Genomic DNA, 55,730 nt, shown 5'->3' with positions numbered 1-55,730 from the left:
TGTATTTCTTTTTAATAATGGATATCAAACAATAGGCAGCCTAGTGAAAAACATTTAAAATTATTTAATAAAAATATGTACAACTTCAAAAAATAAATATTTTACGAACAGACCATGTATTTTTAATCTTATTTTTTTTTCTAAGTTGAGGTGGTTGGTAGATCTACCAATTTTGCATTTTACATTCCACCAACTTCTACCAACAATTGGCACATAATCTACCAATTTTCTAAAATTTGGGTTGGCAACACTGCGCGCGACTGACTGAATTCGTAGCTCGCTCGCTCTCGCGCGACTCGCGCGCCCCGCCGCCCTCCCCCGCCGTTTACGAGTACTTACACTGTACTCCGTTTTTGATTCATTTGTTTTACTTTAATGTGTGAGCATATGCGCTTTTTTCGTTGACAGTAAAATAAAAACAAAGTACTTTCAATACATTCACGCGGTTAGCTAGTTTTCAAAATGAATGAGTGGTTAAAAACTGGGTCATTACGCAGAAAATGTCCAAGTAATACATCCAGTTCGCAACCTGCACAAAGTACATTTACTCCAACTGCGTCTACTTCTGCTGAAAGTTCAGTTTTAAACGAAAATCCTGCGACATCGAGAGAACAAGAAAACACAACATCATCGACAAAAAAAAGGAAATATGACGAAGATTATCTGAAAATTGGATTTACGTGCAAAGAAGAATCTCAGTACCCAGAGCCACAGTGTGTAATATGTTCAGAAGTTCTCGCAAATAGCGTGATGAAGCCATCATTGCTGCGAAGACATTTGGAAACAAAACATCCGCAGTATGTAGACAAACCTATAGATTTTTTTGTTCGAAAAAAGAAAGAGTTGGATTCTTCGAAAAAGACTATGAAAACCGTTTTGGCTACTAACTCTGAATATTTACGTGCGTCTTTCCTTGTGGCATATAAAATTGCAAAGACTGGCAAGCCATACAATATTGCTGAAGAGTTGATTTTACCAGCAGCTAAAGATATGGTCAGTTGTGTATTGGGAGATAAATTTTCGAAATTGTTGGATAAAATACCACTTTCAAATGATACAGTTGCACGTCGCATTCATGAAATGGCACATGATGTTGAACATCAACTCGCGCAACGATTACAAAATAATTATTACGCGATTCAAGTTGATGAATCAACAGATATTAGTGGATTACCGAATTTACTTGGGTTTATTAGATATGTGTATAAAAATAAATGTGAAGAAGATTTTTTATTTTGTAAGACCTTGGAGTCTACTACGAAAGGAGAAGATATTTTTAACACTATTCATGATTTTATTGAAAAACATGGCATTGATTGGACAAAGTGCGTTGGCATATCCACTGACGGTGCAAAGGCCATGACAGGAAGGATATCTGGACTAATATCCAGGATTAAAAATCTCGCTCCTGAAGTCAAAAGTGTGCATTGTGCGTTGCACAGAGAAGCATTGGCGAGCAAGAAAATACCTGATGATTTAAAAACAGCGCTTTCAGAGGTCGTCAAAATAATCAATTACATAAAAGCGCGACCGCTAAATTCAAGACTTTTCGCATTATTATGCCGAGACATGGGTAGTGAACATGTTTCACTATTGCTACACTGTGAAGTTCGCTGGTTATCAAAAGGCAAGATATTAGCTCGGTTTGTTGAACTTCGTCACGAAATCTATATATTTTTGAAAGACAGTGACTTCAACCTTAAATTCCGATTTGAAGATGAAACATGGCTTGAAAGAGTAACTTATTTAGCTGACATTTTTTCTTGTCTCAATGAGACGAATGCTTCTATGCAAGGATCCACGTGCACTGTATTCACTGTGCACGACAAAATAAACGCACTTATAAAAAAAATAGAATTTTGGAAAACCTGCTTGAGATCAAATATCTTTGAATGTTTTCCTCTTTTGCATGAATTTATCACAACGAACGCCTTATCCGTGGATTCCGAAACGAAGGCTGAAATCGTTCTGCATCTTTCTCAGCTCTCCGACGAACTGAAAAGGTATTTTCCGGATATTGATAATGCTCAAGATGGCTGGATTCGTAACCCGTTTGCGGTTACGAACGAGAGCATAATATCTAGTTTGACTATCAAGCAACAGGAGTCATTAATAGAAATGTCCGCGGATGAAACTCTTCAAGCTGATTTCAAAACGTTGCCTTTGATAGATTTTTGGGCAGCTAGACAGTCAGAGTATTGCGAACTCTCACGCAAAGCGGTGAATTTCCTTTTACCCTTTGCTACAACATACTTATGTGAGAGTGGATTTTCACACCTGGTCATGATAAAAACTAAGTACAGAAATCGACTTGATGCCGAGTCAGAATTAAGGTTAAAATTGACCAAAATTACACCTACAATTGAATCCCTTTGCAACAAGAAACAAGCACATCCATCACATTAATATTAAAAATACATTTCTTTTGGCACTATGTTTCTTACCTTTTATTTCAAATAAAAACCTTATTTTCTTCAATAGTCAATTTTATTATTTCCTTGGGGGGGGGGGGGGGGGGGGGGAGGCAATTAATGAGTTAGGGGTACGCTGTCACCTGGAAATTTTAACAGGGGTACGTGGTGCCAGAAGTTTGAGAAACCCTGGGCTAAGCTAAGCCAATTTGGCTTGGCTTGCATTGCCAAGAAAAAACTCATTTGGACAGCTCATAGAAGTACGTTGAATGGTTGGGGGTAAGTACACGGCGCAAGGCAGTATTACCCATGTCTACATGACGTAGGTGTAACGTTTGTAGTCTCATATCTGACGCCAGTTAGAGGATGATCGTTGTAGGGCTATCTTTCCAAACTGCATGTGACAGATGATTAGAACTTCAAGCTTCAAGCAAGAAAGATTAAGCAAGGGCCCGGAGGCCCGAAGGTCGGACTAGTTGGCTCGGGCCTCGGAGTCAAAATAAGTAGTTCCGTCGAGTCTTAGAAGAAGAAGCCCTTGACATAGGTTGCTAAAGGCAATATCAATCTTGTCAAACCAATTTGGTGGTGGTTACTCATGATATCAAAAGAGATCTATCTATACTTAATATTATAAAGCTGAAGAGTTTGTTTGTTTGTTTGTTTACTTGAACGCGCTAATCTCCGGAACTACTAGTCCGATTTGAAAAATTCTTCCAGTGTTAGATAGGCCATTTATCGAGGAAGGCTAATAGGCTATACAACATCACGCGACGATCAATAGGAGCAGAGCAATAATGAAAAATGTTGCGAAAACGGGTTTCTTTCTCGCGTACGAAGTCGCGGGCACACAGCTATTACCGAATAAGTTTGCTGTCCATACTAGACATCGACGAGCAGTTGCAAAGTCGCCAGTAATGACACTCGAGACGTACATTTCAGGAACCTTTTGAAATGGTTAGATTAAAATTTTATCTTCATATTAATTTGCAACGAGTTCCTTAAATTTTAGTCCGTAACATGTTTTCCTCAAAAATGCAACGTTTGAAGTTTGCGGTAAAGCACTTTTTAATGTAGGACGTACTACACTCGAACAACACTTAAATTCGTCTTAGGACTCGAGAAGTTTCTGAATGGGCTTGTTAAACAAATTTTAATGTCGAAACTTCAAGTTTTTGAGGTTGCGCTAAAAGGTTTTAAAACATGTAGACAGCTAAAGAGACAGTTTTGGTTTAGTTTCGCTATCTTGGTGACTTGTTAAGTAACTCAGGTGTTAATGTTAATCTGCGCTTTAGATCTATGATTATGGAAGAGCAAAAGCACTCGCTGGTGAATATAATTTTAAAGTCTTCAAGATACATTAGACTTTATAAGAAAAGGAGACAGAAAAGGCATTGAAATTTTAGCAGTTGTGTTAAAAGGTTCACAGCTACTTAGGATCACTGTCACTGGCCCTTTTATTGGTCCAAAGCAGTGGTAGGGTTAAAGAATACTGGGATGTGAGAAGGTCATAGCTGACTTATTAACTCGGAACGGTAGTATGGCCTTTCGCGAGCTGTCATCGCGTTTCGCGCGCTGTCAACCGGGAGGCGAGTTACCATGTTTCGGTGCGGATAAGCGAGCGTTGCAGTATGGAGTTTCATACAAAGAATACTGACCGCCTCGAGTTGATACGGTTACGACCCTTTTCCGGGTTGATAAATGTGCTGCGTCCTTAAAAGAGTTTTTTAAAAGGCAATTTACAAAAAGAAATGAGTATTAATAGTTTCATTTTCACCGCAGCACGAAGAAAACTCAACAGAGAAGTATAATAAAGGGCTAAGAGCCAGGCAAAGCGGTGAGTCGCCTGAGGGCACTCGACTCGTCCTACTGCGAGAGTACGGTCTAGAGATTTTGGAAGAGAGAATAGTGGGAATTTTAAATTCATATATTTCCCATATTTCCTGTAACTTGCTTTTACAAAATTAAATATGGTAATTCATATATTTCCAGTAACTTGCTTCTACGTCGCAATATTAAACCTACCACTGCTTTGGGACAATATTGTGAGTAGGTAGGCAAGCTTTGTGATCTTGACTTTGAGATGATATGACTTTTGATTCCACATATTTTGGAGTATTAAAAAGTTTTAAATTCACTTATTTATTCGTGAGTAAGGAGTCAAAAAGAAAAAAAATAAGTCGCCTACTCAAAATAATGATCTTAAGACATTTGTAGCCCTTTTCTTATTATTGAGTAAATAAGAGAAACTAGACCAAATATTTCGTGCAAAGCATTTTTGATAGAATTTACGATTACGATTTGGCACGTTAGTATTTTAAAAGCAATAAGATTCATAATAATGTATCAAAGCGCCTGATCCCAAAATGACGTAGTTAAATGTCTCTCTCGTCGTCGTTGCCGTGATGAATTGGCACTTGTTTTAGGTTTCCAAGAAGTTTGGTGATAATCCTAGAAATTGATAATATCATTAGACCCAGTAAACTGATAAGATGCTATCAGACGTAAGAAGTAAAAGGTGTCTAAAGATAGGTAGTTTTCCAAATGGTTTGTCCTACTTTAATATTATAAATACGAAAGTTTGGATATCTGGATGTTTGTTACTCTTTTACGCAAAAACTACTGAACGGATTTTGATGAAACTACAGTATTATTGTTTATAACCCAGAATAACATATTGGCTATAATTTATGATTATTTGTGACAAACTAAATTTTATGCAGGTGAAACCGCGGGCAAAAGCTAGTTGGATATAAAATTAACCTGATATAATATGTAGATTATAATGAGTTTATTCATGATATTAAACATAACTACTTACTTTACGTAACAAAGAAGTAAACTATCAAAAACCTTAGAGCCCTGTTAAAAAATAGCACCAATTTTCTCACATACTTACACCACGGATAACATAATACGAGTACTAGCTTACACTATGAAAATGTCAAACTACATAGTTCCTTTTTATGGCAACCAAACCTCTCTGGGAGGATTATTTTCTGCTAATGTCAAGTGATAAATTAATGACGTTGTAGGACATAGGTGATTTATTTCTACTGTTTTTTCATGGCGTATCAAGACGCCACCGGTTCCAAAGCGTCCAATACTTTTAAAGTGGGTGTACCTCAAACAGTTGTTCAAAACTTAAATTGGTAGTTTATTTATTTATTTATTTAAAGGCAAAGTTCCCCAAATAGTGTCATTTTCAAAACAGCCCGGCGTTTTAAGAAAGGGCTAAGGGCCCAGTAAAGCTAGCATTCTCTCAGTAGACGCGAGGGCACTCAACGTGTCCTACCGGACGCGGGAACGGGAACGCGACGAGTAGGGATTAGGGATCTAGGGACCTATTTATAGAGACTAATACCCGTTTTCACAATCAATCCCTAATTTTTAAATGAACCCCTATGAAAACAAAATTTCTGTTATGTCACCATAGGGGTCACATAAAATTTTTAATAACTGAAAATCCTCGAATTTTTGGATAAAGTGGGAAAAAATCGGCCTTAAAAAATTCCCTATTACTTACCTATCACAGAAAAATACCTCAAAACACAATTTAATTCCAATAATAGATTGAAGCTCTGTTTGGTTGAATTTCAATATTTACCTAGATCAATAGAATCTATAACTGAAAAATCAAGTAGAAAAGTAGCTTAAAACTACAACGAAATGTTTACTAAAACGTATCGTCCGAAAATTTTCATTTTTAGTCATATAAATGTATACCTGCCTACAATAAAAGATATTGTTTCAATCCAAAATTATTTCAGAAAACTCACGAATCAGTTCCGACACTCTCATGTAACGTTAGTTGAAAATGCACTTCCATTTTAATCTTCCAGCTAAACGACAAAGTGTAAGCTGCTTTAACAAGCTTATAACAGGAAAATATTAACCCTCCATCTATCTCTCTTTCCCTTTTAATTAAAGCGCTGGCATTTTGACGACAAAGTGGATGCAATGGCGCTTATAGGAAATTAATTTAGTTAAGATGCTCCTTCATTAGGACCCAAGATGGAATTTTAAACTAACTTCATAATCTTGTTAAAGTTGCATCTTGACGACGGAAGTTTTAATGAGAGTTAATTACTGTTTGTTGATTAGCTACACATGTATCTGTTAAAGTAAACGAGTAAACGTAATCTTCGAGGTTTGGTGAACATGAGCTGATACATTACAAGTAAGTAACTAAATTAAGTACAAGTAATTTTGACCTCATTCCTTGAAGAAAATACTTACTCATGGTATAAATAATTATTTTAATATACTTTACCTTCTATTTGATTTTCGATCTCTTAGGATCTTACACTGCTACATGGATACCTACGCCTACATGTTTTGTTTCGCAAATTCCCGTGAAGGAAAAATAGCGTTCACTCATCTACCAAATTGCACAGCGTTCATCGTTTTGAAATAAATAGTTACAGTGATGGATAAGTAAAGCAATCCTTAATTATTTCAAAAATTTCAGTTTTATTTTCAGATTTTTAAAAAACCTTTATTTTGGTACATAGTTTTAAAATAATATCGCGGTCTATATCTTCCTAACACTGACGTTTGTTAGTAAGTATACAATCGGCTTCTTTCAAATGAGCTTATCAATTATTTGTTTACGATCCACTTACACAAGCAATATCCTTCGGCACAGCCTGTCTAAAGTCTAGAATATACGAGTAGAAACGTTTGCTCAAAGGTAAAGATTTAAAGTGCGTCACGTAGTACAATTAAAAGTGATAAGTTGAGTCAGAGATGGAGGGTAGACACGGATGTCCGGCTGCTGATTGTCAAAGACTAACGCGCACGTGACGATGGAGGTGGTTTTGGTAGAAAAGGTGTTGATAGTCATCTGACAAATCAAGAAAATAACATAACTGAATCTTTAAAAAAATTGATAGCACCTCTCGTTCCGACTACTGCAAGTCCAGTTTTAAGTTAAGTCTTTCTATTTACCCACAAAAGGTTCACCTTCAAGACACCACACCGCAAGTGCTTCAGCTCTTGGATAGCATGGTAAGTTATGGTCAGGCCGAATGTGGTAGAGAGAAGAATTTTGTCTGTCACAGAAAAACCTTATCGCACGCGTCCCTGTTTCAAAAACCGGGATAAAAACTATTCTATGTCCTTTTCCGGGACTCAAACTATCTCTATATGCCAAATTTCATCAAAATCGCTTCAGTGGTTTAGGCGTGAAAGCGTGACAGACAGACAGACAGACAGAGTTACTTTCGCATTTATAATATTAGTATAGAGTATAGATTTATACAACTGTCCTCTAGGTTGTCTGCAAAAGATCGCTCTATACTATAGAGTCTATAACAATAAGTCTGTCCAAGTTGTACCATCTGTTTAAAATGTTTATTTCTTTTCTTTTCTTTTCTTGTCTTGTGTGGTGTATAGTTTAGTAATGGGTGTTCACTCTATTTATTTTATCGAACGAAACAACGGAGCGTTAGCTCTACCTATCAAGCTCACTGACCAAAATCCTGTATTTCTGGTAACCGCAATAAAAAAAAAATCTTACAAAACTAAGTTAATACTGAATTTCTTCCACCACTTCCATTACCCGATATTATTGTCCCAAAATGGTTATAGAGTGTGAACGTGTGTACCCTAAAAAGGGTCCTTACATAATAAGCAGGTAGGTACTAATAAAGAATTTGAATATTTATTTTTCATTTTGCTCAACGAAATGTTTTCCCATATTGAATCCGAAATCCAATATTGGAGATGAAGATCGGTGTTTGGTGTAATATTGAAATACCTTCGAAATCCAATAGTGTTTTAGTAGGTGCTAACATCAGGCTTAGTAAGGCTTCGGTTATACACTATCAGTAGTTCTAGGGGTTCCGTACTAGTTCCATAATTTATTGTGTTTGTGTCCGCCACATAAGGTGCTATTTTGCTTAAAAATATCTTCTATGTAGGTGCGCTCTATTCTAATAAAACTAGCACTTGCTTTTACGCCCGTATTCACAAACATTACTATGAGGTCGCACAGTGCGCGTGAACGCACAGGGGAACATGAACCAATCACAGAGCTCCATTCAACGCTGTGCGTTCGAGTTGCTTCACATAAGCAAGCATCGTTTGTGAATACGGGCGTAAGTCCTGTAAATCCTCAAGCGGTGATACTGGTACATAACTGAAACCCTTTCTGCCGTTAAAAATAATATTTTTATGTGGACGTTATGGGATAAGTTTCCAAAAGAAGTCATATTTCTACAAGTCACATGTCATTTCAAAAGTATAACCTTTTAAGATTTTTGGTCAACAAAATTCTCCAATTCTCTGCCAACCTTCACCCGCAAACGCAATGTTTACAAGTGTTGTATTGCACCAAACTATACGGATAAAGCACCCGGATCTCCGGATGGGGACCCGGAGTCCCGGAGGGCTCAGATGGAATGGATGGATTGATTAGAGACTGCTCAGTCCCGGATAGCTTTTGAGAGTTTCCATTGATTTTATAAATGAAAAACTTGAAGTGGAAGCATCTGGAATTTTAACAAAGGCAAACGAAGCGATTGTCTTCCGGTTATCCGTATATTGCTTTTGTACAGGGTGTCGCTTTAAGTGAATAAGTGTAGATCAAACAAAAAGGATGAATTCTACTGCTCAAATGCAACATCCTGTAACTTTATAAATGTTAATTTCAATATTTTCAATATATACCTACAATTTCAGTAGTACTCAAGCGAAAAGTATTTCGGAGACGCTTAATGAAGTAGATTGTGAATTAAAGCACAGTAGATAAATTAAACAGTACGGAAGCTTCATACAAACGCTCGAAATCAGACTCACGCACACAGACGCACGCTTTACACGAGCTCTAAGCGAACCTCGCAGTCCATCCGTCGCGAGTGTCGCGCGCGTTGTGTTTTTAATAATAATTAATTTATTGCATGCGCTGTCCGCTGTATTTTTAAAAACATGCCACGAGTGTATTGCGTAGTATACGGCTGCTTGAACTCGGCATCTTCAAAACCAGAACTTTCATTTTTTAAACTTCGTAATAATTCTGAATTGTAAAAATGATTAAATATTACTTTTTAAATAAAGTCCTTACATCTGATTTTTTAATAGTTCTTTTTAAATTACGTAATTACGCTTTTTAACAATTTATGTGTTCTATTTGATAAAGTAATTTGCCCCGCGCACTTTTGTAGGTACTAATGTGATGAACTGTATTTAAAATGGGGCAATAGGTATGTGAAAGTAAGTATCCGGTATTTTATTTATGAGAATAGATCTTCTACCGGCCTCTAATAGTACTTAATCAATTTATTCGATTATGTATTCGATCATTATAGAACCTAATTAACGTTTTATTTTTTTGTTAACTACTTAGTCAATTAATTTATTTCATTAGGTATTTGATAATTAAAAAACCTAAATAAACGTTTTAATAAATAAGTAAGTAAGAACCTTATTAATTTTATAAGGATTAAGAGTGCCAACCCTAACACTCAGTTGAAGTGTAGGTATTTAACTCGCCGAATGGGCTAAGTTTCCGTACTGCTTTAGCTCATATATATACTGTGATTAAAGCCTTCCTTATAGATGTAAACAAAAGTGGACAAAAGATGTCCACAACAAAGACCTCCCCCAAAGATTTCTACAATAACCGTTCTGGAGCTACCTGCATCCAGACACTTCCCGCAGTCCTAATAAATCCTAAACTCTTTATAGGTATACATTTTCTTAAAAAATAAGTAACGACATCATAAAGGCAGCAGGAAGGCGCTGGACGCAGGCAGACCAATCGCTCAACATAGAAATCATTGGGGGAGGCCTATGTTCAGCAGTTGACGTCCTATGGCTGAAATGATGATGATGATGGTGATATAGTAACTAAATATCAAGCTGCTCTAACGGTCTTTTCTGTCAGTCCCTATACCAGTTCCAAAATTAAATCCAAAGCGGAACCACAGATTATCTCAGTGTGACAATTTTAGAGATTGCACAAGCACCAAAGTTGGCAGTGTATGAATCCTTCATCCCGCAAGAAGTTAGTTGGGAACTATTGTAATGGCGCGGAGCTGGTCGGAGCCGGGATTCCGGGCTGTGGTGGCGCATGTGGAAATTAATTTATAAAGCTTGTAAGTTTGTGATTATAGCACCATTTCGGGAAATTTTAGAAAGGTTTTGAGATTCATAAATTGAATGGTCGTTATAATTACGTACGTTACGCGAATCAAACGAACAGTGTTACATAAATTACATAATTTTATAGATATATGAACTTACTGTAGCAATGACACTAACTTTTAGATACCTTAATTCCCTTATTTTGCTGTGCTTACATATTATAGATTTTTTTTTTCATAAGATTTACTCGCACAAAAAGTTAATAGATAGTCAACAGACTTTTTGGAGTAGTAGTCGTCAGTTTCAGTTAGTAATAATGTTTTACAGTAGTAATGAATTTTGATATCTTTTCATAATAATTGACTAACTTCCTAAAACGTTGGAATTTCTTAATCCCACTATTCGTTAAGATAACTGTTAACCATTAAAAAGTTTTATGACAAAGATGCATCATCCATCACCTAGGTATATATGTTACGGCTAAAGATAGGTGTGAACATAAACTTAAGATTAGCCGGCTAAACTTAAGTTTATCTTCGACGAGGTGTTAATGTTAGTTTCTTCTATCTTTAGCCGGCTAAACTTAAGTGTAACCGCAGGCCCTTGGCTAAAAATGTAGAAGGAAATGGAAAAGGAAACAATGTAATAATGTTTACTATTTTGACACGAAAACTTTATTAACACGTTCCGACGCTGTACTCCAGTCCACTATGACACTAACAATCTTCATAATGTTTCATACACCTATACCCGTACTGTTGTTCACAATATTTTGCAACAACAAGTGTGCTCTCTATGAAACTCTATGTAAAATCGACGGTTGTTGCCGTAGTGATTTTTAGATTCATCATCATCATCATTTCAGCCACAGGACGTCCACTGCTGAACATAGGCCTCCCCCAATGACTTTTAGATTGATTTTCGTAAAAACGGCGAGACCCGTACTGCCATAATATGAATAAATTCCACCTTTACTGTATATGCCGTTACCGCGGCGGAACGTGTTAAAAAATAATCACTTTCATTACATATACTTTTATGTACCTATGTACATTGTACGTATTCAAAATTACAATTATTACAATAACAAAATATTAATTACTTAAAACAATATCTACCTAATCATTAAAATAAAATAATAAGGAACCATTTGGTCATTACAATTAAATCTTCTGTAGGTATTTAAAATTACAAAATAAAACTGCGCGCGCGTTCTCTCCCCACCGCCCCCTCAAGCCCTCCGCCGGCCTGGCGCGCCCATCGAATACATTTTTAGCCGTTTCGTTTTGGCTAATGTGCACATTAGCCGGCTAAAGATGGAATATCACGACGCAAACTAACATGTTATCGAACTTTAGCTGCTTCTCGAAGATAAACTTAAGTTTAGCCGGCTAATCTTAAGTTTATGTTCACAACTATCTTTAGCCGTAACATATATACGAGTAGTATGGTATCAAAATTTTATCAAGAAGAAGCATCTTGCAATTTCCTCTCTCTACTCAAAAACAGTTCCGACCATCAAAACCAATAGTTAAAATTCTTACCCAACAATGTAAAATCGCTCGACTCGCTCAAATCGATAACTACATCTCGAGAAACCAATCTCAGGTCCTTGGACTAATGAAAATTGTTTTTAAAGTCGATTTATTCCAACGAGTCCTACGTCAAATGAGATTCAAACTCCAATATCAGCTTTCGTGAGATATTCGGGAGGTATTAAGCTCACCTACTAAAGTTGGGTTCGGAGTAACTTATCATCGATTAACACATTGCTATGCGGATAGATTTGCGATCTTCTATGAAGTTCTGAAGGAGTAGGTATTTTGGTACTTTATCATCGGAAAAATCATCATCGCAAAGGAAAAGTTAGCTTAGATTTTATTATCATCCTCATGAAACACCCAAATATTTATAACTTGCATGCTGCAGGAATTATTGGAGAAAGTTATTTTGAACTAATGAAAAGGTTGTTTTAAGTTACAAGACAAATTATTTTTTATTAAAGGACGTCCACGCCTTGTATTTTGCTGCTGAAATGATGATGAAATCACGTTTACGGTATTGAAGACCATTAAGATTATTTTAATTTACAGTAATAAACCCTGGGTGCAAGTGTCACTTAATCTTAACAGTTTTTAATATTACTCACAATAATCAAATGACACTTAAATTTTACTCAGTGAATTGGGTTTTATGTGATCAACAAACATTCAACCAATTGAGGTAATTCTAAACTAGGTAGGGGACTCATCAGTAGGGGAATAGAAAGCTGAACTCAAAACTCAACGAACCGTAGATGAGTGGTACTGGGTTCGATTCTGAGATAGGGCAGACTAACGCCTGTATTCACAAACAATGCTTTTTTAAGTGAAGCAGTAAATCGAACGCACAGCGTTGAATAGAGCTCTGTGATTGGTTCATGTGTCACTCTGTGCGTCCATGCGTAATGTGAGACCTCATAGTAATGTTTGTCAATACGGGCGTTATTTTTGTTTAGACAACTCTATAAAAGAAATAAAAAGCTCTGACTGAACTCAAAACTAAACGAACCGTGGACCAGTGGTATTGGGTTCGATTCTGAGATAGGGCATACATAGTTTAAAGACTTTGCTTTGTTCCCAGTTTAACTAGAACCAGGCAAAAAAAACGTGCCTGTGGTGGCACCTCAGATCATACTATGATCTGAGGGTGGCACACAAAGACACGCAGAACTCAGATGACAAAAAAATCAACAAAACACGTCACTTAAATTCAGCTGGCATTCAGTATTTTTTGTTTCATTTTTTCTGGCAGAATGACAAGAATTTACCTCGATCTTTATTAAATTAAAAGGGAAGGGTAAGGTAACTGCATTTACTTCCACTAGATAAGTTTAACCAACCTTGGACCATCGCTTCTTACATTGTTCTTTTTACTTTATTTAACAAGTGGCATTTGTAAAAATGCACTGTACAGAGATCTTTAAAAGGATTTAAAAACTTGCATCCAAGGTTATCCGAAGTGCACAGACGACAGCACATCAGATTATGCATTTTATTGCATTATCACCTTTATTACTAAGGACATTAGAAGCCACTGTGTTTAGCTTGACATGCTGTCGTCAGTACAGTCAGCGGCAAATAGTTCGACACCCAAAGCACGCCCAAAGTATCCAAAAAGTTCGCAACTGTCTTTGTTACAATTGGAATAAGGTTGTGTTGTCAACTTTTTGGCCACATTGGGTGTCACCTCAGATCCCTTCTATGGTCTGAGGGTGTCACGATGTTGTATAAAAAATCAGTAACAAGTATTTGCATATACCTTTTGTCTTCTCCATAATAATTATATTTCATTAAATTAGTTAATTTAGATCTCATATTATTATTGTTTTACAGACTCAAAACTTTGGATTGCATTGACTTAGATAGAAGCTTGATTTTTAACAGTTTTGAAAATGAAATATTTTATTCGGCGACACACAACAACATCAAAAAAAAATATAATAAAACTAAACTACCTAAATAGAGAAGGTAACGTGCGTGTCACCGAAACGGCATCCACTTAGCATCATGCCGAGGTGTCGTAGGGACTCCACGACGCTGGTCTTCCGTGGACACTCAAAGAGCAAGAGGCACTGCTATGACACAGCAATTAATACTTCAAACAAGACGTTTAGCTTATGTTCCTGAGTAAAAGGGTGTAAAGTAAAGGGTAGGGGTAAATAGACCGAGTGACGGAGAAATAGAAGGTTAGAACAAATTGGTTTTATCCTTTTGGACAAAGGAACCCTAAAAAGCTTGCTCAGTCGTTTATTAAGGAAACTTAACCTTTAAGTAGGTATGTAACCAGTATTAGTTACCTACATTAAAAAGTTATAAGAAACCTAGATTATATCTGGTTCTATGAACCACAAAAACTGCCTCCGCAGTAAAGGTTTTCGAAGGCCAAATCATACGCGACTGAAAACTAATATTTTTTGTTTTATTGCGTCATAGACTAAAAAGTTTGTTTTACGAAGTCAAATAGACTATTTTATGAAGTAGGTACGCTGCTTCTGTCTACCTTTGCTTTTTCATGGTAGTCCCATAGGTTAATAAAATTGACACTTGTATTTTCTTATGAGGCGACAATAGCCCAGCTGTGGTCCATGCAGCGGATGTCGGACTGCTATGTTGCGATTTGAGGGTCGCTTTGTAACCCGAATATAACATAGCTTAGCTGAAGGTTATTAAGTAAGAAGGTATTTTATTTATTTACCTATTTATGAAATAACATTAAAAACCTTCCCCCTTATTAATAAAAAGTTACACCTAGGATGAACTCTGGATTAAAATGACATTCCCATACTAAATAACAACAAGCCAGAGTTCAACTAGGGTGTAACTTTTATTAATAAGGCCCTAAATATAAAAATATATTTTACGTATCCTTTTTTTTTTTTTTACGTATCCTGAAATAAATGAGTAGTGTTCTGAATGTCCAACCCCTGTAGGAGGGCTCACAAATTTTACAGGGCAGGAAAATAGGTATTATAGTAGGTATGATGCAGCAGGTTTTAAGAAAGTAGGAGAAATATTGCAGACTAATGAGGCGTCTCCAAATCCAATAGAACTACTTACATTACTTTAGATTCCACAATTTTTTAACGACCTTGCCGGTCTTCCCCATGCGTTGACGGCTTATCATCGCGCGGTGCAAGCGAGAACGTGTAAACATACGCCCGTCTCTTTCCAATCGTCGCTAAAATTCGGTCACTATCGGGGCCACTCGTTGATCGTTCATTCACCACGCATGCCAGGGTTGCCAACTCTACGTATTTTTACGTAGATCTACGTATTTTAAGCCTTCCTTGCAAACCTACGAACTTCAGTCCCAGAATCTACGTATTTTCTATCAAATTTGCAAAATAGCCCGAATGGGCATCATTTCCTTTACTTTCGCGAAAAAGTTAATAAACGTTCCATTTCATACTAACGCACACCACTCACCTCGCCACTCAACACATCGCGCCAAAGCAGATGACTCATGTCACATGGGTTATTAGTCCGATCACGGATAATTGGCATGTGGCAAAAGTCGAAACTAATGTTATTTTAACATTTCCCCATTAAAAAAATGCTGTGAGCGCCTGTTTGAAAACATTTCTGAAAATGATACACAATAAAAGTGTACTTTACTACTTTTAGGGTAATATAAATTGTCGTTTTACTACTTTTACCTACCCCTATACTCTCTTCATTTCATTCAGAAAAAAAAGTACGTAGATCTACGTATTTTCTAAATGGAAATTGTACCATTTCTACGTAATTTTCTAATCTGTCCTACGACTTTTTCAAAATCCGAGTTGGCAACACTGACGCATGCGTACTTTCTTCGTCCGCAGTGCGCATGTGCGGTTACTGTCAACCGCGCGACTCTCTCCGGCCGTAACCTCAAAGTAAAAATATTTCGTAAACATGACGACTGCTTTAGAGAAAGTCGCGATAGCTTTAATTGTAGGAGCAGTGTTCTTTTTGTTAAGAAGCATATTCCGTGCGGTGTACACATTCGCAATTGGACCATTAATCAATAAGGTGGATTTCAAAACTAAAGGGAAATGGGCATGTAAGTACAGTTTTGAGTCTGACGGAATTTTTCTCAATGTTTTTGCTATCGTGATTTATGTAATGTTGCAAATTCAGGTGCGTGGTCAAATCGTGCACCTTATCGCCGTATTATTGGCTAATAACAGTCATAATATTCACTACTGATAACACGAAATGCCTACCATTTCGGCATCAGTGCATTCGTTCATCGATTATGTTTATAACACTTCAACAAACCTAAATACATATAATTGTGTGCAGTAACGTGACTTCAATTTGTTACTCAGAGCACTCGGCGTCGGAGCTTCATACGTAGGTAATAAAATTATGTAGGTTACTTATGTGTCACTCACTTCCTATCGATGCTGACTTGATAATCATGAATAAGGTCATTGACCTGGGTACATACATATTATGTGATGCAATAAACGTAAGCCGGACAAGTAATACAATCAAACATGTCACTGATACTACTGCTATCTCCTGTAAATACCTACAAATGATATTAAAATAATGTGAGAAAATAACATTATTGATGACTAAGTAGAATACTAGAATGTGCAAAAAAACACAATTTGAATTCAAAACCATACAATGATCTCGTTCAATAAGAAAGAAAGAAAATATTTTTCAGGTCAGGACCTAGAGCATAACGCTGGTATTCTGTGGCAGCCTTAGCAGAGCCAACACAATTTGAATTCAAAACCATACAATGATCTCATTCAATACCAGAGCCAATTGAAAAAAAAACTAGCTATCTTTTCCTCAAAAAATTAAGAGGAACTGACAACAAAGTACTATGTATTATAAATATTATAATCATACATATAGCCCAACAAGCCAAATCATAAATTGTGAATTGTGTTGAAATTCTGATAACACTAGAATCCCACAGTCCAAAAAATAGAGGAAAGATATTGAGCCAAAAAATATTTAAAGAGGTAATTATCTACTACAGAATGTACCTAAAAAGTGGATAATTTATTTTAAAATCAATGAACTTGACCTCAAGAGGTACATTTCAGAGGTTGCGGTTTTTCAGGAGGTATTAACAATAGACTGTCATTACCTCTGTGACATTGTGACGTGATTGAATTTTCAGCGTTGTATATAAGCTATTTGCGCACGAATTCTCTCATGTTCATATTCCATACCTACTTTGATGATATTAACGAACTTACGTAAAACAGTAGTGTGTAGGTATTCATAAATGAAAGCATTTTCTTTTCTCCATAGACCCAACCAAAAATATCGTCGTCAATCGCATTCCCCCTAAATAAATAAACCAAAGCTAAAATCGTTTTTTGAACAGGATTCATCGTAGTTATCCTTTGCAAACATATTATTTACAATTGAAGTTTAAGGAATAACAAAGTTAGAATAGGATTGTAACCTCACAAAAACTTAGTTTTCTAGGTAATATTAGAGTTCAGTCTGGTTTTTCACTAAGATTCTTCATCATGAATCAGAAAATGAAAGATTCTACCATATTCCAATGGCTTCCCGATATTAAATAGAGCTACAGTCCTATCAACTTAAGCTGAGAATTGCATTTGTGTGAGTGATCGCCAAAAGTACCGTTAGTAAAACACATACAAATAAAATTAATGTTTTATTAAAAGGAAGTCTATAAAACACTTGCTACCAATTGGGCCGATGTAACGACACTTGACACATCCTTTTAAATAAATAAATAAATAAAAACGGGTCCTCGCTCAGCATATCGCACACCTAGATCTAAACTGAGACAACTCAAAAATTGTCAATTTTGACTTATGCTTATATTCAAATACTCGGTTATCATACGCATCTTTCCAACATAACAGGTTTAATAAAGCCTTGATCCATTTGCCGCTAGATGGCGTTAACTTACTTTTGTTGAATCAACGCTTGTCAACCCCTTCCACCTAAACAAGCGTTTTGTCAGTTGACCTTCGTTAGTATCAGAGAGTGCACGTATTAAAATAAACGAAAACGCGGATATTTAGATTTGTTACAGTTAAGCAGAAAATATATAATGAGTTAATTTGAGTAGTAACAGTATTGATGAGTTGTTCTGCAATAGTCAACCAGAACATTTTGACTTGTTCCAGTTTTTTTTGATAAAATAACTTATATTTTGTTATTATTTTGAGTTGAGTTTGTTTTGATGAATCAACTTGTGAATTTCTAGTTGGCGTAGTTTTGTTGGAACAAATTTAATTTCAATGTTGTTCTATACAAAACGTGTAGTTTTGCACGTTTCACCTAAAATCAAGTACAGTATGATAATCCCTGTTTCTAAATAGTATTGTTTTAATTTAAACTATCTCCTATTTTGTTTGAGAAGAGTGTTTTGAGTTAACTTACTTTTGTTGGATCAGTAAAATTTACAGTGGATATTATTTTTATTTTCCGAAAAAAATGATGCTGGGTCGTTTTCTTGTAAATATTTTAAGAGAACAATGTAAAGATAATAAAAAAGGCAATGTACAGACGACGAAACTTCAAGTTAAACACTGTAGTAACTTATTTAATTGTAATACAAGTGTATAGTCTGATATGCTGTTGTCTGCACAAGAGATAAAACCTTCTTTATAATGTAGAAATATAAAATAATGTAGAAAAAAGGTCTATAATAAGTAAATAAATAATAAATAACCATATCGATCGGCTAATGCTAAGAAAAAGTGGCTGAAGAAACTCAAACACCTATCATGTCCACCATGTCATGAAATTTTCATTTATATCTCTTTGCTGATCCAGATCGTGTTTAAAAAGAACTGCTTTCACAAACAATGCCTAAATTGATGATTTAGGATATCGAAACAATCAAAGAAAACCACTTTAATAGTGCAAGAAGAGGACTCAGCCACATCTTCAAATTTTGAAGTACAGAGGACCAAAGAATGTGGAAGAGATGACATTTGAAAAGTTTTATGACACTAAAATCTTGCAAAAAATGTGGGGAACTAATTTGGTTTTAGACGAAAATCAGAATCAAGTTAAATGACACGATATAAAAATTTTAAGAGTGGAAAAGGTGAACTCAAATCTCAAAATGCCCAAACAAAACTGATTCAAGTCTAAATATAGTTTATTATTTATACAAAGTCATTCTCCTAAAATGTATCAACTAAAAAAACTGCGATTAAAGGTAAAAAGGATAGATTTTTTGATCCACTTTATTTACAGGGTCAATTCACAGCCTATCAATAATCTAAAATAAAACTGAGTTTCATAACTTCCCTAACAAAAAATGTAGTAATACGTTTTTTTCGCCTCCTGAAAAATGCCCTTTTTTGAGTTGTCTCAGTTTAGATCTAGGTGTGCGATATGCCAAGGCACGAAGTACCTCGACGCTGATATTCTGCGAGCACCGTTTATAGAGAGGGCGTCCAGCCAGCCTTACAAAATACAACAAAAAGACAAACTTTATAAAATTACAAAATAAAAACAGACTAAAAACTTTTCATTCACACCTTTAAAATACGTATTCAATTTGCATAAAATTTCTTTCACTTGGCTGCTTAATGGATTTCGTACAGGAAATTCACTTACAGTAGGAGCCATTTCACTAATATTTGGAACACAATTACATAAAATTACACGTATCTGCTACCAGTACCGGGGTGAAGTGAAGTATGTGAGCGACAAGGAAGCAGTGCGTGGCGGACGCGCCGCGCTTTAGGCCGCTTGCTATAATAAACCATGCGCGGGACGCGCCGCGCTTCAAGCCGATTGCCACTCTAAACTATCGGTGTGCACTCACACAAATGCAATTCTCAGCTTAAGTTGAGAGGACTGTAAACTTGTACGATTTCTGCTCTCATGATCTGTTACAGCTGATACAACCAAAGTTGTAGCCAATATAACTTTCTTACTTTCACATTTTTCTCGCAAACTTTGAAAGGCTAATTTGGAATTTTATTCCCAAGCTCAAGTTTAGCACCACATCACAATACACGCACCCCAAATGAAGAGTTATCGCCGTTGGCTAAACAACTGTCCCTTTACTGTTTCCTGCTTAACTTTTACTTTATTCGTGCTCAGGGAGTATTTAAAGTTTGCCGACGTCTCTCGAGTGGATTTTACTTCTTACTGACAGTTCAAAACTATTCACTAAAGGCAACAAAGGTACAGGTTTCTGCAGTAATTAATACAGGATGGAAAACGATTAGCTGAAAACATTGAATTTTCGGATCATCATCATCATCATTTCAGCCACAGGACGTCCACTGCTGAACATAGGCCTCCCCCAATGACTTCCACATCGCACGGTTGGTAGCGGCCTGCATCCAGCGCCTTCCCGCTACCTTTATCAGGTCGTCGGTCCACCTTGTGGGTGGACGTCCCACGCTGCGTTTTCCGGTACGTGGCCTCCATTCCAGAACCTTGCTGCCCCATCGGCCGTCAGTTCTGCGTACTATGTGCCCAGCCCACTGCCACTTCAGCTTGCTGATCCGTCGGGCTATGTCAGCGACTTTAGTTCGTTTACGGATCTCCTCATTTCTGATTCGATCTCGTAAAGAAACACCGAGCATAGCCCTCTCCATAGCACGCTGTGCAACTTTGAGCTTCTGTATAAGGCCTATAGTGAGGGGCCACGTTTCCGAGCCATAAGTCATCACAGGTAACACACATTGGTTGTAGACTTTCGTCTTCAGGCACTGGGGTATTTTGGACGAAAAGATGCTGCGTAGTTTCCCGAACGCTGCCCAGCCGAGTAGGATTCGACGATTGACCTCCTTCTCGAAATTGGACCTACCCAGCTGGATCGTTTGTCCGAGGTAGACATACTTGTCAACAATCTCAAGAATCGAGCTCCCAACCGACACCGGGTAGGGCGCAACATGGACGTTCGACATAGTGAATTTTCGGATACATCCAGTTTATTCGGTAACCTATTATTGATACGGTTTGATAGAGCTCATGAAGCACTTTCAGGATCAGAGGTGGAATTGTGTAAATCAATAGTAATCATTTGACAGTTCATAACGTACGATAAAGTCAGTTATACAAAGCGTTTGAGAGAATAATCGTACGTTATGAACTGTAAAATGATAACGATTGCTTTATACAGTTCCACCTCTGTAACTAGTTTTTTGGTATCTTGTATAGTTTAGAAATAATCGAGTGAGATCACTTATCGTTTCCACCCTGTATAATTTTTTGTTGCAAAATCGCCACTTCTACAACTAAATGAGATTCCAAAGTGCTTAAATTGGTACTTTGTTAGTTAAATGTATGCCTGGAGACAGACTAATGTGAAGAACTTTGCTAAGTGCTCACTGGTGAGGCTGAAAAGTTTACAAAAGAACATTTTATTTAAGTCTTCGATGCTAAACTTTAAGTGCAAAAGACTTTAAAAACGTTAGTTTTTAATTCAACATTCCTATGTTTATTGTAGAATTTTCTTGATTAAAGACACCTTATTAACCTCTACTGCCTCTACGCTGAATATATTTAAACCACCATCTACTATATTAGGCAGTATCTCCGAGTATAACTTTTAATGATGATGTCATGACATCTATAACTTTTTATCACTTTAATAGTGTGGGTGGGGAACTTACATAACACGTCATTGCTTTTAACTATGTATAAAGCTATTGAATTGGAATACCAAGAGGTCTACGCCATTATTTTCATCATAGGCCTCCCCCAATGATTTCCACGTCGCCCGGTTAGTAGTAGCCTGCATCCAGTGCCTTCCTGCTACCTTTTTGAGGTCGTCGATCATCGACTATGGGAAGATTTTTACACTGCTTCATTATCAGCACTGACCATTATGCCAACTAAATTCTTAAACGCTTCATTCTCAGCTCTATTAAACCTACATCATTGTCCCAGCAGTGGTATGATTAATGTCAAAAATGTTGTTACGTATTGTAGGATCAATTTGATATTATGGCTTATTTCAATCGAAACATCTTCCATCCAACTTCTTATTTATTTTTGTTTTTCTGTGTTGAAGTTGTTCATCACATGCAATGATATTATATAAAAACAAAAGCAGATATGATATAAGCGCTCGCGCTGTGAATACTCAAATACGTCCCAATTGGGACGTCTTGTGTTTAGTCTTCGTGTGGCCTGCGTCGTGCGCAATCGCGTGCGTACCACACCGTAAGTTCCTGTGTTCTTACCAAAATAAATAAAAAATGCCATCGTGTGTGTTTCGAAAGTGTACCAATTATGACTCTAAAGTAAACAAAATACAAGGGATCTCTTATCTTACCACATGTGATTATGCAAAATTATTTAGTATTTATATTTTGAATTATTTATGCAAACAATCAAGACGCCATGCGCCATGTTCAAGTTAAGAAAGAGAAAGCGATCTTGTTTTGACGTTAGAGCGATAAGGATGCGTGCGCTGCGGACATAGATTAGTTAGTGCAGAATCGTTAAAACTATAGCTATCTCTTTCATTTGCGTGCTATTTCGTATCTTTTGTTTCACTTATCAGTTACATTTGTCAATGTGTGCAATTTGGAATAGCTCGGCACGGATTAAAATCGTAATTTCTATGAACGTAACATATCTATAGTTCTTTAATATCATTGATCACATGGGTTACCGCATCATGCAAAATTTCTCTGCGCAATTTCTTGGTTACGTGCAAGATAACTGTTGCGCCAGCTTTGGTATAACGTTTCGTATATTACAGTTAATAAAGAGACATATTACTTTCCTTGTTTTGCGGTAGGTTGTAACAAAGTTAATTATTATTACAATAAGCTGTAGTGGTCAGGTCAATTCTCTTTCAAGTTGCCTGATTATTCTTGTAACTAACCAAGCGTACTAGGTTGGCCAGCAGGACAAAAGCTAGTACCAATATGGTCTGTTCAGTTTAGTTATTCTTCAATTTATCCAGCAGAGTTGCTCTATATCACATCTTTCGATCTTCCCTCCTTCTCGAGACGGGACTAAATAACCCTCCTTGTGACGCAGTCGGGTAAAAAATTACTCGGTAAGTCCTGGAATAAGTACCTACTGATAATGGAAATCCTAATTCCTGCCAAGATGCTGGTGCAAAAGTTACCTACTAAAATACCATTCTAGGGTTTGCAGATAAGCGTGATCATTCTCTAGCATTATTGCTCTGTATAAGACAAGGCAAGGAGCCTGTTAGCAAGTGATGATAAATTAAAATTTAAATTATTTATTTGCTTAAAACTCAATTTAAAGTTTTGTTGAACTTGTTTTTGTAATAATTCCACCTTCGGCCTGATCGTCACTTACCATCAGGTGAGATACAGGCCAAGAGCTTCCTCGTTGTGGATTAAAATAAAAATAAAAAAAATACGTAAATAAAACTAGTTTAAAGGGTAATTATTATTCGGCTGTGTTAATTCAATTGAACACCATGCCATAAAAATTATGGGGACCGTGAATAAATTAAACACTAATGGCAAATACTACGCGAGATACACGACAAATAGTGACATAAAGCTTGATGATGGTATATTTAAACTAAGTTACCTACTTCAAATAACTGAGGACCTGTTTGTTTTCGTCTATGTAATAACATTCTTATAACGCTTGTAGGTACATAGTATGTTAAGTAGGTATGTTTCGATACATTTAAACATGTTTTATTTTTACAGTTTGTATTAAAATTTCCAAAAAGTTTACTGTTAAAAATTTAGGATTATAAGAATTAAAGTCGTAATTTTAAAGGAAAGTAGTTCAAAAATAATTATTTTAATCGCTCCACTTAAGATATTTACTAAGTTCATTAAGCTGAAGCTAATGTGCTGATGTGCCATTAAAATTCTTGGAAAGCATGTATTTAATACAGCGCTCTGAGGAATTTCATTATCTCGAGACCACTTCGTCTTAAAATTTGTTGGTGTTACAACAGTAAATAATTGATTATGCTGAGACACTAAGCCGGGCAGAAAGCTAGTATGATATACATTATTTAGATCACCTGCATATTATGTCGTCAGAAAAGCAAGTGGTCAAATACGTATTTTAGCCAAAATTCGCAAATCGACAGAATCGCGAATTCACAATTTGCCAGATTCGCAACGAATCAGATTTTCATTAATTCTCTCCAGACTGGCACTTAATTTATTAAACTAAGCTCATTTTTATAGTGTCACTTTAATCATTTCGTTTAGAATTAGCATATTTTTATCTGTAGCAAAATTAATTTATTTGGAAATTGTGGATATTGATCATGACAGAAGCTACACTGATCACATTCTATCATTATTTTAGTAAATTATTTATTTATTTACCCATAGTCTAGACGATGTTTGAGTGATATATTAGAAACATAAACCAATACACGTGGATAAATACTTCATTAAGTAACTGTATATAAGTTATAAGTATTGTGATTTACCGAAGGTATTTTGTAGAGAGGACTATGACGTTATATAATTTTCCAGGTCACATAACTCCTAAAAATATGCAAAACTCTCATTTATTTATAGAAAACGCATTGTAAACTCGTAAACAAAAATTTTTACACATGCGAATATGACCCTAATTAAAATTGGCATAGAGTCGACGACAACAATCAAACGCGCCGCAAACGTTTGGCGCGAACTCGGTGAATCACGCAGCTTTCACTCATGCGCATGCCAAGCAAGTTCAAGGGAAAATGCCTCGTAAACCAACAGTATAAGGTTGTCTTCACTATGACAATAACGTTCGTTTCCATAATAATATAATTCAAGACAGGTCTCGTGAGAAAGTTGTATTTAGTCGAGGTTACAAGGAAGTTGACTAAAATGTCCTGCTCTTAGCACAATGCTAGCTTTTCCCTGTGACTTTGTCCACTTTCGTATAAGAAAATGGCAGTCCACTATTGGACACAAGCCTCTCCCAAGAAGCGTCAAAAAAATAATTCTAAACTTAAATCTAAAGGAAACCGTTCTGCTAGTCAGTTTCCAAAATTGGCCTTATTTTACACTAGCTGTGTCCGCGATTTCGTACGCGTAAAACTCATTTGAATATTTTTTCCCGTTCTCGCAACATTTGTCATTGACACTTTGCTCCTATTGGCCGTAGCGTAATGATAATAGCCTATACAAAAACAAGTTTTCAAATCGATCTAGCAGTTCCTGGGATTAGCGCGTTCAACCAAACAAACTCTACAGCTCTAGTTTCTTGAGACCCGAGTCTTAAGATAAAACCCAAGAAGCTCTCAACCCAAGTTCCAAGTGCTCCAACAATAATCGTGTACACGTTGATAGAGCTGAATCAACAATTTGCGGGTGCCGCCATCTACATAATTTGCAATTGATATCGCGGGTCGAGTGAACCCGAATGAATATTTATACTAGTCTTCTGGATTGCCGGTAATTTTGCTGAGAATTTAGTGGAAGGTGCTGTTGTTAGATATATCGTTATAAAGATCTTATTCAAGACTAGCCTATGCTCATGGGTGCTCATGGCTTCGCCCGCAAGAATATTTTATTGGTCACAGAATAAAAACTTATCGCGCGCGTCCCTTTTCAAAAATGGAGATAAAAACTATCCTATGTTCTTCTCCGGGACTCAAACTATCTCTATACCAAATTTAATCAAAATCAGTTCAGTGGTTTGTGCATGAAAACGTAACAGGCTGACAGAGTTACTTTCGCGTTTTATTAGTAGAGATTTTGTCACATACGCTAAGACCTAATGTAAAATGCGTCATAATTTTTATGTATTATGTTTAAAAAGAACATCTCCTGATATTGTATTACTTTTTTATCGTTAAATGTCATTAATTTATACACTTTTTTATTTTATCCTGAAATCCTTAAAATTCCATCCTTTTGAATTTTAACCATCTATCACACTTTTTTGATAGTTTTTTGGCGAATATTTGTATCACCTCATATGATTATACCACATGTATGTTTTTCTTATAATAATTTATCTGCCGAGTGTCCGGCACCTCATCTTGCTTGGTGATGAGATTTTTTAACGCGCAAAAATGTTTTGTGGCCCTTGGGTTTATCCACAATTCCGGTTCAGGGTCAATTGCGATTAGTAAACTAGCCAATGTAGCAATGAGTGGGAAATACAGGCCAAATCCTCTATCGACAGCACATCAGGCTGCCCATTTTTGGTGCAAATTCGCCCCTATTACAACTGCACAAGAACCCACAGTGGTTACCTTGACGTGCCGTCGTCTGTACATTAAATAAAGTAAATTAAATTAATCCCCCTGCAATTAAGACTACCTATATTGAAATATTCATTTGCTCTAGTAAATTAAGGAAAGAAAGAAAAAAAATTTGGTACCAAGTAATAAAAGAAAGAAAGAGGCACGTCTTCTGGAGACTAAATAACCCGATGATGATGATGATGATGATGATGCTAACTAATTTAATTTTGTTCCAGTGGTGACCGGCGCCACAGACGGCATTGGCAAGGAGTACGCCAGACAGGTAAATTGCTATCTCCATGTTTATTATGCTGTAGCTTCTGATGCTATACGAGATTATAGTGCTGGCTGACGCATTGGACTATCGATAAATCGAGAGTCGATAATTTGGCTTTAGTTAGTATGTACTCTACTACTAATATAGAGAGAAATGTAAGATCTTGGTCATAAATCTACTATGAATATTGAATACAGTTACAGTCTACTTGATCACCTAATAAAAGTACAGGTAAAGTTAAATCAAAGTAGTGGATCAGTCAGATTGTGAAGAAAAATATTCCATCAAACATAATTGACAAATTAATATTAATTATGTACCTAAAGATATTATAAGATTAAATTTCGTCATCTTTACAATAAAATTAAAACCATTTTGTAATTAGAATTTCCAAATTGATCCCTATTAATTATACCGTTCATGGACAAAATCTGTATTCATTAATTAAATTAATTAACGTTAATTAAATTAACGGCTCAACAGTCCCGAAGATTTGATAAGTGAATATCATCACGTTTTACGTATAGTATGTTTGTAAAGATTTGTTGCTACGACGAACATTTCGTAAACTTTTATCGATATAAGTACCTAAGTAACTTCGAAATTTGGAACTATTACACTAAGAGCTGGTGAACGCCAGACCTACGTCATTTTATAAATGCTGAAAGTTGGTCAGCCTATGCTCCCAATACAGGATAGAATGTTGGTGAATCATGAAGTTTGGGTCATCGTGCTTTTGCAGCTATCCTAAAAAACTGTCTGGTAAGGAGTTATAGCAGGAGCATACGCTGACAAACTTTCAGCTTTATTAGAATGACGTAGGTCTGGCGTTCACTAGCTCTTAGTCTATATCGATAACCCATAAGCTAATGGTCTCCATCACTATATGCATGAGGTGCTAAACCACTGACAAGATTCTGAAATAAGATTATGGTGGTCTAACGCTTAGCCATCAATTTTAGTGCCGCAACTATTAACTACGGTCTGCAGTGGATAGTCATTAAACGTATTATGAATAACGTTAGTGAGACCTATTATGGTATGTCATTGAGTGAAACTAGTCGATTTTATGGTGTGGAAGAAATTCTGTTAGGTAGGTTTATTTTATTCTGTGACTATTGGTAATACTGAGCCACATAAGATGATTTTCTGACCTTAAAATAAGACCTAAAATCAGTCATAACAATGAGGCTTTTCATAAATTCATCAAAAAGAGGAGAAGATTCATTCAAGTTAATATAACATTTGACTAGAATACCGCTACCACTTATTAAGGTAGGGCTCCCCACCTAAACTGTTGTTTCAGTTGACTGCACTGTCAATTTGTACATAGCAAAATGTTTGCCATGTACGTCAGAGTAAAATATTATGCCTTTATGACTAAACTAGCTTTTGCCCGCGGCTTCACCCGCGTGAAATTTAGTGTCACAGATCGGCATAAATTATAGCCTATATGTTAATCTGGGTTATAAACAATAATACTGTAAAGTTCTATCAAAATCCGTTCAGTAGTTTTTGCGTGAAAGAGTAACAAACATCCAGACATTCACACAAACTTTCGCCTTTATAATATTAGTAGGATTACCCAAGTGCACCCTTCAGAGCATCTACGTGACTCACTATTATTTCCATTCTTCTTTAAACTCAAAATTCTCTCCGCTAATGCTAATAAATCATTCTTTTAAATATCCACGTGCACTGCAAACGGTTATATTAGCATTTTATGTAAAATGCCGTATAACTAGCGGACACGCCGGCCATGCAATATGCATGTCGGGTCTAGTCTTGATGCATGACCTGGGGAAATATGGCCTTTTCATTGCTGGCTGAGATTTGAAACGGTTTAGGTTTCAGCTAGGGATGATTTTAACACGACGGGCGTTTGTAGGATACGGATTTTGCAGCTTTCTGTTCTTGAGCATCATTTTCAAAATGTTGCATCAGTTGGGCAGTTGGGTCGTCACTTTGCTCAGATGTGGTGACAATTCGGTAAAATAAAAAAGGGCTGGCTAGGTAGGCTTTCCTCCGGGTAAATAAAATAGTTAATGTAATGTGCGCACTTTCATACATCTCCATACTGGTTAACAGCCCGACCCAACTATCGGCCAACTAAAAATCAGTGGTCGGCGCCTAAGCTTAGGGTTATGGCAAATCGCTGGATGCAACAAACTGCCCCGAGCCACTTACTTTGATGCCTAGGCAGTCAGGGAGACCTTTGTCTTAAAATAAGCTGTAGACCTCTAAACTGATGATGATAGATAACCTATTTCACAAAAACCTGTCAATTGTATCTGATGATGACTAATTTGGAATGTTTCTTTGCAGTTGGCGGCTAAAGGCTGTGATATCATTCTAGTCAGTCGTTCTATGGACAAACTCAAGACTGTAGCTGAAGAAATTGGTAAGTATTTTGTGGGTTCAAATCCAGTAATACAGGCAGTAAATACACATCACCTCTTCGTACATTCAATTATATATTTTAATTAAGTTCATACAATTTAAACTTACATTAGTTAACGCCTACGCCTTCTCAATAACTACGCCATTATAAACGGGGCCCTTATTGTCGCACAAAGGGCCCTATGTTCTGAATGTAACATCTCCGATGTCTAATAGGATCCAGCACTAATTCAGTTAACTCAATTAAGAAGCCATTTGTGTCTAGTGGAATTGTTTTTGATGTGATGAATGACGTTAGACCAAAGATTTATGTTGTAATTTTATGTTTAGTCCCACCCTTTATGTTAGAGGTTATACGGTCATATGTTTTGGGAAACTTACAGCCTACTTAATAGTACCTACCACAGAATAATAATAAGTACTACGTACAGAAGTTTTACTTCGCGAAGGTATTTAAAAAAACGTACGCTCAATGTCATTAACAATATGGTGTAATTTAGCCTGTCTCAAGAGTCAAGCATTATTTGTTGACAAACTTCAGTGATTGGCACTGCGCCGAAACTATAGGGCTGACTTCGGTAAAATGATGGTGACGTGAGGTGCCAAACTGCGGAAAATGGCGGAGGAAATACATGATTTAGCATGAATTATCATGAATAATACTAACTACTTATTTACCTCACAGTGTCTTGAGGCAACTTAAAAAAGTACATTTTGTGTTTTTATTATTATTTAGGCAGTTAAATACTGCACAGTATTTAGTACACCATTTTCTTTATTTTCTTCCATCATACACAAGAATACGCGTGCGTGAGTTAATGTTCGCTCGTATGTGAGGCCTTGTGGAATAGTATCCTGTAGGTGGGGCCATCGTGCGTGTTTTGTTTTCGATGTAAACTCGCGGAGATGAACAGGCCTGATAGTACTTAAATCTTTTTATTTGAAGAATTTGACTTACCAATTTATCAATCGCTGCCACGCCACATACGTTGCTTTGTAGCTCGTTTAAGCACTATTTTGCAACGAAAAAATACAGTCAAATTATGCTGGCGACTTTACATGAAATAGATACGATAACTTCGGTGAATTACGAATTCGCAACTGCATCCATATCGCATACTTCAGGTAGCATTACAAAATTCCACCCTGTATAAGTGTCGCGCAATGATATTGATACTGATTTACTATTTGACCACTCTTGATCAACGATGAACCTATGATAAAAATAGCGTGTTTTCTACGGCCTAAGTCTTGGTATCCCATGAAACCTAAAGCAGTTGCGTGAGACCGCGGTAACAATTAATAAATAAATAAATATTTATTTTCCAAAAAAGAGATACATATTCTTGACTAAATAACAATGTAAGCTATAATATTGTGTCTCGATTCGCTGGTAGGGTAATTGCGCCGGTTTTCCGTCCAGCTCCTGTTTTCGTCCATTTGACCGACTTGCCACAAACAAATACGGAAAATTAGAATACAAACCTAACTTTCCGTGCAAGTTTGGACTTGTTACAATCTATAATATCTAAGTAACAGTTCTGAAGGCATGAAAATGTAATTTGACAAGTAATAACTCCAAAAAAATCTACGGAAGTTGCTGCTGCACACAGGTGAATGGAAGACGTCGTCAAGTTAGAAAAAAAACGTGCCGGTAGGGAACTTTCATGGTATGTTTAATTACTGTTTTAGCTACTTTACGTAATGTTTTTGGCACGTATGTCTAATTATTAGCATAATAAACACTATTTTAAGGGTTTATGAAAGTTTTTGTATATAAATCTTAGATAATTAAGTGGAATACTAGCATAACAATTTTGCAAGATTTTGGTTTTCGTCCACGTGGACGGAAACCCTGACACCTAGTTAATATTTTTTATAATCATTTTACTTCAATGGACCTACAAAATACAATGTTTTTTCTTCCAATATGATCTTTATTGCTATTACATTAAACATTTTAGTTTACGTCCACTTTTTAACAGTGATAAACCCATAAAAACCGTTAAAAAGATGTGGACGAAAACAAAAAAACAGCTTTAAACGTTGTTGTGTTTTCGTCCATGACGTCATGAGCAAGCACTGGGGCGGACGAAAACCAAAATTAGCTATTCCTGTAGATTAGTTTTCGTCCATTTGTCCTTCGACCTATTGCAATATTTTCCTAAATTTAAGTAAGAAACTTATTTAAATCTTTTTGATATCATTTGAAAGCTAACAAAATTACCTTTCAAATGATATACCACAATCCATAGTTACTGTATTGTAGAATTGGTTTTAAGTTAATAATTCAACTGCACCCTTTTTTCTACACAGTGGTCGAAAACTAGCGTACACTAGGACGAAAACTGATTTTTTTGGACGAAAACTAGTGAAATCGCCTCTTTTGCATAAAATATTTTTTATAAAAAAACCCGTGGTATTTACTTATTGCCATATAATATTAACGTAAAGTAGACTATATAAGGACTAAAATGACATATGATACATATGAGTAAGGGTATTTTAAGATATTCATTTCGCATCACAAAGTTGGCAACTCCGATAATTGGACGAAAACTAGCGCACTTACCCTACCTACTTGAAGGGCTTTAATTTTTACTTATAATAAAATTTCTTCTAACCAGAAAAAGACTTCAAAGTGGAAACCAAGGTGGTGCAAGCGGACTTCAGTTCAGAAAGCATCTACGATAACATCAAGACCTCTATTGAGGGACTCGAGATCGGCACCTTGGTGAACAATGTCGGCATTTCGTACGACTACCCTGAGTACTTCTTGGATGTTCCTGATTGGTGAGTCAATATCTAAGTTCATGATATTATGTATGTAATGTTATCAACTTCTTCATTGTAGTGGGTAGTAATCACAGGGAGTACTTAGGGAACAGCTTAGGAGACGTGCACTTCGCACCACAGAATTATATCTCGTTTCTGATAAGCATACTAATTTAAAGCTGAGGATATTCCTAGCTGATCGTGGAACAAATAATTTAGTGTAATTTGATTACTATGATTGTCTACCTGGGAATCGGTAAGAACCCCATCCTCTCAACTGGCAAGAACGAACGGGACTCATGTTTTGGTATTGATAAACTGGCACAAAATACTTACAAAGGACTAAAGACATAGCAGTTTACTAATGACTTATTTTGTTTGCTTGCAAATTGCAATTGAAGCCAACAAAGCATCTACCAAGCGCGTCAAAAGTCGAAATCAAAAATTGACTCAAATATCAACATTCGTGTTCAAAGTCGCATTTGCCACTCCACAAAATCCAGCATTCCAAATTGATCCTTATCCACGTCTATAGCAGTTGTCGCGTCGCCTAATATCCTGGAGGTGTAAAATTGAACGGCAACCAGCGGTATTGCATCCTTAAGAAGGCACTCAATCGAATTCGAAATATTATTCACGCTTTTGACGTTCACGCGTCTTTGGGTTTCTAGAGACGTGAGGATTGAGGCAAGTTGGAAAAATGAAATTTGAAATAAAACTGGTGATTATTTTGAAGAATAATATATCGAATTGAAATCGATCGACAAGCTGGTGCACAAAAAAAAATTGAAATCACAATTTAGTATCTAACGTTAAATATACTATAAAAATATCCAATATTATGATGCTAGCAAAATAAAGTAACCCTCGGTTACACCATCTTACTTTAACTATAACACACGTCAAAAGTCTGCCAAACTCAATACAAACACACCGGTTAAAGTTAGAGTTACGGTCCTTTTGTGTTGATTAAGTTTTAACGTCTTTTTACCCGGCTGCGCCCGAAGTGCCGCGCAATGAAATACCGTGCTATTGACACGGTAGCTCGGAATACTAAGTTATTGATGCCGCTTGAGTATATTGAAATAGAAGTGAAATTGCTAAGAAGAAAGCTCAAGCTTCAAGTGTCTCGTTTAAACACTTCACGTGGAATAGTTCTCACTTTCTAATAAATTAATAATCAATTTTATTCTTCTTACAATCCGAATGATTTTCACAATCATAGAAAAGGCTATTTCATCGAGTATCTATGAAAATATTAATTATTTGACGAGTCTATACACATCATATTATTAAACCACATTTTTTCTAATTTACCCAAATCACCATTACTGACATTATTTCAAAGTCTAAATTCTTAGTAGCTAATTTAGTTACTGAATGATGTTTTCTAGCTGGATTTCATCCGATTATAATATTATCAATACATTTCACATTACAAATCGATTATTGCCTTCAAAAACTCATCTTCCGTCCGATCATTACCGACTCCCGTCAGAATCGATTTGAAACAATTGAATTCACTTAGCGTCCATTATTTGGAGTTCTCGTAAAATTAATAGGTTCAATGCTCGGCTGTTTCCAGTTTATGGAAAAATCCACCAGTTTATGGGGTATAAACATCCAGCATTCGTTTGAAAAGCTTACCAGTTTTCCAATATGGTGCCAAAATACTCCAATATTAATGTTTTGAGAATTATACCGGGACATGCTTTTGCGTAAGACGTATTGTGAGGCAGTTAAATTTTATGCGACTGACATACAAATGGGTGTTGAAATCCCATTCGAAGACTTCGAAGTGATGCTCTCTTATTAAGCGCATAAAATTTTTCGGCTCACAGTTTTACAGCCTCCGTTAATTTTTCAGTTGGGATTTGTGGTTTGAAAGTAATTTCATAGCAAATTTTATGGGCTACATTTTTCGAGAATTGGTATGGAAATGGAAATACCTGAGAAATCACAAACAAGTTAGTTAACCCTTAACTGGTATCGTGGGGGCCGCGCGGCCCCCACTCATGACGTTTTCTTTGATTTCTAAGAAGCTACGCATCGTGGGCAGCCAAAATTTTTGGTATTCTCATTTCGGCGCTACTCGCGTCTGGTGCAGGCGTTTCAGCACTGCATCATTCACCAGGACGAAGATATGCACGTGTTGGGGTCCGCGCGGCCCCCACAATACCAGTTACGTTAGTTTTTTTTTTCATGGCAATTTTTATTTGTTTTTTGTTTTCTTGCAGTATTGATGACTTTTAAGTGATAAAACAATAGAAGGTACCTAGAACGAAGGTTTTGATCCCAAATTAGTGATTAGTAGCATGCCAGAAGAAGAATATAGTGATAATAAAATTATAGGTCATTGTGAAAACCCAATAACCAGTATTCGGTCGATAATGAGGCAATTGATCCTGATTCTGAAGTTTTTTCTTCTGTGAGTGAAAATGAAGATGTTGTAGGACCTAGTCAATCCGGCTACTATGAAAAAATAAATACTAGTGGTCTGAAAATCCACCAGCACCTGCTAATGTTTGTCAACATAATATTTATGTTTTTATTTATATAAAATACTTATTATTTTTATTAAAAATTACATTAAAACGTTATTTATTATTAAGTTCACATTATTATGGATTAATTAAAATAATAATATTTCTGGTTATAACTTTCTAAACGATAGGTTTCATAGATATTTGTAACGTTAAAAAAATATTACGTAAAAAGTTGTTACTATTACCACAGAATAATAATAAGTACTACGTACAGAAGTTTTACTTCGCAAAGGTATTTAAAAAAAAATATGCTCAATGTCATTAACAATATGGTGTAATTTAGCCTGTCTCAAGAGTCAAGCACCATTTTGTTGACAAACGTCAGTGATCGGCACTGCGCCGAAGCTATAGGGCTGACTTCGGTAAAATGATGTGACGTGAGGTGCCAAACTGCGGAAAATGGCGGAGGAAATACATGATTTAGCATGAATTATCATGAAAAATGTTAACTACTTATTTACCTCTCAGTGTCTTGAGGCAACTTAAAAAAGTACATTCTGTGTTTTTATTATTATTTAGGCAGTTACATACGGCACAGTATTTAGTACACCATTTTCTTTATTTTCTTCAATCATACACAAGAATACGCGTGCGTGAGTCAATGTTCGCTCGTATCTTGTCGAATAGTATCCTGTAGGTGGGCCATCGTGCGTGTTTTGTTTTCGATGTAAACTCGCGGAGATGAATAGGCCTGCTATTACGTAATGTCTTGAAGTATATAAGTAGGAAGATTTAATAAAATAAAAACTAAATGATTACATAGAACGAGCCTGATATTTATCATTTATGAGCATTTATTCAAGTATATAGGTAAAACATGCTTGCTAGAAGCAAACATAGTATGGGGGCCGCGCGCTCGGCCCCCACGATACCAGTTACGTATGTCCAATTTACGATACCAGTTAAGGGTTAAAGCAACGTTTGCTTACTTTACGTAACAATCATGAAAAAACATACAGTACGGTATAGTATTAGTATTTTAAGGTTATAGGAAAATGTTTTTCATATAAGTAATGTTGGGTAAAATAGTATGTTCCATTTTCTCATCCATTATGAATCCACTTGCTAGCGGTAATCCATACTACATGGAATGGAAATAAATCCAAGTATCCCTGCTAGTGGAGATAATAAAATATCAGTAGGGAAATATGTAAAGCTTTCTTACGTTCTTTTATATTGAACGATTATTCTATTATTATTCAACGCGTATATTCACCGCAGGCCGCCACCAACCGGCCATTCTGGAAATCATTGGGGGAGGTCTATGTTCAGCAGTGGACGTCCTATAGCCCGTTTCCATTAGGTGCGTCTGTCACAAGCCATAATTAGGCACTAAAATTGCATCGTTATTAAAAATTCTCTGGCGTTAAGAGTCGCCTCTCGATCTAAACATTTTTAAAATAATTTGAAAAAATCGAACTGCCTAAGGTGGGAATCGAACCCACGACGTTTCGCTTTCCGGGAGACGGCTCTTCCTTCTGATCTACTTAGACACTGGATGAACTCGTCGAAATTTTCAAGTGTAATACGCTGTTACGGCCAGCGTTTCAAGTTCAAGGTTTCAAGTTATTTATAAAATAGTTAAAATTGCATCGTCTGTTTCTTACCCTCATCTAACAGGTGCACTATATTAACAATCCTTTCTTATTCACCAGGGACAACAGGTTCAAATCCCTCATCAACGTGAACATCGTGTCAATGACGCGCATGACGCAAATTGTCCTCCCTGAGATGGTCAAGCGAGGGAAGGGTGTCGTCATCAACATCGCTTCTGGCACCGGCGTCATTCCGGCACCCTTCTTGGGGATGTATGTTGGGACTAAGGTAAGAAGATTTTGGAGTAAAGTGTGTAAAGTTATAGCTGCTAATTGACATGACACAGGACTGCAATTTTAACTAAGCTTCCTGAAGAAAATGTACAAGCTGAAGCTGAGTAATTCAAAAAAGTGTAACGATATTTTTTCGTTGGTTTTAAACCATGCCAATAACAACTTGGTTTAAAGCTTTCAAATAATTTAGAAATTAGAGGTTAATGCGCCCTAAAGTGGTTAACATACCATAGCCATGGACATATTTGGATTTGAGATGCTGGAGGTGCCATTTTATCATTCGTACACCCACAACATACATAATTAAAAGCGAGCGAAAATAACCTTTAACCAAACGAAACTACGAGTAACATACTCGTACGTCAAAAGTCAGGATCACATGTAAAAATGAAAACAGCATAAATTATTATAAACACGAAAAACGTGTAAAAAACTGCTCAGTTTCCTCTGAAAAGTACCTACCATAACAATATTATTTACAGGCATACGTCATCAAGCTTACCGACTGCCTCCGCATTGAGTATGCCGACAAGGGTATCCTCTTCCAAAACGTGAACCCTGGATACGTCCTCTCTAACATGTCAGGATTGAAGAGGGAGACTTTGATGTCCCCATCAGCTAAGAAATTCGTGCGATCTGCCCTTGGCTTGGTGGGAACAACGAGCGACACGGCCGGCTATTTCCCACACTATGTCCTGTTCAATACTATCCTGTTCGCGAAGGACATGTTCGGACCTGTCATCGAATGGGTGGTGTCCAGGTCGATGCTGAACGTGAGACGGCGTTACCTCAAAAAGTACAAGAAACAGTAATTTGATTCGGGTGAAATGTATTAACATTAGGCTGGCGATTGACTCGGACATTTAGCTGTAATGTTCGTGAAGTTATGAACGGGAGTTATATTTGGGAAGAATAGGAGCAGACAAGCGACATTGTAAGCTTTAATGTCGCTATCCTGATCACAGATTTCTGTTCTTATTCTTCGTACTACTCAAAATCTCGAGTCTTCTTATTTCAATCAGTTAAAAAAGAATACTTCTTGCTAAAACTAAATCATCCAAGTAGATCTCGATTCACTGTTGTTTGTAAATTCTCCATCAAAATAGTCCTAGTCAGTCGCCAGCCTTATATCTAAGCCATTCACGAACAACCAGCAGTACTATAGCTTCAAGCTGTAACTAAGCTAAATACCACAGGTGCTGCTTCAACAAATAAGACCGCTTAAAAAGTTAATACAATCCTTAGTGCCTTTTTTGTGCAGAACAGATTCGCACGTGTGCCGAAATCCGAATCACAGGAAAAAGGCACTAATATCCATTGACTATGACTTTTTGAGTGGTATTTGTTTTTTTGTTTAAATGAAGGATTCTTCGTACTTCATTGCATTGCATTTAAATTGAGATAATTGTAAGTTTCCTCGATGATTTCACAAAATCTACCTCCCGAACAAATATTGTTGTATGAAGTTTCCTTTTATCCTGTGTTTGACCTCTTTTTACGCAAACAGAATCCGACAATCTTACGTGTAAATAAGATCAGCTGACTCCTAAGGGCGTTTACAAACTTGTGATTTCTTTGCGTATTTTACAGTTGATTTTTCATACGATTGTGACACGTTTCACGTGCGTGTAACACACGTTTTAAAAAACTGATGATAAAGTAATTATCTGTTTCAGTAGATTTTTGTCCTAACATATTAGATTGTTGGATTCTATAAGCGTTGGTCATTCGCCGCATGCCATATTTTTTGCCAAGATTAACACCAAAGATGTTAAGTAATTAACATTAGAATATAACGCTGTATATTACTTATCTGCGCTGTGAAATCTAGTTTTAAATATGAATTTGTAATTAAAGCCTTGGAGGACATTTTAACCTTTTTCTCAGTAACCTCAACTTGGTAGGAGGGTTAATTAAGAAGTTAATAAAACCTTTTTAGTTGCAAACTCGTTTGATAATATTTTTTTATTAAATCTACTTTTTTAGTCCTCCTGGGTTTTATTACTCTGTAGTTCTCTTAAAATGGTAATGCACTGCACGCTCTTGTGATTTCACTTTCTGTGCCTATGATATCCAAATATTTTAATTGTATGTACATACGACGCCACGTCAACGTAACCACTGTGGGTTCTTGTGCAGTTGTAATATGGGCGATTTTGCAACAAAAATGGGTAACCTGATGTGCTGTCGTGTGTACCTACAGTCAGCGTCAAATAGGTAGTTTGTGACACACAAAGTAGCCAAAAAGTTCGCAACACGTCTTTGTTACAATTGGAATAAGGTGGTGTTATCAACTTTTTGGTCACTTTGGGTGTCATCATTATACATATTTGACGCTGAATGTACGTACAACCCGATCGAGCGAACTGCGCACCTCTGGAATGCGACTTTCCCTCCCACTTACCCGCACACCTCCCCGAATTCGCCCCGTCCGGACGGGGCGAATTCTGTACCAAAGCGTCGATGTGACGTCACGGCCGCCAGGTGCGCAGTTAACTCCACCGGGTTGTAGTCGACAGCACGTCAAACTGCATTATTATTCCAAAATAACACTTATAAATAAGATTCTACACTGTTTGCCTTGATGTGCTGCCATTTGTACTTCTATATTTAATTGCTTGAACTTAATAAAACTGTCCTTCTCAAGTTTTTTCGATGTAATAAACTGATTTTTAATCATTTAAACCAGTACCTATATTCATCTTGCCATACCTTGCAAACAATTTAGTTTAAAAGTGTACATAGAATAGTCAATTAATATTTATGTAAAAGTAGTGTGAAAGCAATAAATGGGTTGAATTAGTTTTAAGTTTGGTTTCTAAATAAATTATGGCTTGAAACAACATTGGTTTGATTTTCTTCGGTGGTGGACTAATAACATGCTTTTAAAACACCAATCAATATAGTATAACAATATACATTTTTAAACTGATTTTGTACGTGGAGTTGGAGTTTATGAAAATATTTTTCATAATTATCTTACTGATAATAATCTCTCTGATAGCTTATAAACAGGCTTTATTCAACTTTTATTTGAAAGATAGCGTGATTCAGTTTTCAGTCATTTTCCATCATTATACAGGGTGTTTGGCGCATCGTGTGCCAAAATGATTTGGCGGATAGAATGGGTCATTTCCTATATTTTCAGCCCCCATAACACGTTCCATGCCAGGCGGCTACTTTTAAATTAATTTTTTTAGTAATTTCACCAAAATACCCAAATCGCATCATTTAATTTCGATTAAAAAAAAAACTACTAGGCGCAGCCCTAAAGTAAATATTTTGTTTTGACGTGCATTAATGTAGGGTTGCATCAAATCTAAATTTACTGGCAAATATCATCTAGTTTTTTTAAAATTCAGCTTTGAAGTTTTCAGAAAAGTTAAAAATGGACTGAACATTTAAGTTTACATGGGTATAATTTTCTTTTTTAAAAGAGATAGCGATCTTCGGATTTTATCAAAACTTCTCTAGTCTATCCTCATTCAAACGGTATACTAATCTTGTTTAAATAATAACAACAACTTCACAAATTACTTAAATTAGTGCATTGACTCTACTCGGACTGATTTGCGAAATTTGTGTTTATAGCCCCTTTATGTGTGAATAGCACGTTTAACACCTACAGGTATAAAATATGTATCTTATGCAATGTAAAAACCTTTTCCCAATCGTTTTTCAATGTGGATTTCTTGAATTTAAAGACGAAAATAATTATTTTGATCGTTTATTAATTATTACAAATTTTGTTCAAAATGGCCTCGGCAACGTATACACTCACGACATCTTCTTCTAATTTTCTCTTTTTATTACTACAAAGGCGTTTTCTACTCGTGGATTGGAAGAGATGGCCCTATACAGTGGCCTACACGTTCCCCAGACCTAACTCCGTTCGATTTTTACGTCTGGGGACAAGCTAAAGAACTGGTGTACGTAACGGATTCAAACAATAGAAAAACTACAACGAATAGAAAACGCCTTATTAGTAATAAAAAGAGAAATGTGGCTGCATACGACAACAGTCGAAATTAGAAGAAGATGTCTTGAGTGTATACGTTGCCGAGGCGGACATTTTGAACAAAATTTGTAATAATTAATAAACGATCAAAATAATTATTTTCGTCTTTAAATTCAAGAAATCCACATTGAAAAACGATTGAGAAAAGGTTTTTACATTGCATAAGATAAATAATTTTTACCTGTAGGTGTTCTACGTGCTATTCACACAAAAAGGAGCTATAAACACAAATTTCGCAAATCAGTCCGAGTAGAGTCAATGCACTAATTTAAGGAATTTGTGAAGTTGTTGTTATTATTTAAACAAGATTAGTATACCGTTTGAATGAGGATAGACTAAAGAAGTTTTGATAAAATCCGAAGATCGCTATCTCTTTAAAAAAAAAATTATACCCTTGTAAACATAAATGTTCAGTCCATTTTTAACTTTTCGGAAAACTTCAAAGCTTAATTTTAAAAAAACTAGATGATATTTGCCAATAAATTTAGATTTGATGCAACCCTACATTAATGCACGTCAAAACAAAATATTTACTTTAGGGCTGCGCCTAGTAGTTTTTTTTGAAATCGAAATTAAATGATGCGATTTGGGTATTTAGGTGAAATTACTAAAAAAATTAATTTAAAAGTAGCCGCCTGGTATGGAACGTGTTATGGGGGCTGAAAATATAGGAAATGACCCATTCTATCCGCCAAATCATTTTGGCACACGATGCGCCAAACACCCTGTATTGTAGCCCGGTTCACAGCTTCAAAGTAACGGACTTTCTAATACTGAAAGAAAACACACGGACATAATACTCGTAAAATAATAAAAGTTATCCATTACAAAGATAATCTTCATGGTCGAACAATGACTATACAAAAATCAGTCATAATAAAATAATAATTACTTATTGCTTGACAATGTTCTCAACGGTCGAACAATAACTTTAAACTATGCTCTACTTATCGGATGTATGAGAACTAATATTTTTCCTATACAAAAACAATACTGAGTATATGCGGAACTATCGATAGTGCCCTCAATGGACCTAGAACAATATTCAGGATATCGATAGTAAGCCATGTGTAATAGACATCGATACTATCGACTCTTCTAATACTCGAGTACGATGGATGTTGTAAATTGCATTAAAGCCTACAAAATGCACAAACGAAATGCAACATTGTATTCGAGACTTTGGACATTGGAGCGTGAATGTTAAATCTTTATTTTATTCAGACTTAGCTTCCGTACTGAGTTAGGTTTAGCGCACACGACGTGTTTAGTTACTGTAGCTGCTAAAGTATTAATACTTAAATCAACGAATAAATAAAATGGTACTCTATAAATAGATGTGTCCTCAAAATATTTACAACGCAGATTTTTTATTTAGAAGATTCTGAATGTTCAAAAATTCGAAGTCCTAGTTACAGCCCAATTCCTGGAGACAGTTTTGAACACTTATCTTAATGTGTGTATTAAATTATAAAATATGCCCTGAAGTAGGGATATTGAAGAATTAAGTTTGTCACTCTAAAAATTATTGCCCTTAAAACTTGTTATTCTAGAATTTACTAATGACCGTTTCTTTTCCAAAGCGACTTAACAACAAAAAACGACTTACTTTTAGTAAGTTTTTAAAGTAGGCAGTAGGTACTCATCGTGTGCGTAGGGCTTAACTTGAAGCCAATTTACATAATATACTGTGTTGAGTTTGACTGTGCTCTCCCATAGATTTCCTCTGACAGGGATATCCTTTCCCAGGGCAATGTAAATGTAATGCGATTTCCTGGGATTTGTATTTGGAGAGGTATTAAAAATGATTAAAGCATTATGTAGGTGATACCTATAAATAAATAACTTTCATAAGTAAACACAATCAATTCGTGCAGAAATAGATAGATTTTATAGCTCAAGGAAAAGAAGGAAAAGCTAATTTATAATAAGTACCTCCTATGTATTTACAAAAAAAAAGTATTTAAGTATGTTTATATCCGTTGTCTAGTACCCATAGTACAAGCTTTGCTTAGTTTGGGACTAAAAGCGTAGTGTAAAATGTCCAAGGATATTTAATATTTTTTTTAATTTAAGCGAAGTATAGATCTGGCAGAAGATAACAATGTATAGCTTTAGAAACTTTAAAGGCCTATGTATAAAACCACATAAAACCCACTGCATGTGTCAAACAAGGCTGTATGTTTCTTTAATAAAGATAAATCCCATCAAAAACAATACTTGTCAAAAAAACCAAGTCTCGCAACTCAGTTGTTCTACGGTAAAAAGTTGTGAGATCCATGTAATACCAAGTCCAGGCCAGGAAATCTTTGACGTTTTACATAAATTATTGACTTGGCCATCGCACTAAATAATTTAATTTACACGTGTTTTCATGCGATGGCCAAGTCAATATATTTATGTAAAACGTTAAAGATTTCCTGGCCTGGACTTGGTATTGTATGATATTGATATTGTATGTTACATTTAGGTCAATGTGCTGGACACTCATAAACACAAAAAACCTTATATATTTACTGGAATAAAATAACTTTCCGCCAATATCGCAAATCAGTAAATTACTTCTAATGGTGAAGATACGTGTACATAATTATGTAATAATACTTCTTTAATCCTACAACTGGTGGTGGTATACATTTATAAAAGTAAGTAATATTTTCATTAAAAATATCATTTCAGGAAAGGAAAATTGGAACCGTAAGGCAGTTGGCAGTTATTTGTATGTGAAGTTGAAACAACTAACTAAACTCAAAGCAGACTCATTATTTTTAAGTACAATGTTAATTAAGTTGTTTATTTTATTTACAAAAAGTTTAGTTGTTATGTGTTGATTGTTATAAAAGGTATGCGTTCTGTACAAACGCTGACTCGTACTGAATAAGGCTGAAAAAAATTTACATAAGAAATCATTGTGTTTCATTACCACGTAAAATCTCTTTCGCTGCACCTATCACAGACTTCGACCAAAGAGAAGTGACAGTACGTCAAACATTTTCTTTGGACTGTCATGTCAAAATCAAATGTCTTCTAATTTACCATAAAAACAGAAAATCCGCACAAAATATCAAAAATACACAAATGTAACGGTTACAAAAATGTTAGAGTACTCCGGTACGATGTTACAAAAAGTACGTTAGCGAACTATGGGTAGAAAAGGCGAAGGTGCGTGCGGATTAAGTTTCAATCTCAACCAACTGCTGATGGTGATAGGGTCTATAGTGATACTGGTGCTGCTGTTCTTGGTCGTCTGTCACATAACCAGTGGACGCTAGAGAATGGGGAAAAAAGGAGTTTGCTATAACGTCGACGTACTCCAGGTTTTGCTGATCGCATTTGCCTTCGTGACACTGCTCATAGTTCTCAGTTGGATGTGTAAATATTTCCAAGGAGCCTCCTGCTAAGACACCACCATGGGGACGTGTGGGCTGGTTTTCTCCCTGAATCAGATGCTCACAGTCATCGGTTCTTTAGTGGTGCTACTACTTCTGTTTATCCTGGTCAGCAGTATTGTTACGAAGAAGACCTAAGACTTAACTATGTGCAAAGGACAAAGTATTCCTAGATATCATCAGAACATCGATGTGCTGCAGGTCATAATTGTCGGATTCTCGTTCATTATTTGGCTGATCTGTATGAGATGGATGGCCAAGTACTTACAAGGACTCCCCCCATGAGTTACATATTGAAGATGATGGGCAGCAATAGAAGTGCCACCATGTCGACAATAGCATTGCAAGTATCCTGTTAACATTGTTATTTATTTACGGTATTATGTAATAAACTATACACAGCTGATTGTTTGTCTCATTACTCATGTTAATAGTAAATGGGTAAAGATATTGTAGCACACAGTAGTTAAATTCAACTAATGATTATTTACATTATTTTGGGAAAAACTATTTTAAATTTTGAGACCACTCAAGGAAAAGAAAGCTTTTTTTCATCACATCATCATCTTTAGCCACATGACGTCACTGCAGCAAGGATTTCTACCTACCTACCCATCTATCTAAGTACCTAATAACATTCATGGGTTACTAAAATGCACCCTTACTAATATTCAAGTCTATTCCCTAGGTGATGTGTGATTTTTTAGGTTTCAGACTTCCAAATTAACCCTAAAACAACGTTAGCTGACAAACACGGGACGTCCCATGTAAAAAACGGGACATGTCTTCGGGGGACGCTCGCAATCCGGTAGTTAGTGGAGATTGTAATTAATATTAAAACCAATTCGGCGAGCTCCGAGCGCAATCTAGTGTGGAGTGGATCCATTTTGTTTTTAGTTTTTGGGAAGCGAGGAATACTTAAACAACAATCTGTGGTAGTTTGTTAAAATGCTTTTAGACGATAACGCTCGTACTAATCGATTCTGTGATTGCTTCACAGTTAATTTAAAATAGTAATAGCCTAAGTCAATTTTATAAAGTTTGTTACCTATTCGATAGAGAGAGAGAAAAGCAAAAGAAACCTACACATTACCTACAATGCTAGAGAAAAAAATATTGCGGTCAGCCTATTTAAAAATTAAAATCACATATTAAAATCAATTAATTAAATTCAGAGGAAAGATTATAATAATAATATTAATATTTTAAAAAGTATTTAATAAATTCATAGCTCTAACAGTAACAATTGTCAAGTTAACATGTTACAGGCACGAATAAAACTGTGTTTTAAAAGCAGGCCAATACAAACAGGTCACACAAATTTTTTATTGTGCTATTGTTCGGGGAACCCGCGACCTTTGACATAAGTTGTAGTCCGGTATACATGGGCACATTTGAATAAAACTTTGAAATCATTGAAAAACACCGCACACATTCCAATTTAATTTAAAACACGTTTGATCCAACATTGATCCAACATCCAATCGTGGTAAAAGCCAACGGTCAAATTGCCATATTATTAAACCAAACCATAAAATGTAATCTCGCCCATGAAAGCGTTATCCTTATAACAATATTTGCACCGCCCAAACATAATTTCCGACCCAAACCTTTGCACAAATAAAATTGCTTTAATTGATTCTGTAGGAATTTATGTAAATATGGATGAAAAATTATTTTAAACTCGCCTGTTTAGTAATAAGAATTTTGTAATGCCACCACCGAGGGAAAGTACTATTAATACTGTAGATAGAAAATTTTACTCAAAGAAAACATTCCTTTATTTTTGAAAAGAAATAGATCTGCATACAAAGATTTCCAAAAATACTTGCCACACCCGGGAATCAAACCAACTAAAATCTGTTAAAAATTACACCCAATATTTTTATTACATCGGTTGTTCTAAAAGTACCTACAGCAATGGCGTTATTGCATAATAGCACCTTACAATATTATAAGATATCATAATGTTTAGCTTGATCAGCCGCGTGCCGTGACAAAATCTTATCGATGCTTTTAGACGACAAACGTATGGGCTTATCGCGTAAAATCGATAAAATGGCGCCATAAAAGCTTATCGCGGCGCGCATCCTAGGCTTACTGCTGTCGTGTACGGCTATTGGTTGAAATAATGAATACCGTTCTCCATCAGCTACTGAGATAATATTGACGAATTTCGTATGCAGTTTAAACAATGCAATACAGACGGGTTCCAGAATTTTTAATTCCAGCAATAAATCCGAACTCCCGTAGGATTGTAGCCAATCCGGCTGCCGACGGACAGCGCGATATAAATTGACAAAGTTTGTTATGAACGTGACGGTTATTTTTTGTTATATCGGTATCGATGTGCCTACAACGGTATTGGTAATTTATTACTAGCGGCCCGAGGCTACGAGTTGGGAGGAGTTCTCTGAGCTGTCAATAGATGGCGGTGGGAATATTTTGTATCGTGGTTAAAATAAATGTAAAGGTAAGGCATCATTGAAAGTAATAAGACCTAGGAAAACATCATTCTACTCGTATACTCCAAAGAACAAAGTCAAGCTGTTACTGTCTGGAAATTAGGAATTCGGCTGCTGGAATCTATGCCTAAGTTTCAATCAAGTTTTGAAAGTGGCGTCAATGCGAGCTTGTTTAGGGTTGACACCTCTTTGATATAATGAATTCATTGTAACATTGCTATGGCTTTCATAAAAATTCCCACTTCGGGACCATCAAAGCTTTTTTACAAAGGTAAGCACCAAATCTCTACAACAATCAGTCTTGCGCTGACCACATCCATGCGGTTCCCGTGACTTTCACCATAATGTCTACCTAAATCTATACCTACCCAGGGTTTTGCTACATCATTGCCTCATAGCTTTTCAAAATATAGGTGGATGTAGTGGACCCGTTTAGCACTTGCATTTAATCGTAAAAAATAGTTGGTCAATTCGCACTCAGCCTGCGTGGTTAGATGATGACTTAAATAATTTCAACGCGCTAGTCAAAATGTCCTACCGACAATTTTTAACAACCTATTTATCCAAATAAGATGTGATTGACTGTACATTAGGCGAAGTCGTTCATTTCAGTCAAATGACGTCCACTGCTGGAAAAAGGCTTCCCCCAAGGTGTTCCGAAACGAGGGGTGCGATGGTGAGGGACCTCCCCGTGGTGCATCCCGGGCAACGTCCGCGTGTTCTGTCACGCGGGCGGCTGACTACTCACCGGCGCGACAGGTCGCGTCAACTCGGCGGGCCTGTCGGGCAACCCGTAACCCCCCAACGGAGGGGGGCCGGGGGCCCCGGCTACGGAAGTCGGGGCCAAGACAAGGACAAGTCTTTAAAACCCCTAATCCTAAGGTCTGGCGGGGGCCGAGGGGATGAATGGCTAGAGGGTATCTAGCATGCTACCCCGTCGTGGAGGTGGGGCAGCTGCGCCCGTAAGCAGACACACAAGCATGGACGCAAAGACAAATGATAGTATACCCTAGGAGGGTACCGGCAATGCCGGAGAATCCCTCACCGCCTCGGCGGTCTCGGCTCACGTATCTGGGGGAGCCGCAACGCGTTCTGTGCTTTCAGCAGGTGGAAAGGAGAAGGAGATAGTGGTGAGAGTAGAGAGGATGAGACCTCCTTCCTTTGATGGGACCAGGCTCCGGGCCATGTTCGGAGGTCCTGCACCGTCGAAGAAGCAGGTTGGAAAAACTGAGAAAGTCGCCAAGCGTGCGGTCGAGACCGCTCCGTCATCCAGTCGGAGCGCGACTCCCGCGCGAGTAGGTGGCACGGTCACCGAGCGGGAGGACGGGGTCGCCCGATTAGGTGGCCATACCGGAAGAGACGCCCCAGGATATGACTCTTGGACGGACGACGGCGGGTCGGACAGAATATCTGTCCTGTCCGTCGACTACACGGACGACGACGACGTTGATTCTCAGGCAGAGAGCGTCGATAGCTCCCTGTCAAGGGCGGGCGTGAAACGCTCCTTGCCTAGAGAAGAGGAAGAGGATGAGGAGACTGACAAGGTACCTAAGCTGTCCAGTGGGCGGCGAGGGCGCGGCTCCCGCGGTCCTCATATTAAGAGACCGCGCGGCCGTGGCAGACCTCCCAGCACGGGGGAATATGTGGGCCTAAAGGCCAGAAAGGCTGCTGAGAAGGCTCTTCAAAAGGAGCTGGACAGGCAGGCCACACTATCGGAGACGGAGGAGATGGCTGTGTCCTACTCGCGTCGCATGAAAGCGGCGCGTTCGAAAGCGGAGTACCTCACGACCGAGATGACTACGGAGGAGATGTTGCGGACTATCCGCGACAGTGCCGAAGCAGTTATAAAGTTGTCGGGGTCCTGTGGCAACCTAAAGGGCACCATCAAGGGCGCCTTCAGGGAAGCTGCAGTCACAATAGAGACGGTCACGAAGGCCATAGGCTTGAGACCCAAAGATGAGGAACTGCACAGGCTGGGCGTCGCTAACGCCCAGCTAAAGCAAGAGGTGGCTGAGCTCAGAGCAGAGATCACTCGGCTCAAGGAAGCGACGAGCAATGCGCAAGCCGCAACCGCTCCCGCCCCGCCACCACCTCCCCCGAAGCGACAATCAAGGCAGAGTATGGAGGACGTTGAGCGCAGTCTCTTCGAAAAGGTCGGCGTAATGCTCAACGCGCGTCTCGAGGCGCTAGAGGGACGCCTCCTCCCGGAGCAGCGGCACCGTCCTCCGTTGGCAACGGATCGGGACAACGACGGAGAAACAGCTATGGAGACCGAGTTCCCTCCGCTGCCTCCTGCGACACCTTCGGCCAACACAAGGTCAAAGGCCCCCCTGAAACCGGCACCTAAAAAGGCTCCGAACGCCGCCCCAAAGGCGGCAGCCACCGCCCCTCAAGTGGCAGCCACCGCTCGAAAGGCAACGGCCGCCGCCCCCAAGGCCGCGGATGGCCCCGCGCCAGTCAAGGGCAAGAAGAAGAAGAGGGGTGCGAAAACCGCGCCCCCACAAACGACAGCAGAATCCCGCCCGCTGCCGCCTCCTCCCGCGTCCATGGATGCAGAGTGGACTGAGGTGGTTAAGCGTGGCAAGGGAAAGAAGGGTAGGAAGGGCAAGGCGCAAGAAGGCGCCAAACCTGCCCCACAGGCGAAGCCCGGGCCAAGCCGCGCTAAGGGGAACTCACGCAAAGTGAGGATCCCCACAACGGCGGTGGTAGCCCTAAAGCTGGACCCGGATGCCATCCGGTACGAAATTACCTATGAAAAGGTCATACGCAAGGCCAAGGAGACGATCGACTTGGCCGCGCTAGACATTCCGGATGGCGTCCGGATGAAGAAATCCCGGACAGACGCCAAGCTCCTGGTCGTGACGGGGCCGGAAGCGGAAGAGAAGGCGGACCGCCTGGCTGCTGCGCTAAAAGCGGTACCGCAATTCCGGCCGAATGTGATTTCCATCACGCGGCCCACGAAGGTGGAAGACCTTCGCCTCACCGGTCTAGATGACTCGGTGAAGGCGGAGGACATCGCAGCCATATTGGCTGAGAAAGGGAGATGCTCAGCGGATACTATCGTCGTGGGCAAAATATCGGAGAGACACACGCGCAGCGTGATCGTGCGGATGCCACAGAAGGCCGCGAAACAGCTGGCCGACACACGCCGGCTGCTAATCGGTTGGTCCTCGGTGCAGGTCACCCTGCTCAAACCGAGGGCCCTGCGGTGCCTCGCGTGTTGGGGCGAGGGCCATATGGCGCACAACTGCGCGGCCGCGGTGGATCGCAGTCCGCTGTGCTTCCGCTGCGGCGAACCCGGCCATAAACAGAGAGGCTGCCCGGCTGCGGCGCTTTAATGTGCCCTGTGCGCAGCTGAGGGTAGAGTTGCTGACCACGTGGCAGGGACCAAAAAGTGTCCTGTGCCGAAGCAGCTCAAAGCGAAGAAGGCGGTCGTTGCGTCCTGCGAGGAGTTTTCGCTCGCTGTCGCTGACCGCCTGACCAAGGAGCAGGCCTTACAGGCGGCAAGCTCACAGGGGGTACCCTCCGGGGGGAGGAGGCCCTCAACGAAGTGAGTCCCAGAGCGCGCGCGGGTGTTCCGCGCGCTTTGGAGGGAGCCGGTTGCGGCAGATGCGCGAGGTGCACACGTGGTGTTAAGCCCCTGGTAAGCCCTATGTGCACCTCATATCGCGCTAGCAGAGGACCCCATGAGGTTTTAGTGGGTAGGCCCCGTCCTTCTGGCGGGGAGAGTCCCACATAACCCCTGGCTGCCCCCGCGGCCCGGGGTATGCGCAAAGCATTTCCTCATGTAAAAAAAAAAAAAAAAAAAAAAAAAAAAGGTGTTCCGAAACGACCGGTCCTGCGCTGCCCGCATCCAGGCACCTCCCGCGACCTTCGCCAGATCGTCGGCCTACCTAGTGGAAGGCCTACCCACACTACGTCTTCCAGCTCTTGGCCGCCACTCGAGAACTTTTCAGCTCCAGATTTGATTAGATGACGCCTATACACTAATGTACAGAAATTGTACGATGAATTTATTGGAGGTGTTGACACGTCAAACGTCATTTATGTCAATGTCACACCCACCCATGCAGCTTCCATGCCTCAGACACTGATTGAGTTAAACGCTAGACCTATAAGTCGGAAATATCTTCAAAGTGCACTTGATCAGTGAGCTTACGTTGATCTCCTCTCTTGTGGCTACTCTATGATTCAGTATTTTCCCTTAAGCCCGTCCATAACTGCACAATCAGGCCAGTTCCGTACAATCCCCGCTATTGTGGCGCGGTGTGTCGGCTCAAATCATCGCCATCAATTTGCACATCCCTAAAGCCTTTTGGAACCATGATTTGGTTTTCCTGATAACGTGGGAACAGTCTATTGTATACCGTAACGCCGATAAAATAAGATCGACTTTAGTTATTAGGGTGGGGTAGGGTTGCCAATATGCTGGTGCAAACGATAAGTGCGATGCGATTTTAAAGGTTTGTGAAACTTTTTACTGGAATTAAAACGATACAAAAATATCACAGGACAAAAAAATCTTTTTTTGAGCAGCTTTGTTCGTGTCTGTGATCGAAAAGTACAGTTAGTATATTGCCATACGTCCCCTACTCTCATTTAGAATTTTTGCCGGTCTTGTTCGAAGACAGTCATTCTTCTTTGATCACAATATTGTCAAGGAATTCTTAATATTGAAACTGAATTTGATGATAAAACAAAGCATCAATGACAAAGACTTCACACAATGCTACTTACATAAAACAATGATTTATGATGACGAGCCAACTCTTTGTATGCTTACTAGTACCTAAATGAATAAATTTACATTGAATCGACAGTACAACTTCCTGCAAATGTCAAAGATTACAGCAACCGCTGACAAATGAAACAGCTGAAAATATTTTCTTGAGAAAATATTGAGAAATATGTAAAATATAATTTCTAGAAATATGAAATGACACTAAAGTATAAATCTGAAGTTAAAAGTAACTCCAAGAAATAAGAACAGGTCCACTCAACATTCTTTTGCTTTGAATTTTAACACCGAAACTTGACTTACCAAAAAAGTTCATAATATCCAGTTTTAAACTCAACAAGTGACGTTACATTGGAATGCGATTGCCTGCTTTGGAATAGGCTAGTTTTCTAAAAAAAAAACTATTTTACATTATCAAAAAATATTGGACACGTATATTTTTATTTGTCAATCAAACAAGTAATAACGAAGTTATGATGCGTTGAAATTCGCGTGACGTCACAAATCAATCAATCAATCAAGCTATCGGTCGATAGTTGGTCGATACTGTAGTTGGAAGGCAGTTGGGAAGGTCATTCAACTATTTTGTCGGTCAAATCAAATCGGCGTAGTGTGCGCACTTCCATACATACCCATACTGATTATCTGCCCGATTAAACTATCGGCCGACGAAATGTCGATGGTCTGCGCCTAGGCTTACTGGAAGTGTCTAGTCCGCTAATGATATTAAGGCAAAAACAAAAGTCTCAAACTTGCTGATAATGCGAAAAAATTAAAGTCTTAAGCTGAGTAAGTGGCAGCCCTAGCAGTAATCCGGATAGTGGCCTCCGATCGCAAGAAGGGAAACTGCAAATTACTGGTCCTTAGTGTAATGTTAACGACGTACGAAACGGGATGAATTTCAATGCGACGTACTTTGGGATAGAGTATACAGGTCCTGTGCAATTTAGATCACTCATCAGAACCGCACATCAAGGTAAATGCACCTTAGGTGATTGTGATAAGTGCTAGTTTGCAGCGTTCAAATAGATACCTACATAAAAAGTTTATAACACTAAATTAAACTACAGAATAATGTGTGTCGAAATCCCGTGAGATTAAATCAATTGAAAATTTTGCATGTGCATTGTTTGCTTTGAAAAAAAAATTCTTCATTTTTTAAAGGTCACATTTTATCGTCAGGTCAAATACTTAAAAACTTTCTTACTTGATGTCATGGTCAAAATTATTTTTAAGTAGGAGTTTTTTGCCCACGACCTTTGTGACGAAAAGGTTTATCTCAATTTTTTTTACAATGGGAAACCAAAAACATTTAATGGTCGTCAATATTCAACAAAAAATACTTTAACACACCTCAGGTGTAAAGTAAGATTCTATAAAAATACTTACCACCTCAAAATGTCAACATCCAACTAAATTTTTTTAGCAAAATCGTACCTATAACTAGAAACTGTACGACTACCTACTGTCGTACCTAGTAATTAAAATTATAAACAAATAAATATTCAGGTTACAGCATAAATAAATAGTTTTCACCCTCGGCTTTACCTTAATTCTTTGTCGTGTTTCGGAAATAACAAAAGTGTATTAACTACGTTTGCAATAAAAAAAATTAAACTTATAAGTAAGAATAGATGTACCTATCTATTAATAGGTAGGTACTTACCACAAGTTAAGAGCGCACCAGCGACTCCAGTTAATTAATATCAGTGATACAATCATTGAGACTAATGAGTGCATTAACGCTGGCAACCGCTTTGTTATGTGGTTAGATCTGGTATGAGAATCAACAGGGTTAATATTGATTGATTGATCCTCTATTTTACTTTTTTTCATAACTTTAACGTCTTTGTAGATATCATATAGCCAAATATTCAGTACTTCTACCGGATAAATCCTTGGACTTAATTATTTACTCACTAAGTTCTTGATAAAGTATCAGCAACTAAGAAAGAGTGAGAGAAGTAGTGACAAAATTAACAATTACATAATAATGGGACCAATGATACTTCTTATCAGCACAGTTATGTTTTTAAGTGATTTGGAATGTTTCAGAAATAGTTTTTGCTGAACAGCTTGTCTAGTATAATTTAAAATTTATTTAGTCCATAATCCTTAAAACTATTTTAATTCCAACGCAAACTAACCAAACCCAATGCAGTACTTGGTCAATAAAAACCAATATGGCGTAAATCCACACACGAAGCACGCCCTGTGTTGTTATTAATAAAAACACAATAAACAAATGGTGAGGTAAGCGGTATTGGGAAATTCGGGAATCGCTGACTAGGTGTAAGCTAGGGTGACCATGGGAAGTGCGTGCAGTGAGACAATTCTAAGGAAAGGCTGTTCGTAACTGTGGTGCGCCCAAGCACTAGAGGTGGTAAATTCTCCATTGTGGTAAAAGTAGTTCTTTATTACAATATAGGACGATTTAGGGCACTCAAAATACACAGGGACCATTAATATCCCTGCCCTGATAGAGTACCCTGCTGTCAATTAAATGGGCTCTCGATGAAATGAAGTTGTTGAAAAATATTTTCTGCGTACACAAAAATTCACTAGAAAACTGGATGTGATATAGTTAATTCAACTGTGCTCACTGAAAAAAAATTGTGATAATTTTTCACTCTACGTGAACCAAAATAGCTGACTGCTGCAGCTGTTAAGAATAGTATAACCATTATTAATAATTTGATACCTATATGTATAAAACATACGATAAAAAATAGTAGAACCAATTTTGATCTAAACGTATAAAAATAAAGATATCAGTCTGCTTTCCCTATTTTTATTTGGTCACCCCAGCTGCCATAATTCGAACACGTACAAAATAGTATCCACACTGACCCCTGTATGGTAATGTATGTAAATAAATTGAGGAACCAATCGTGCGCAGAAAGCAGTCCACAATACACGTCAATTAGAATCAGCTGCTATTGTGGGATTAGAGTTCGACTTTAGACCTGGAGGTCTTGGGTTCGATTATAGAGAGAGTGCAGTTAATTGGGTACCCTGTTAGAAGATCTAGATCAAAAATTGGAACTAGGTAGGTATGCACCTCTATTAAGGACTTGTACATCATGAGGATTAAAAGTGACTTTGCTCGACATATATTTTTTTTATGCATAACAAGGCAGTTTGGCCCACAATCGCACCTGATGTTAAGTGGGGTGTAGTCTATGGTGGTACATATCTGCCCTGTAAGTGCCTATCACTCTCGTCTTCCCTTGTCTTCAGGAAAGACAGCAGCAGCCAGCGAATTATAAAAGAGTCATCGAATCGTTTAGATTAGCAAAATAAAGTGGCGATGGAGAGAACAGATGACACAGAACTGACGGCTTCAACAAGGTTCTGGAACTGTGATTATTTACCAGAAAGCACAGCGTTAGTAACTGATAAGTAAGCTGTGACGGCTGATGGGGCAGCAAGGTTCTGGAGTGGAGACCACGTATCAGCAAGCGCAGCGAAGGACGACAAGGGGGACGACCTCAAAAGGGTCGAAAGGTGCTAGATGCAGGCCGCTACCAAACGACCAATCTAAAAATGAGGCCTATGTTCAGCAGTAGATGCCCTGTGGCTGAAATTATGATAAAGAAGTAATCAAGAGGCTGAAATAATGATGAATTGTGAAGAATTACAACCTAATTTAATGTTCTACACAAGCTACGTATAACCCACGTATCTGACGTCACTAGTCTACGTAACCTACCCCGAGATAATAGGCTATGTTGATGAACACATGTCTCATAATGAAATTACTTGCTTTGAATAATTAATGTTATCAAAATACGAAGGTGCTCGTATATTATAATGATCGCTGGGTTATACCAATTTGAGCGTGGTTTCAGTTACGTACGCTTCAAGTGATATAATAAAGGGCACTTTGTGTTGTCTGTGTCTCTGTCCTTCGTTAAAACGAAAGAGGTGACTTTTTAGTAGAGTAAGAAAAGGATGTAATAGATTTCGTCTTACTAGTTTATTGGATTTCTACGAATACTTAGCTCTACTTATTAGCATTGGATTACAAGAATTTGAAACTAAGCATTTTAATTTAATCTATCTTCGAGTTTGAACTAAAATGGAGTCTTCCAGGGACTTGGGCCACTTTTAGCTTCGTCCACGAGCCAAGTCCCGGGTTAATTTTTTTTTCCTTCAACTGGGCACACCTTCTATGTTTTATTAATAAACAAACACAAAAATCAACAAAAATCTACTCTAGAATTTTATTTTAATGTGGGCCCAGTTGACGAAAGAAAAAATATTTAAAAATTCAATCCGGTGACTTGGCCCGTGGACCAAGCTAAAAGTTGGCCAAGACGCTGAAAGACTCCTGAAATTGTATGCTTACTTAACTGGTCTGGTGTTCTGTTTTAAGTAGAGTTTAGTTGCTTATTACCCTGTCTCTACCAAAAAATAAAATACTTATCGTAAATGGACGCGAAATGTTAAGAATTACGAGTTGCTTTTGCATAAGTTTACGAAAAGCTTTTTTCTCATGGGTAAGAAGGACCCACAATGGTAATAATAGAAATACTGCAAAGTATAGGTACCCCTAGCTAGACAACTGCAATTAGTGCAAATGACGGGACAACATTATTGTAGTTACACGTATGAAAACAACAAGTAATTTTTACATAATAAACACGTATTATACCTAGAATGCATCACGTTCCTAAAAATAGCTAGCGCGCGCGATTTTCAGTTCTTTGATTTATCACCTCCCTTTACACGACAATGCTCTTTCAATTAAGTACAGATCACATCAAGTTAACACTGTAGCATCTTATGTAGTCGTATTAAGAGCGATATTGCCACTAAAATTTTGTCTGTTGGCGACTGTACACACAGTTCTTTATCCCATAAAAGGTAACGCCGGCGGCAAATTTAATTAAAGCCTTTACTTAAGATTGATGACACACCACGAAGACAGAGAACATACGTTCACGTCCCGACAATAAATCTCATTTTTGCTTGAGTCACGAAAAAAACTGTGTAAAGTGTTCGCAGCAGTAAATGTTATTTATATTGATGCCCCTGACAATTTCATTTAGCAACAAATCTCCTGTAGACGTTTTTATCTATTTTTTAATAGTCCACATCTTTTTAAAGGTATAAAATAATCCCGTTAACCCTC

General features: G+C 37.7%; 1 protein-coding gene across 1 annotated transcript; it reads left to right on the top strand.

Annotated features, from left to right (window-relative positions):
* Nucleotides 1-15,840: 15,840 nt before the first annotated feature.
* Nucleotides 15,841-43,796, top strand: LOC135082239 (very-long-chain 3-oxoacyl-CoA reductase). Its single transcript, XM_063977009.1, has 7 exons — nt 15,841-16,079; nt 26,393-26,439; nt 28,759-28,834; nt 31,461-31,626; nt 35,810-35,978; nt 36,466-36,779; nt 42,681-43,796. The coding sequence occupies exons 1-7, from the start codon at nt 15,932-15,934 to the stop codon at nt 42,700-42,702; spliced, it is 942 nt and encodes a 313-aa protein (XP_063833079.1). The 5' UTR covers nt 15,841-15,931; the 3' UTR covers nt 42,703-43,796.
* Nucleotides 43,797-55,730: the final 11,934 nt, after the last annotated feature.

The sequence above is a fragment of the Ostrinia nubilalis genome, chromosome 21 (genome assembly GCF_963855985.1).
Source record: "Ostrinia nubilalis chromosome 21, ilOstNubi1.1, whole genome shotgun sequence".
NCBI classification, from domain to species: domain Eukaryota; kingdom Metazoa; phylum Arthropoda; class Insecta; order Lepidoptera; family Crambidae; genus Ostrinia; species Ostrinia nubilalis.
Note: the sequence above shows the minus strand (reverse complement) of the source record. Positions and strands in the feature narration are given on the sequence as shown.

What these genes read in the sequence shown, in the direction of transcription:
- LOC135082239 (XM_063977009.1), top strand. Translation starts at nt 15,932, where the DNA reads ATGACGACTGCTTTAGAGAAAGTCGCGATAGCTTTAATTGTAGGAGCA. An exon ending in AACTAAAGGGAAATGGGCAT is followed by an intron (nt 16,080 to 26,392) that starts GTAAGTACAGTT and finishes ATTTTGTTCCAG; the next exon opens with TGGTGACCGGCGCCACAGAC. An exon ending in GGATGTATGTTGGGACTAAG is followed by an intron (nt 35,979 to 36,465) that starts GTAAGAAGATTT and finishes TATTATTTACAG; the next exon opens with GCATACGTCATCAAGCTTAC.